This window comes from Typopeltis vanoorti, chromosome 24 (assembly GCF_054136105.1).
Source record: "Typopeltis vanoorti isolate ZY-2024b chromosome 24, IOZ_Tvanoo_1.0, whole genome shotgun sequence".
NCBI classification, from domain to species: domain Eukaryota; kingdom Metazoa; phylum Arthropoda; class Arachnida; order Uropygi; family Thelyphonidae; genus Typopeltis; species Typopeltis vanoorti.
The window spans coordinates 79,166,733-79,238,821 of NC_143572.1; the positions used below are offsets into that span (position 1 = coordinate 79,166,733).

Consider the following 72,089-nt stretch of genomic DNA (forward strand, 5'->3'; position numbering starts at 1 on the left):
CTGTTAAGTCTGTAGTCTGCGCAGAATGCGTATGATGTGATTGCATATCTTAAAATGTTTTCACATAATGCTTTATAGATTAGTATTTTTATGTGGGTTGGGGCAATGTCTTTTAATCTGTATAGTTTGCTTGCTATTATCCTAAGCTTGGTATGTAGGTAGTTTGTATGGCTATTCCAACTTTGATCTGCATCGAAGTGAAGTCCAAGGTAGCGTGTTGTTTTCACCTGTGTGATGGTTGTGATTTTAGGTTCTGCACTTTGTGTATAGGAGGATGAATGTTTGATAGTGAGATATTTTGTTTCTATGGGCAGGGTTTGGGGGTTTTTGAATATCATTAGCTTTGTTTTTCCAGGGTTTATATATATGCCGTTTTCGGTTAACCAGTTAGTGATTTGATTGATGTCGTGTTGCATATTTTTGTAAGCGATATTTGCAGTGTTGTGAATGGATACTATGGCAGTGTCGTCTGCATACTGGAAGATTTTACTTTTTAGGGGGAGTTGGCTTATGTCGTGTGTGTATATGTTAAATAGAATGGGAGATAGGACAGCTCCTTGCGGTACTCCACAGGTTACTTGTACCTCTTTGCTGTGTGCTGATCCTATATGTGTGATGTGCTTTCTGTTTTTCGTGTATGCTTTAAACCACTGGAGTAGACGACCTCCAATTCCGATATGGGTAAGTTTCGTTAACAAGGTTTTATGTGTTAGTGTGTCAAATGCTTTTGTTAGGTCAATGAATACCACTAATGTTATTCTGTTTTTATCCAATGCAGAGTTTATTAGATCTGTGAAATCTTCCAGGAGTGTTGCTGTTCCTTTATTTTTTTGAAAGCCATATTGTGTTTTGGGTATGATTTGAAATTTTTCAACGTATGTGGAGAGTTTCTGATGTACAATGCGCTCCATGATTTGGTTGATTACAGGCAGCGTGGCGATAGGTCTGTAATTACTTATTATGTTTCTTTTTCCCTGTTTGTGTATGGGTGTGATTAGTGCAGTCTTCAGTGTTTCAGGTATGTGTCCCGTTTCGAAGATTTTATTTAACAGTTTTTGTATAACTGGGAGTAGGTCGGTTGAGTGTTTCTTGATGTCTTTTGGTCTGATTCCGTCTATCCCCGGTCCTTTGTTAGGATTAATTTGTTGAATTGCCAGTGATAGTTCTTCTTTTGTTACTGTGGGGAACCACATCGACTGGGTTGCTCGTGGACCTAGTGGAGAATGTTCGTGTGTGTGAGGAAAGGTTGTTTCTTGTAGCTTTTGGACAGAGTTCACGAAGTGCTGATTAAAGTTGTTTGCCAACTGTTTGAGGGATTTGGGGTCGCAGGCAAAGCTGTGTTTTATTGTTTCTGTGGCAGTGGTTCTGTGTATATTGTCCAGCATTTCATTAATCAGGTGCCAGGTTTCCTTTATGTCGTTCTGTGCTGTTGTTAATTTGTTGCTGTAATAGTTTCTTTTTGCCGTTCGAATCTGGGTTGTTAGGAGATTCCGTTTTCTTTTGTATTCAGTTTTTAAAGCGATATTGTTCGGTGACTTCTTAAGTTGTTTCCATAGGGCATCTTTTCTTTGTATGTCTGTTAGTATGTTGTCTGTTATCCATGGATTTTGTTTCGTTTGGGGGCGTATTTTTATTTTTGTTAATGCTTTGTTGTATATTTTGTTAAATGCAAGTTTAAGGTTATTATATACAGCTTCAGCAGAGTCTAAAGATGCTATCTGCATCCAGTCTGTTTTTCTGATTTCATCGTTCACTATTGCTTCGTTTACAATGCTATGATACTGTTTTGTAGTCTCAGTGATTTTTATGGGTTCTGGTTCAGTGTGTAACTGCAATGCTGTGAAATAATGGTCTGCTAGTTTGCATGTTATGACGGCTGCTGTGTGGCTGTTTGGAGGGGCCCTTATATTTATATGATCAATGCAGGTTGAGGTTGTTGTGTTTCCGACTATCTCTTCTCGTGTATACGACTGTATGGATGGGGTTATGTTGTATGCCGATAATAGGTCTAGGTATTGTTCTGTGTTGTTATTTATGTTCCTAATGTTTATATTAATGTCTCCTATTATTATCAAATATTTTGAGATGCCTACTTTCGTGGCTGAAAGCCATCTGTTTAGTTCTTCTAGGAATTTTGTGGTGCTTAAGTTGGGTGGTCTGTATATTGCGTTTAATATCACGGAGTTTTCTTGTTTGATGTTTTTAATTTCGATGCATATGTTTTCTGCGTATTCTAATTTATAGTTTATTTCTGTTACTTCTAGTTTATGTTTGGTAAATATTATTATACCACCGCCTCGTTTTGTTTGTCTGCAGTGTTTGTGTTGTTGGAAGTGTGGCATTTGGTAGGAGGATGCCTCTTCGTTTGTCGTAGATACTTCAGTCAGTATTAAAATGTCTATTTCGTCTATATCTTCCTTCAGATAAGCTTGCAGGGTCAGCCAGTATTTTTGAATGCTTCTGATGTTGATGTGGAGAATAGATAGTCCTTTTTTGGGGATTGTCAGTTGTTTCCATTCTGATATTGATTTCAGAATGTGGCAATTATCATGTTCCGGGGTGATTACGTCTGCTTGATGGTGTGCTTCCATGTTGGTTGGGGTGCTGGTCCTTCTTTACGAGTTGTCAATATTCCTTTCAATGTGACAGCCTGTTGAGGTCATAATAATAATAATAATAATAATAATAATAATAATAATAATAATAATAATAATAATAATAATAATAATAATAATAATAATAATAATAATTATTATTATTATTATTATTATTATTATTATTATTATTATTATTATTATTATTATTATTATTATTATTATTATTATTAAGATATTCCAGTACGCAGACGATACAGCAATAATATCCATCCATAATAACGCAAGCATAGCCCAAACAAACATGCAACATGACATAAATCTGATCATAGACTGGCTCACGAAAAACTGCATACACCTAAACTCAGAAAAGACAAAATTAATGATATTCAGAAATACACTGACTCGACCAGTTGATAACAAATATATAACCATCCAACATTCACTTTCCAACATAAAAAACACACAGAACAGCAAAACCACTACAATCACTCAGGTTGAAACAATACGATACCTTGGAATTTACCTCGATGCAGATATGAACTGGAATAGCCATATAAAACATCTACACAACAAACTCCAAACAATAAGTGGCAAACTCTACAGATTAAAAGACATAGTTCCCATACGACTAAAAACACTAATATACAAAGAACTATGCCAAAATATACTAAGATACGCTATAACAACGTATGCTTTCGGTGCACCCTACAAATTAAATAGATTAATGTCGCTACAGTACAAAATGACAAAACTGATCTTTTGGGAACAAAGAGAAAATCACGACCTCATAAACATTGCAATGGCAGAACACAAAATACTGACAGCAAATCATTTATGTCACTATGCAGCTTTGCTAAAACATTATTTCGATGCCAACTACAGGACAGTTAGAAATACATACCGTATAACAAGACCTCAGACTACTAATTATATCACATATACAGGGTGTTCGGGATAAATTTGACAGTTTCGTAAGGAAAAAGAAAATCTTCTTTGTATCTATTAAATTTAATGAATTGACAAAAAAACATTACAGGCAGAGTTAATTACAATACTATCAACAAGATTTACTCAAAATAACCACCATTAGCATCGATCACAGCTTCAATTCTGCTTCGGAACCTCGAACAAGCTGATGCTACAGTCTCCCTGGGAAGGGCCGCAAAAACTGTTTTAATTTTATCCATTAACTGGGCTTTTGTATTACTGGAAGTGCGATTGGTGTCTTTTTCAACTGCGCCCCATACAAAATAATCCATGGGGTTAAGGTCTGGGGAGTTTGGAGGCCAAACATTTGGACTGGTGAAGTCGTAGAAATTTTCAGACAACCATTTTTGACTTTTCCCAGAGGTGTGGCAAGGGGCCGAATCCTGCTGCCATACATACGGCCTACCATTGGCTACCCTTGTTATCCAGGGCTTGACTACAGTTAGCAACTCCACGAACAAAGCCCGAATTCCAATGCCAGGGTTCTTCAACACCTGTTCCTGCAGATTTGCGAGGAATTCTGCTGTACGAACGCAATCAGATCGTCTGCTAGGGATCTTTCTTCTTGCTACATCCTCGTAGTCACCATTGCAAGTCTCTAGTTCATGCCTGATTGTTTTTACTGTATTCAGGGAGCATTGGGAAGCAGTCGTAATATCCTTATTTTGATGGCGGGCACGAATCATCATGATACAAGTTATTCTCTTCCATGATTCAGGTGGGTTCCAGCTATCCATCCTTTCTGACATCTTGTATATGAATGAAGAAGGGTCCAAACTTTTAAATGAAGAGAAGTGTGTGTTAATACATGTAACTTACGGAAAAATATAATTAATTATAAATATGTCAAATTTATCCCGAACACCCTGTAAATACAATAATCACTACGGAAAGGCCACGCGAAACTTCTACATCCCAGACATGATAAACAAATTACCTTTTGAATACAGAAACCTTACAAACTACAAAAGCCTGAAATGAGCTCTAAGGACATACTACGAACAAGAAACACGCACCCAAAATACCATACAAACTTAATGAAACACAATATATTCGCTCAGGCTTCCAGTTCAGCGATGCATCAGTACATTCCAATTTATTGTGTGTGGGGGGGGGGGGGGAAGGAGCATGTGTGTGAGCGTGCGTGCGTATGCGTGTGAGTGCGCGCGTGCGTATTTCTCAATCATAGATTCCTTAGCATCCTAACACAGCAAAAAAAAAAAAAAAAAAACAATACATAATAACCAACTGGTGTCATCCTCAGATAAGCTTACATTTAAGCTTCGAGGATGAAAGGAAAAAAAAATTAGTTCTCATCCAAGATGTATCATATGTAACCAAATGCATGTAATGTACGTATCACAAGAAAACCAATGTATGTATTATATGTAAACCAATGTACGTATTGTTAATATCACATGTAAACAAATGTAATTAATGTTTCATATGTAAAAAAATGAATGTAATGTATATAATAACTGTAACAAATGTATGCAATGTAAAAAAAAATTATTTTAAAAGTAAATCATGAGTTTACACCGTATGTTTGTGAAAATCAGGACACATAATATTCAGATTGCATATCTGTAAATACTGTTGTATAATCACACCTTTTCAAACTTGAAAAAAAAAATAGTAAACCACAACATGAAATATTATACAACTTATGTAACTCTGAACAATATAATTGTAAATTATTATTATGATTGTTATATATATATAAAAAAAAACTGTTATCATCATTACTATTTAAATCTCATTATATGTAGCACAAAGTGCTGAACCTTGTAAAATAATATACTGAATAGATGATCATTGTACATATGTAAATATTTGAAAGAACAATAAAAAAAAATATTATTATTATTATTATTATTATTATTATTATTATTATTATTATTATTATTATTATCATCATCATACGTATCAAGGATTTTATGGCCTGTTCCGGCTTTAGAAGTCATCGTTGAATCGTTTAAGAGGCTGTCCTGGTTTTTTTTCCCTAACGGCTTGTACTTTAAGGCTTGTTTTGGTACTCTTTCTGTTTTCATTCTTTGAACGTGTTCCATCCATTTATGTTTATATTTTTTAATTTTTTCAATTACTTGTTCTTGGTTTAATTCTTTTATAATATCTTCGTTTCTTTTGTGATCAAATAGGGTATACTTTGCAGTTTTTCTCATAAACTTCATTTCTGCTGTTGTTAATCTTTGTTTGTCTTTTTGTTTTATTGTCCAGATTTCGCTTCCATACATTAAGACCGGTAAGGCTAATGTATTCTGTACTTTTAGTGTGGTTTGTTTTTGAACTAGGTTTGGTTTAAATATAGAGTTAATTACTCCTGTTATTTTTAAACATTTTGCAATTTTTATGTTTATATCTTTTTCATTTTCATAAGTGATCATACATCCTAGGTAGTTAAATGAATTCACCTGTTCTAAGATCTTGTTATCTAATACTATTTTAGTTCTTGCTGGATCTTGTCCTTTAAAGGCCATAGTTTTTGATTTTTCCGTTGATATTATCATACCATAATCTTTGGATATCTCATTTAGATTTAAAATAGATTTCTGTAAGTTATCTTCAGAATTTGTAATTATTATTTGGTCGTCTGCAAAGAGGAGAGTGTTTAAGTTAACTGTAGGTGAAAGTTTAATTCCTTGATGTAAATTTTTACTCCATTTTATTATTATTTCATTTAAGTAGATATTAAAAAGAGTTGCTGAGAGGGGACATCCCTGTCGGACCCCTTGGTTTATCTCTCTTGTATATGATAGCTCATGATTTAATCTTATTTGTATTTGATTATTTTCATATATACTTGTGACAGCTTTTAGGATATTATTTGGTATTTGTCTTTCTTTTAATATGTTAAATAATATGTTTCTTTTAACTTTGTCAAATGCTTTTTCAAAGTCAATAAATGCAACAATATGTGTTTCTAAATTATATTCTCTTCTTTTCTCTATTATTAATTTTAGGCAGAAGGCTGGGTCTATACATGATCGTCCTTTTCTAAATCCATTTTGTACCTCTAGAATAAAGTTTTCGGAGTATTTCATTAGTTTGTTATTTAAGATTCTGCTATATATTTTGTAACATGAATTTAGTATACTGATACCTCTATAGTTTTTAGGGTCATCTCTATTACCTTTCTTAAAGATAGGAATCACAATTGCTTTTTTCCGTTCTATTGGGGGGAAACCAGTTGAGTAAATTTTATTTAAAAATAATAAGAGTCTTCCTTTGAATCTTGTTCCTGCGTATTTATATAGTTCTGAACCTAGCTTATCTTCTCCATGTGATTTTCCGTTTCTTGTTTCTTTCAGGCTGATTTCTAATTCTTCTTCAGTTATTTCCTTTTCATTTTCGTTAATTGTTTGCCAGTTGTCTTTTTTAAAATATTTGTCTGTCGACAGTTCCGTGTAGTAATTTAGAAATTCTTCTAATTTCAATTCAGTGTTTAATTTTATGTTTTCTTTGGTATCTGCATTTAGGTGTTTCAAAATCTTATATACATTGGGTCTTATTTTATATAAATCGTGTTCTAAATTAGAAACAAATTTATTCCATGATTCTCTATGTCTTTTTCTGACTTCTCTTTTAGCTATGGCTCTTATTCTTTTATATTCTATTTCATCTTCTAATCTTTATTATTATTATTAGTAGTAGTAGGAGTAGTAAAATCAACACCTGGCTTGTGACCAGTATAGGAACACAACCATGAAACCACCACCCTTTGTCACCTATTATCTTCCTCAGATAAGCTCTGCTAAGCTTGAGGAAGAAAATTACTAACTTGCAAGAATCTGTTATACACACTTGTAATGTGTTATAAATATTATATATATATAATTACTACAGCAACTATGTATGCAATTCAACTGAGACAAAAAAAAAAAAAAATTCTGTATAATCCTTATAGTAATTACTGTAAATATTATCATTGTATGTAACTTATACTGAGACATAATGAATGTTTTTTTTTAAATAAAAAAAAATAAAAAATAAAAAAATAATAAAAAAATTAAAAAAAATATAAAAAAATTATTACTATTATACTTAAGATAACTATAGTATATATGTATGTGTAAATATTTCAGCAGTGAACAAAAATATTATTTATTTAAAAAAAAATTATTAAAATATTAATAACTCGCAAGTATTTGTTATTCACAATTGTAATGTATTATAAATATTATGTATATATATATACGTGTATATAAAACTATTGTTGTATATATGTATGTAATTTATCTGAGACAATAAAATGTTAAAAAAAATTTTTATTATTATTATTATTATTATTATTATTATTATTATTATTATTATTATTATTATTATCTATCATAATTTATCTATTAAATGAGGAAAAATTAATGACACTAGCAATTTTAATTTTGATCAAGAAAAATATATAAAAGCAATTTCAGCTGACGAACACTATAAATACCTAGGAATATTAGAAGCCAATGATATTCTCCACTCGAAAGTTAAACAACAGTCAGCATCAGAATACATCAAAAGAGTTAGAAATATTCTGAAAACAAAACTAAATGGATTAAACACAATTACAGCAATGAATTCTTGGGCTATACCAGTGATCCGATACACAGCTGGCATAATAGATTGAACAAAAGAAAACCTGGACAAACTGGACCGCAAAACTAGAAAACTAATGACTATGCATCATGCATTACATTCACGAAATGATGTTGACCGGTTGTACCTACCGAGGAGAATAGGAGGAACAGGGCTGCTGCAAGTGAGACAGACTGTGGAAGAAGAAGAAATTAGTTTAACAAGTTACATCGACAATAGCTCTGAGCCAATGCTTCAAGCCATTACACAAGAGGGCCTTCTAAAAGCAACAGGAAACAAATCCGATTACAAAAAGGAACAACAAAATAACCGATGTGTGCGCTAGAAAAATAAACCCTTGCATGGCCAATTTCTTCGAGATACTGAAGACAAAATTGACGTGAACAAGATGTGGCAATGGCTACAATACGGATACATTAAAAAAGAAACAGAAGGATTTATTCCAGCAGCTCAAGAACAGGCATTACAAACTAATTCACTCAAAGCAAAAATTTTGAACATCAATAATAACAGCAAATGCAGATTATGCGATCAGAAAGATGACTCTGTAGAACATCTAATCAGTGCCTGCAGAAAAATAGCTCAAACTGACTATAAATACCGCCATGATCAAGTGGCCAAAATAGTTCATTGGCAAGTATGCAACAAATATGACTTTCCTACTTCTGATAACTGGTGGGAGCATAAAAGTGAGACTGCATTGGAAAACGAAACAGCAAAAATTCTCTGCGACTTTAAAATACAAGCTGATCGGCATTTGGAACACAATAGACCTGACATCACAATTATCAACAGGTTTGGATTATTGATATCGCAGCACCCAGTGATAACAACATTAACAACAAAGGACTGGAAAAAATTACTAAATATCGAGATCTGGCAATCGAAGTTGGCCGACTTAAACATACCAAAGTCATCCCAATAGTTATCGGTGCACTTGGTACACCGATAGCTATCTGTAAATAGTTGAATAGCTTCTTTGAAGCTATCCAACTATTTACAGCAATTAAACATCAACGAAGTGACCCCATATGACCTACAAAAAACAGTATTACTTGGAACAGCCCATATTTTACGACGCTACCTGACGGACCATTTTTAGATTCTTGGGTAGAATCTGAATTGATCTGAATCACAAGTCAAATTTTGGTTTGTATCATATCTTGTTTTGACTGTGTATCAATTATGTGAATAAAATAATAATAATAATAATAATAATAATAATAATAATAATAATAATAACAATAATAATAAAAAAAAAAGAGAGCGAAAGCAGGTATTCATTTGGTCATAGGATGACTTCTCCCAAATCTTTGGTAGATTTATACAGCAATACTTGTTGAGGTTTCGAGTATGTTTCAAGACTTCTGTTGATTCCAGGAACAACCTGTCTGACTTGTAAAAGACAGACGTCATTGCTTTTAGTTGCATTGTAAAGTGTTTTTTTTTTTTTTTTTTTTTTTTTTTTTGGTGCTGGCTATTTAAATGCTAAAAATGTATCCCATGTGCCTGGGCCGTGGCCAAATAGCAAACATCATCAACATCAACATAGCGTAGGCCGGAGACTTGGTTTGAGAGTGGCTGTATAGATAGCTAGCTTTTCCAGGAGTTCTTGTAGAAGTTGGCGTTGGCTAAGGGGAGGGGAAGGAGGAGGTGTCCCATCTAACTGTATATTTTCCCTTTCCATGTAAAATAACCTGCCTGTACTGTGATTTTAAATAGTTTAAATATATCAGGAGGAACACTGTTACGTAAGCAAATTAAGGGTTTCAGTTAATGGTACATTTGTGAATGGTGAGGTGATATCAAAACTCACCATTATAATAAAATAAATAAAAATGATTCTGTAATATTAGCAGGAGACTTAAATATAAGAATTGGAAACAAGAACATTAATAATAATATAGGAATATATGGAGAACATACTCTAAACAGGAATGGTAAAAAATTGATCGACTTTGTAGTTTATAATAACCTTAAAATAATGAATTCTTTCTATAAACATAAGACATACATAAATGTATTTGAGCAGCAAGAGGATGGATATTAATATTAGATTACATCAAAGTTCTTTTTAGATGTTAGAGTTCACAGAGGATATGAAATAAATAGTGACCACTTCCTTCTTCCTAACAAGAACAGAAAGAAAATTTAAAACAATTGTTTATAAAACTAGATTATTAAATGATACAAATATACAATGGCAATATGAACAAAGAATTAACCAATACTTAGATAAAATAAAACAAAATGAAGAAATAGAAAGAGAATGGCTTAATATAAAAAAGACACTAAATACAGCAGCAAACGGGAGCTTAGGAAAGACCAAAAAATTCAAAAGGAAAAAACTGAAGACATGGGATGAAAATATGGGAACTAAAGATGTGGGACAATCAAAGAAATAATCAAAATGAAAAAGAAACCAATCATAAATGGTTAAACAGGAAATGATTAGAAGATGAAATAGAATATAAAAGAATAAGAGCAATAGCTAAAAGAGAAATCAGAAAAAGACATAGAGAATCATGGAACAAATTCGTTTCTAATTTAAAACATGATTTATATAAAATAAAACCCAGTGCATATAAGATTTTGAAACACTTAAGTACAGATAATAAAGAAAACATGAAACTAAACACCGAATTGAAATTAGAGGAATTTCTAAATTTCTACACAGAATTGTGGACAGATAAATATTTTAAAAATGACAAGTGGCAAACATTTAATGAAAATGAAAAGGAAATAACTAAAGAAGAATTAGAAATCAGCCTGAAAGAAACAGGAAACGGAAAATCACCTGAAGAAGATAAGTTAGGTTCAGAACTATATAAATATGGAGGAACAAGGTTGAAAAAAGACTCCTATTATTTTTAAATAAAATTTATATAGTTCAACTGGTAACCCCCCCCCCCAATAGAATGAAAAAAAAGCAATTGTGATTCCTAACTTTAAAAACGGTAACAGAGATGACCCTAAGAACTATACAGGTATAAGTATACTTTATTCCTGTTACAAAATATATAGCAGAATTTTAAAGAACAAATTAATGAAATATTCTAAAAACTTTATTTTAGAAGTACAGAATGGATTTAAAAAAGGACGATCATGTATAGATCCGACCTTTTGCCTAAAATTAATAATAGAGAAAAGAAGAGAATGCAACTTAGAAACACATATTACATTTATTGACTTTGAAAAAGCATTTGACAAAGTTAAAAGAAACATTATTTAACATATTAAAAGAAAGACAAATACCAAATAATATCCTAAAAGCTATCATAAGTATATATGAAAATAATCAAATACAAATAAGATTAAATCATGAACTATCATATACGAGAGAGAGAGAGAGAGAGAGAGAGATAAACCAAGGAGTCCGACAGGGATGTTCCCTTTCAACAAATCTTTTTAGTATTTATCTAAATGAAATAATAATAAAATGGAATAAAAACTTCCATCAAGGTATTAAACTTTTTCCTACAGTGAACTCAAACACTCTCCTTTTTGCCGGCGACCAAATAATAATTACAAATTCTGAAGATAATTCACAGAAAGCTATTTTAGATCTAAATGAGATATCCAAAGATTATGGTATGATAATTTCAACAGAAAAATCAAAAACTATGGCCTTTAAAGGAGAAGATCCAGCATGAACAAAGTTAGTAATAGACAACAACATCTTAGAACAGGTGAATTCATTTAACTACCTAGGATGTATGATCACTTATGAAAAAGATATAAACGTAAAAATTGCAAATATTTAAAAATAACAGGTGTAATTAACTCTATATTTAAACCAAACCCAGTTGAAAAACAAACCAGACTAAAAGTATCCAATACATTAGCCTTACCAGTCTTAATGTATGGAAGCGAAATCTGGACAATAAAACAAAAAGACAAACAAAGATTAATAACAGTAGAAATGAAGTTTATGAGAAAAACTGCAAAGTATACCCTATTTGATCACAAAAGAAACGAAGATATTATGAAAGAATTAAACCAAGAACCAGTAATTGAAAAAATTAAAAAATATAAACACAAATGGATGGAACACGTTCAAAGAATGAAAACAGAAAGATTACCAAAACAAGCCTTAAAGTACAAGCCATTAGGAAAAAGAAAACTAGGACGTCCTCTAAAGAGATTCAACGATGACGTCTAAGGCCGGAACAGGCCATTCTTGGCTAAATCCTTGACAGACATGATGAAGATTACCATCATGCCTGAACTTTTTAAGGTATTGTTTTTTTTTAAACACTTTTTACGTGGGCAGAATTTCAGGGAGAATTGCTTGTAAAAGTGACTAGTACTTTGGCTAAAACTACTAGAAATGTTTTGCTAAACTACTAGCCACTTTCACAAACAATTTTCCCTGTTTTGTTAAAAATTCTATCTACTTAAAAAGTATTTTAGAAAGCCACACCTTAAAAAGTTCAGGCTTAATGGTGAGTTTTGATATCACTTCACTATTCCCAATGTACCATTAACTGAAACCCTTAATTTAATCAATTCACAATTTCTTCCTGATATATTTCAACTATTTAAAATCACATTAGAGGCAAGTTATTTTACATGGAAAGGGAAAATATACAGTTAGATAGGACAGCTATGGGCTCCCCCCCCCCCCCTTAGCCAACTTCTACATAGAATACTTGGAAAAGCTAAATACAGTCACTCTCAAATCAAGTCTCTGGCTACGCTAAGTTGATGTGTTTGCTATTTGGCCACATGGCCCAGACACATGGAATACATTTTTAGGGTATTTAATTAGCCACCATCCCCCCCCCCCCCCAAAACCCACTTTACAATGGAACTAGAAGCAAATGACTGTCTGCCCTTCCTGGACACACTAATCACACGTCTTCCAGAAGGTTCATTATCATTCTCAGTTTATAAAAAACCTACATACAGGGAGATATTTACACAAACAATCACACCATCACCCTTCTCAACAATATGGTATTCTAAAAACACTAACCCACAGAGCTAGGGCGATTTGTTCCAATGACATTGCTCTCACTGCTGAACTAACGCACTTAGGTCACACCTTCTTGACTAATGGCTATAATCACCATATGATAGACAAATTACTAAATGCTCTGTAGAAATCCGCCCCACTGTCTACCACAGAAGACTACAACAAAACTATCATATCTGAAAAGATATCTAGAGTGCTTAATAAACATCACCTCCGCACCGTATTTAAACCTTATGTGAAATTGGCAACTCTCATCCGTTCACCTAAGGACAGATTCTCTCCTTTATCACATTCAGGAATCTATGAAGTGCCCTGTTCATGTCATCGAGCTTACTATGGACAAACAGGAAGAACTGTGGACATCTGTCTCAGCGAACCCAAAAAATATATCCAGCACTTTCGCTGAAAGCCAGTCAGTAGTAGCCGACCATGCTTTAGATATCCCTGCACACAGGATCGATTGGAAAAAATAAAAGTACTGCACAGGTGCTTTTACAAGTCAGAGAGGGTGTTCCTGGAAGCAACAGAAGTCTTGAAACATACTCCAAAGCTCAACAAGTATGGCTGTATAAATCTACCAAAGATTTGGGAGACAGTCATCCTACTACCAAATTGATACCTGCTTTCCCTCATGTTTTTTTATTATTATTATTATTGAACATAGATGACACAAAGACTAAATACCTAATTAGGAATTTAGTCTTTGTGTTGCACGTTACAATTGCTCATACTAGTTCCATTATTATACTGATTTGTGGTTGTCTCGCTAATGTAACAAACCTTGTTTGTGTGCTCTAAAGATGCTGGATGGAATACCAGCGAAATATTAGCAATGAGTTAATAAATAGTTATATTCTTATCAATCTATGTTCTCATCTATACTGTTGTAATTCAATCAACATGTACACGTCGTTTTTTCTTCAGATCTCATAAAGATGACTCACAAATACGATGAATGGATTCATGAAAATTTCTCGCACATTCTTTTCTGTGAATTTTCTTATTGCACATTATAATTGATTATATTTCGTACATTTTGTTCATTTCATTCTCTCATCAGGTAGATAGGTCAGGCTGGGGATTTGTTAGTGGGCGTATTTGACTGACACACACACACACACACACACACACACACACACACACACACACACACACACACACACACACACACACACACACACACACACACACACACACACACACACACACACACACACACGTTTGCCTAGTTCCATTAGGCTCCATTTTGTTTGAAGTAATTTCCTTGCAATATTTCGACTCGTTATGTCTGCATTTGCAAAGCAGCCTTTTCACCACTCTTCAGATCCTAAGATTTCTCTTATCGAATGAATTTGAAATCAAGTCTCGTATGAGCCACGCCCCAGGTGGCTTTCTGTATTGGTTGTTATGTTTATCTATGGAGTTGTTTGTTGATTGTGGTCTTCTTATCTGATATACTGACGTGATTGATTTTTCTGTTAGGATTAAACCCTCTTTCAACCTAGCTGTGCAGTGCCATTGGAGTTTTAATTTAGTATTTTGTGTTCTGTCAGTGCGGCTAGAATATCTTTGGCATTTTCTAATTTTGTTCCCAGAGAATGAGTTTGATTATTTTATATTGCAGCGATTATGAAATGTTAAAAATTAAACGTTAAAACAGAGATACGCAATAACAACGCAAGCGATATTGCTTTCTGAAGACGTTTTTGCGTATAGATTACCTTTTCATTTAAAAGCAGTGAGCCCACATCACTGAATTGATGCGTGAAGTTGTTCATCCTTCCACGGTATTAGGCCTACTGGCCTGTTCCGGTCTCACACCACGTTTTTATGGCTCTTCCTCTACTTTTCCCTTTTGGTTTATAATTTTCTATTCTCTTTGGTAATCTTTCTGGTGACATTGTATTTACATGTTGGATTCATTTGGTTTCTGTAATTTTCTATTGTTTCTGAGATTGGTTATTGGTGAAGTTCTTTTAAGATGCACCTACATTTGTTTTGTTATCTAATTTAGTGTAGCCTGAAGTTCTTAAAAATTTCATTTCTGCTGGTGTTATCCCTTGGTAATCTGTTTTCTTCATTGTCTCATGTTTCTCTTCCATATAATATAACTGGTTTTACTAAAACGTTGAATATTCTTAATCTAGTGCTTCTTTGTTCCAAATTTGGTTTGAAAATATTATTAATCATGCCTGTAGATTTAATGAATTTGCTAATTTTATGTTTCGACCCAGTTTCTTTAATATAACTTATATACAACCAAAATAATTAAAATTATGAACTTGTTCAATTGGTCGGTTGTTTAGAACTATTTTCTTCCTATTGAATCCCTTCCTTTAAATGCCATAACTTTTGTTTCGTTTTTTTTTTTTTTTTTGGAAGATGTTTTCACATGTTTGGTATCGAATCGATTCTGTCAAGACTGTAGATAGCCAATGTGTTAGCGATTAAAATTTGGTCATCTGCATACAGCAATGTATTTAAACAGTAATTTGTTTCTAGTTTTATTCCTATATTATTGATACGCTGCCATTCTTTTAGTATTTCATTTATGTATATATTAAAAACAATTGGAAACAGGCTGCATCCCTGACTTACTCCTCTATTTATTTTTATCCACTCTATAGGCATGTCTTTGGTTTTTACTGTTATGAAGTTATTTTCATAGTATTGCCTACTGCTTTTATTAATTGGGAGGTAATTATGTTTTAATTAATATTCCAAAGAGTTTTTTTAACTAAATCAAATTTCATAGTATATAAATAATGATTTTGTATGTTGTTCGCTGCGTACTATATAACTCTACTTCTAACTGTTTTAAGCTAGTTGTTCAATTTTTCTCTATGTAAAGATCTGTTTTCTCTTTTCGCTATGTCGTTTATTATTCTTATAATTTAATTTATTTTCGATTGTATCTGAAGACAGCCATTTGTTGTAGGCTTCATTTTTCTCCAGTATTATTTTTTTCCATATTTTTATTTCAATTTCTTAGGCCTCTTTTCCTGTGCCATTTGTTTTAATTTTAAACGTTTTAATTTACCTCTGTTTCATGTAAGTTTTCTTTTAGTTTAATTTGATACTGTTTTTTAATTGCTTCTTATAATAATTTTATTCTAAATATGTTTTCTATTGGCACCTTGTTTATTTTCAGCTTCAGCCATTTTTGGGGTATTTATTGACATTTTCCCGATTACTGCGTAATGATCTCTATCTAGGCGTAGACTTCTATAAACTCTGACATCTGTTATTAGATTCGCTATTTTTTATTTCCTATTACATAGTCTATTATAGATTTGTAGCCTCTTGCTTCCCATGTGTATTTGTGAACCTTTTTATGTCTAAAGAAAGAATTTACTATATATCTAAGTTATTAAACAAAGCAAAGTCTATTAACCTTACTCCATTTTTACTTTTGGTTTGGTTCTCTATTAAGTTCTAAAAAACTTCGAATCACAGTCGATTGCGAAGTGTTGCAGAACACTAAAAGAATGTGAACTTAATGGAAAAAAAGGTGTGTTGAGTCCCATCAAATACTTTGCCGATGTCAATTACAATAACGACCAACACTTCCTCGAATCATTCTACTGCCCTTCTCCAAATTGGGTGGAACCTGCACAAAGCCTTGTGGACGTCGTGTCATCTTAAATGAAACAAAACTACAGGAAAGAAGAGTGTACATGAAGGAAATGAACGGCAGGTGAATTTTAAATGTAAAGTGATCATAATTGAGATTCTTATTTAACCAATCGCTGTAATTAATATAAGAGAAAACACAGAACGATTCATTTGGTTCAAGTTCCTGCAGGGAACTTGGGAGTTTCAATATCGGGGAATAAGTAGGTCAAGGAGAGAAACAGTAAGACAGTGATGTTAAGAAAAGAAACAACTGTATCATAATTACTTCCTGCTAATTTGATTTATGAGTATTGCTTATTGGGAAGACTCATTCATAATCGAAGGCCAGATATTATCATAACTGGCACTTTATTATCATTTCAGTAAACGTATATACATTAAGACGAGGATTAGGCTAAAATCAATTTTTTTAATAATATTTTAGCATTTTTTTTTTATAATTCTTAACATTAAAATTTCCAATTCACTTCTAAGTATAAGATCTTGTGTGCAAATGAAATTAATAAAATTCTAATTTATCACTCAGTTAGAAAAGCAAATATTTAAAAATAACCGTCAAAACCAAACTAATAATAACAATTATAAAATTAAATTTAATCAATTAAAGCTTGTTAATCCAGGAAAGTTTCTGATATAGATCCTCATTGATGTTTATGGTGAAAAATATAAAATCATGTTGCACACAAAAAAATATACAGACGATAGTTCACCAGGTATTAGACGCTTGAGCAGCACTGATTCGTCTACTGGTTTAATTTTGACGGAAAATGGTCAGCATGTGAACTTCATACAACGAGCAGGGGGCGCATAAAATCGTCCAAGTAACTTAGTCAAGAAGACGCAGTGAAATGTAGGAATCCTCCTTCGACCAAGAGATTCTACAGTGGTTTATAAAATTTCTCGTCTTCAAGGACAACACGGAGGCCGACAAAAGCTGCAATTCACATGATTGTTAAAGTTCGAACAAAACTACATATTCTGATTTTGGAGGCAAAAAATGATCGCCCCATTAGGAATGGTAATTAGCACTCGATATTAAGAAACGACTTAGGACGCCAATCGTGTCATGAAACAAAACAAAACAAAAAACATCGAAATATTTTACAGCTAGCTGTTGACACGTATGTTAAGCACAATGTTCTTCACAAATTTCAAGACTTCTCTCAATAGAAATCTTCCACTCGTAAAGTGCGAAGCCAACGAAGTAATTTAAATAAAATAGATCAGCCGACAGACCATCATTCATAAAAGCTGCATGGGGTTAGACCATGGAAACATGTATACATGTTTCCATGGTCTAACCATGGAAAGATGTGGTTAGATAGGGGTTAGATAGGGGTTAGAAAATTAGAAAGATAGGGGTTAGACCATGGAAACATGTATACATGTTTCCATGGTCTAACCCCTATAAATAGAGAATAATTTACTTGGAAAGTATTAGTGAAAGTTGTGCAAAAATGTGAAAGCGTGAAGCGGAGTGGGAAAACCCAGCTTCATATCAGCAGAAGAGCTCCCGAGACTGGATCTTTTTCAATGGTGCTAAATGGCGTTCTGAAGTCTAACATTCTGTGGAACCTGAAACTCCATTCAGCAACCTCTGCCTTACTGTCAATGATGAGGCGTCTTTATCGTCGCTGTTTGGATTCATTTTCACAAGGAAAAATAGTGCTCCTCCTTAATGTACTGCTTACTTTACAAGAAATGCGTTATAATAACATATACCATTTGCAAGGAATATTTTTATGTTGCGCTAAAAGGGCGACTAGCATAAAAGCAAAAAAAAATAATTGTACATACTGTATATGACAAGGACACACATCCACCCACCACTCATTAGCCGTGTCGAAATACTGAATGGATCATCATATTATAATTTTGGAAGAATGTTTTCCCTCACAAGTAAAAGGTTTCTCGCCAAAACCTCTTGTTGCAAATTTCACAGGGAAAAGGTTTTTTCCCTGGAGTGAACTTTTTCGTGTTTCTTCAGCTCAGACAAGACAAGGAATTTCTTGTGAGAGATTTCGCATGCAAACGAGTAATCTGTTATATGCATTTTCACGTGGTTTCTAAGATACCGTGATTCAGAAAATTGTTTTCTACATATTTTACATGGAAAACCTATAAAACAAGTAAAACATTTCAGCTACTTAGGCACGATTTTTAGTGAAGATGGTAAATTAAATATGGAAATAAACAAGAGAATCAACAAAGATGGTATGGCTGGAAGTGAAGTGAATAAATTTATGTGGAATAAGAAAGAAATTAATCAAAACACTAAAGTAGCTGTATATACAACAGTGTTCAAACCAATTTTAACTTATGGATCTGAGAACAGGGTCAGAAGTAAAATACTTCACGAAGGAGACCCCAGCTATGAGAGTCCTGAGAAAGATTAGGGCGTGAATAGATGGCATCAATGGCAATATCATATTAAAAACGAGGATATTTGGAATGAACTTGACATTGTCAGCATCCAGGAATGCATTAGCAGAGCTAATCTCACTTAAACAGAACGGGCGAGGAAAAATCAGCAAAACTCTCGTTCAAAACAGAAAACAGGTCTTTTCCTGCCAACCTGGTAGGAAAAAACTCAGAGGAAGACCACGATATAGGTGGAATAATACGGTAAAAAGTGTCTTAGAAGATAGAAATATAAGATCTGATAATGTTGGAGTCTTGACAAGTAACAGACTGGTTTGTAGGGAATTGTAGATAGGCAGTTAGTAATGATGTAAATTTTTCGTGTGGTACTATTATTCTCTACATTCTTTGAAGATACATGACAGGAGTTTGATGATGATATTTTACACGAGAAATGTTTTCTTTAGTCAAATTAATGGTGGTGTGTTTGGCCACTTTGAAGGGACTATAGAGTTGAAAACATGGAGCTACACGTCACAAATGAAAGGTTTTTCTTTAGTATGAGATCTGAGATGAATCTAGGCTTTTTTCTATAGCCATACGATTTCCTACAAATTTCACACTCATACGGCTTCTCTTTTTCGTGAACCATTTTGATGTGAGACAAAAGCTTTCCTTTTTCATAAAAGGCTCTGCCACATATTTCACAAATGAAAGGTTTCTTCTTCAAGTGGACACTAGGTATGTCGCGTTTGAATGTTTCATGGAGAGCAAATATATTGTCAGTTATTTCTTAGAGAACGAATTTTTCATTGCTGTGAATCGTAGCTTTGTGCCTTTTCAGATTATCCGAGCCTGAAATGGCCTGATTGCAAATTTCACATCGAAACGGTTTCTTATTGGAGTGTGTTTTAAGATGCCGCTGAAGACTTGTTGATCCGAAGAATTTCTTGGTGGATGTCGTACACAAAAAAATGTCTTCTTCTTTCAAGTGCACTTCTTTATGCCTTTTCATATGGTCCAGACAATAAATCCTTTTGATGCACATATCAAATCCGGGTGTTTTCTTAATGGAGTGACACTTTTGGTGTCTTCTCAATGAGAAAATATTTGAATCGGTTTCCCCACACCTGTCGTATGACGGTTTACCACTGGCGTCTGTTGCTGTTTCAATGTTATGAATCATCTTGACTTTTAAGTAGATCTGCTCGTTTAAAGGCTTTGTGGCATACTTTACACGTAAATTATTTTAATCCAAGTGATTATGGCGAGTTTTCTGATGTCGATTAACGTTACTCCGATATTCAATTTGTGTCTTGCATGATTCACAATGCAAAATACATTTTCTCATTTTCATCTGAGTTTAGAGATTTTGTTTGGAATGCGATTGACCCTCTACACTCAAGAAGAGAACTCATTATCGTTTGATTCTGGATCCTCAATTTCATCCTCATTTTGAAGCTTTTTCATTATGCAAATATTACAACGATCTCTTCAAAGCTGACAGACATTTATCTTGCTAACCAAGCATGAAATGTTTCGTATAACCTAAGAATTTTCAAATATTAATACTTATGTTTGTTGTTAACGTATTATTAGGTACACTAACTCATGGAAGTAAATGCATTCACAAGCAGTAAAAATAAACGAAGTGCTCTTTTTAAGTTAAATTAAAACTACATTTAGTAACTGAAATGTTAAACTTTCAATACACAAAAATCCACACGTGAAAACTGAAATGACAGTAGTTAAAAGAAGGGTTTTGAAACCGGAAATGAATTTCATAAGAAATACCATTTTATTCAGTTTGTTGTACGTCACTTTTTACCAGACGAGCAATTGTGATTTACAGTTGTAGGTAGCAGGAACAGCCATTTGTCGTGAATGTTGTTGTTTGGATTTCTTTTGCTTTTCTTGTAGAGAGATATAAATAGGTATGTAAACCTTACGATCTCTGAAATGGTCAGGTAATATGAGGTTCTAAAATTTAATTCGGATTCATGCATCATATCATTAAGATTGGGATTTGTAAACAAGAATTTTATAAGAAACTTTTCATACTGTACATGTAACAGGAATGCAATCTTTATCGGATGGTACTTTTTTGTTTGCTGGACTGAAATACGATCTCTCTCTCATATCTCTTTTAGATATAGAAAAAGATCCAGCTCTCGTTCACACTAATCCCAATATTCGCAATATTCGTATAAATGCCACTACTGATCTATTGTTTGCAGTAAGTGTACCAAGAGGAGCAATGAAGAATGTTGCATTCTGGGAAGAATATATTTGTCAAAGAATTCTTTGAGTTTCATTACTACATGCTTATCAGATTTGAACTATAGGATGGATTATTATAAACTGAATCTCAGTTATTCATTCGCAATGGAGTCGGATTAATACAGTAATTTATGCTTCGAGCATCAAAAGTTAAGATATAACTTCATATTAAAATATACATAAAGATCGACAGTGGAAGGATAACCGTTTCATCTAATTAGAACTATAACATTATAATAGATTACTGTATAATAATATTATTTATGTAATTATAATCAGAATGCTGTACTCTTACCGTATCTTTCAAAATATACGTGAAATGCCATAAATCCAGAATGACGATACGTCGGAGAAAGTCACAAATTTATATGAAATAGTGTTCTCAAGGCAAGCAATGTTAGACGTAAATATCCATAAAACAAATTCACGCGAAAACTTTGTTATAATACTACCTGAAATTCTGGTATCTGATGAATCCATTACTACAGCAACAGAACGCAGAACGTTGCTGATTTGTTGGTTGAAGCATAAATGCTTGTCATATTCCCCTTTGTCTGAGGGGGAGTTTCTTCGAGTGGAGAGTTATTGAGCGTTAAACTCGCCCTGGAAGGGCAGTGAAATTCGCTGTGTCCAGCTGAACATAGAATTGACTTGGGTCGTTTGTGTTTGTAGAATCCTGCTTCATTGTAGTCTTAAGCTTGCTTGATCAGTGGGTTTGGATGATTGTCTTGGTGAAGAACTTTTCTGCTAGGTCATGGAGAAGGGATGTGATGTAGGAAATGTTGACTTCTCTATGAATCTGGGAGTTTTTAATGAACCATGGGGCATCAGAAGCACTCTCAGGTATTATTATTATTATTATTTTTTTGTATTCTCTGCAGCTTTTGAATATTTGTATTTGAGGTATGGCTCCATGCAGGAGATGCATAAGCAGTGGTGAGCTATGGAAATTTTAACAAAGGGCTCGCGTCGTCGACCCCAAAAAAAATTCACACAAAAACTTTTGATTGCCTACCAGAAGGGAAAAGATAGCGCATGCGCTTATTTTATTTTCAAACTTGGGCGCGTTCGTTATAGAGGAGTTGAAACAATAATTCTAAATATTTGTTAGCTTACCGTATGAGTTTGTCGCTTAATATGTTTCAAAAAAAAAAATTTTTTTTTTTGAAAAAATAAAAAAGTAAACAAGAAGAACAAGGGGCTCGCAAATTTGAGAAAAATTTAACAAAGGGCTCCCGCGAGCCCCTTATAGCTCAGCACTGTGCATAAATGATGATTGGACGGATTACCATTTTGTATATGAGTAGTTTGTTCTGGGTATCCAGTTTACTTCTTCTGTTGATCATGGGATAGAGCTGAGCGACTTTGGATGTCTTCGAGCTTAAGTATTTTATATGATTGGTGAATTGGAGTTTTTTTGTCAAGCATAACCCCGAGGTATTTGACTTCGCTCTGTCATGGGATCTTGACACCCAGCAAATGTATGTCGTTCATGATCTGAAACTTCTTTTTGGTGAACAGGATGGCTGAACTCTTCAGTGGGTTTGTTTGGATCCTCCAGTCAATCAGCCATTTCTCCATTGTGTGAATACTGTTTTGGAGTCTTTTGATAGCTAGTTTGGGACTGAGAGATCTTACTAATAAAGCGGTATCATACGCATATAATGCTGTGATTGTTGAACTTGGATTTTGAGGAATATCAGCTATGTAGATAGAAAACAGCAGGGGAGCCAGAAGAGAACCCTGCAGCACACCTGCCAGGATCTTGCATCTGGATACGGTTTCATTTATTTTTACTTCTATGAATCTGTCTTTGACTAATAAAAATCTAATGATTTTTATTAGATTAGTTGGCATGTTAAATTAATGAGTTTGTAGAGAAGACCCTGGTGCCACACCTTGTCAAAAGCCTTCACAGCGTCTATAAAGCCCACAGCAGTGTGGAGGTTCCAGTTGAAATCTGTGGTGATAAATTCAACCAGTCAGTGTATCTGTGTGGTGCTATGATTTTTTCCGAATCCAGACTGCTCATTAGGAATAATACCTGGTTTATCTGTTGCTGATTGAAGCCTTGTAAGGATGACTTTTTCTGCAATCTTACCTAGGCTGGAAAGTAGGCTGATAGGGCTGCAGCTTTTGGGGAGTTGAAGGTTTTCCAATCTTTTTGATTGGTGATGGCAGCCGTTTTCCATGCTAAGGGAAAATATTTGAATTTGAGGATAGCATCGATAATATTGACTAAGTGCACAATGGCTTTAGTGGGGAGTAGTTTGACTGTTCTGTTTGTGATTCCATCTGGACCTGGAGCCATGTTGTTATTCAAGTAGGTTATGATATTTATAGCTTCTGGGGATTTTGGAGAGCTTTTCCCATGATATAAAGGAGTGTGGAGGAGAGAATTGTTCTTGTGTACCGAGCTTGAGCAGAATGGGGTTGTGATCAGATGATAATTCGTTTAGCGTTTCCAGTTGGTATTGGTATCCGATGGGTTCTGCCTTCTCCTTTTGTTGTGTTAGGACCTGCCTGACTCTGCAGTGAATTTTGTACATTAGATTGATTTTTAAATTCTCATAACAGGGGTTACACTGAGTTTCCAAATTGTCACCCGAAGCTTCTTTTTCTTGGTCACTGTGAGCTGCTCCTTTCTTGGTCTGAATTGGGGGTATGAGTTACCTTTTAGTGTGGAGGGTTCTCAAGAATTTCCAGATGGAGTTATCCTCTGGCTTCAGATTGTTCAGTCCGGTTTCCCATTCTTGATTTCGATGTTTTTGTAGAGCTTCCCAAACTTGTTTATTTAAATTATTCAGAGTTGTTTTATCTTGTGGGACTTTTGTGTTATGGTACCTCTTTCTGGCTCTATTTTTCAGTCTGATCAGGTTCATAATTCCCTCAGGGATCCGACCACTGGAATGAAAAACTGTGGTTTGTATGACTGAAGTTAGTGCTTTTTTAATTTGGTAAGTGAGGTTGTTGACAACTATATCTATTGCCTCTTTGTTATGGATAATGGGTGCTGGGCCAATGTGGTCTGAGAGAATTTTGGAAAGCTTTTCCCATGATATAAAGGAGTGTAGAGGAGAGAATTGTTCTTGTGTACCGAGCTTGAACAGAATGGGGTTGTGATGAGATGATAATTCGTTTAGCGTTTCCAGTTGGTATTGGTATCTGATGTTTCTAAGGATTGCAATGTCCAGTACGTCTGAGCTTCCATTTGGACTGTGATGAGTGGGCTCTGTGGGTCTGGCTATAATAATAGTTTTGCATTGAGTAATGGTTTAGGGTGCAGCCTTTGTCATTGATTGCGGAGCTATACCAAGCTGTATGCTTGGCATTGAAATCTACAGCCATGATGATGGAGACTGTGGAGCCGAGAATGGAGTCCAGGTCAGATACCAGTAATGGAATGCTGGGTGGGTTGTATACTGCATAGATTTAGATACTGCCAGCATTGTTTGTATGAACTTCAACACCTGTTATCTCTATGTTCTTGGATTGGTCAATACATTGTGGCTTATGTAGTATTTAATGTATATGGCTGAGCTCCTCCACTGGCAGTGAGCCTGTCTGTTTTGTACATTGCGTAGTTCCATAATTTAGGGTTAATAGCTGGCTGAGATGCGTTTCATTTAATAGAATTATATCAGGAGTGTATCTGTGAGTGAACTCTTGTAGTTCAAGGATTTTGTTGTTCAATCCATTTGCATTCCATGCAGTTATGGTAAAGGAGTTAGGCTTATATTTCCTACAGCAACAAATGGCATCAAGTTATTATATCGTTACATGCGACACCTTGCGGAGGTCGTTTAACTCCTAAGTAAAATACTAGTGTAATCGAAAAAGTAATAATAGACGTTTACGTATCGTTGTAAACCAATTTGTGAATTTAAGAGATTTAAAATGAATTCCAGATATGGAATTCCAATAAGCAGAGGATATGTACAAGAGTATGTAAAGTTCTTGAGAATAAGACAGTGATGCTTATCCTGGTGTTGGAAACTGTGGATGACTGAAAGCTATTGTCGGATGAGGTAGGGAGTGAGCAGACAGTGAATCTTAACGGCAAAGTATAAAAGGAAACATGTCTTTATATATCATATCATTTACTTTTCTTAGTTATCTCCCATAATGGGCTCTTTAGGATGATCTATTTTAGTATTAATTCATTTCTTGATCGCACAAATACTGACATTTATGGAATGGTCCAAGAGAACAACACATACTTTTGTAATTAGTATAAAATTATTGATACTCTGGGCCAGCTATCTCTGATTGGCTACCGATGTTTCAACTGCCTGCCTCAGTTTCCAAAAGTTAGACAGGGCTAGAACGGCTTCGCCTACTACCAGTAAGGGGAATAAAAAACTGAACACGCAAAGATTTATAATAAAGCTAATTGAGAACTTCCCCAAGAAGGAATTCTGGAGACCAAATGGTTTATGGCACAGTTGAATTCCCATAAAGCTTATTTATCTGCCTTTGTAGAACAAATGGTAGAACTTACTTATGAGAATTCATTAAGAATATGCTTCCCTCTCAACCGTCAAGATCAAGAACAGAAATAAATTGAAATTAATTAGAAAATTTGATGCTTCGAAAGTGGAACAAGAGAAGTTATCTAAACGAAAGGATCATCTTCCTCTCAACAAGATAATAAGCCTGGTTATCATCTTTCAAACATAGAAACAGATAATCTCAGAAAGGGTTTTAACTTTCAGTTCTCTTTATAGTATTCCTAAAGAACTTTTATTATCCAAAATTAGAAAATCTGCTTCGTTCCATCCACCTGAGGAAGCTAAATTAATGGAAGTAGAATCCACCTTCGCTATCAACCAAGCAAAATTACCAAAAATGTTACGGAAGCAGAACTACTAGCATTATAAAAATGTTAAAAGTGGAAATATAATACTTCATGTCTCACAAAGGAAACGCCATAGTTATCCTAGATAACGAAGAATATTATTTCATAATGGCAGTTACTACATACAGATACTCCACTCTTGACAATGACAACACGAAAATTACATAACAGGACCGAAAACTTCCTTAATACTATCTTTGGATTCTCTAGAGAATTAACAAAGCAAAATTAATCTAGAGAAAGTTCAGTGATCAGCAGAGTAAGAGAAATTCGAAGGAAATATAAAAAGTCCAAATAAAAGGGGTGTTTTCTATCAGTTTGTGATATGCCTTACAACACAATAATCCCCCCCCCCCTGCTTTCTTAACATCTGAGGAAAGAATGCAGAATGCTAATTTCAACACGTAGTCATTCTCTTCAGACTTCGTAAAAATTGATCACAAATGCGATCATTGACTTCATGAAAATTTCTCACACATTTTGTTCTCTGAACTTTCTCAATATTGCATTTTTTTAATTGATTATAGCCCGGCTTTTCACATTGTCATCAGGTAGATAGATTAAGCTCAGGGGTTCTAATGGCACACACCTTTTCTTCTCATTCCATTACATCTGCCGAGTTAAAGCAGTGCGACCACATCACTGAAATGATGCTTGATTCTGTAATCAAATCTAAAAAAAAAAGTTACAACTGAGTCGAATGCGAAGAATTACAGAACAATTAAGGTATTCGAACTTACTGCAAAACGTGAGATTAAATACAATACAAAAATTGTATTTAATCTCACGAAATACCTTGCCGATGTCAATTATAATAACGTCCAACACTTCCTGGAAATTCTGCTGCATTTCTACAAATAGGATTGAATCTGGGCAGTCATGTAGATATGATGTCATCTCAAATGAAACTAAGCCAAGGGAAAAAAGAGAGCAGAGACAGAAGGAACATCATGGAAGGAATGAACGAAAAGGAATTTGATTTTCAAGTGATTATAAATGAGAATCTTATTTAGGCAGTCGCTGTCATCAACATAAGAGAATACGTCGATCGGTTCATTTAGGTGAAGTCTCTGCACGGAAGTTGGGAGTAAATTTTGGGGAATAAGTAGGTCGAGGAGAAAAACAGCAAAGAGTGACTTTAAGAAAATAAACAACTGTATCTTAATTATATCCTTATAATTTGATTAATGATATGTTTGTGTGATGTTTATGTGAATTTCCATTACTTAGAGGGAACACTCATTCACAATACGAGGCTAGATGTGAGACCTCTTTATTATCATTTCAGTAAACGTGTATACATTAAAACTAGAAGCGATTAAATTATTACTGTATTCAGACAAGGTATAAAAAGAAAATTTCATTTTTAATGTAATTCTTAGAAAATGATCCTCCTTAACAGAAAGCACTTAGTATTACAATTCCCAAATCACTACTAAGTATATAAGATACTGTTTGCAAAGGAAATTAATACAATTCTCATTTATCACTCAATTAAAAAGTGGAACAATTTAAAGAATCGTGAAACCATACCAATAAATTGAATTAACTAAAAGTTTGTTAATCCAAGGAATTCTCAGAAAAAGATCCTCTTTGATGTTTATGGTGGGAAAATCTAAAATCACGTTGCACACAAAAATATGCAAACGATGGTTCAGAGGTGATCCTCGCTTGCGCTTCACTGATGTCTAATTAGGTTTAATTTTGACGTTAAGTGCTCAACAAGTGAACTTCAAACGACGAGTGTGGGGGGCGGGGAATACACACAAAACCTTCTATGAAACTTAGTAAAGACAACACAGTGAATTGCAGGAATTCTTCGAAGAGATTCTATGTTGATTATATAAAAATTATAATCTTCAAGTACAACCTGGAGGCCAATAAAAGGTTCAAATCTCATGGTAGTTAAAGTTCGAACAAATCCTCATATCCTGATTTCGGAGGAAAAGAATGATCGCAGCATTGGGAAGGTTAAATATCACTCGATATTAAGAGAAGACTCGAGGATGCCACTCGCATCGAGAAAATTCACTGGAGACTTCTCACAGAAAACTAAAAAGATAACGAAATATTTTACAAATGGCTGTTGATACGTATGATAAACAATGTTCACACATTTTAAGACTTCTCTGCATAGGCATCTTCCACTTGTAAAGTGCGAAGCCACCAAAGTAATTTATACAAAATACGATGAGACGACAGAACTTCATTCATAAAGAAGACTGCATGTGGTTACATCCTAGACAGTGTCTACATGCCCTAACAGTATTTTGCTTAGAAGGTAATTGGAAGTTATGCAAAACTGTGAAAGCTTGAAGGGGTGTGGAACAAACCTGCTCATATCAGCAGCAGATTCTGAGACTGGATCTTTATCAACTCATGGTGCGAAATCGTGTTCTACAAGTGATCAACTTTCTGTGAAACATGAAAACATTTTGAGCAGTATTGTGATTTGAGTCACTGTTTTAATTACTTTTCGATAGGTCCTTGTAAGAATTCAGTTTCGAAACTCTACCCAGACTTGAAAAACGCTAACTAATGTGCAGCATATTTCACAAGAAAAACACCATCATATTAAAAATATTACTTGTGAATGTGTTTTATTAAGTTCTGCTTAAAAGGACGACTTGGATAAATGCGCAAGGAACTGTACGTATGTGACGACACACATATCCACCCACACATTCAACTGTGTTGAGTTCTTGAGTGTGTCATCAGATGTTCCTTTCGCGAGAATGATTTCCCGCACACCGGACAAGTAAAAGGTTTCTCATCAGTGTGTACTCTTAGATGTCTTTTCAGGGTCGAAGTGGCTGAAAACATTTTGTTACAAATTTCGCATGGAAAAGGTTTCTCTTTGGTGTGAACTCTTTCGTGACTTTTCATCCCTCCCGAGGAGAAGAATTTCTTGTGACAGATTTCGCATTGAAAGGAGCAATCTGTGGCGTGCCTTTTCATGTGTTGGTTAAGATAGCCTAGTTCAGAAAATTGTTTGCCACATATTTTACATGAAAAAAGTTTCTCTTCAGTAAGATGGTGGCGTTTTTGGTGCCTTTTAATGGAGCGTAAAGTAGAAAACGTACAGCTACACATCAGACAAGCGAAAGGTTTCTCATCGCTATGTATTATTAGATGCCTTTTTAAACTCAAACTGTCTGAAAACCTCTTGTTGCAAATTTCACATGGAAAAGGTTTTTCTGTGGTGTGAATTCTTTCGTGTCTTTTCAGCTCAGACGAATTGAAGAATTTCTTGTGACAGATTTTGCAAGCAAAGGAGTAATCTGTAGTGTGCCTTATCATATGTTTTCTAAGATAGCCTGGTTCAGGAAATTGCTTGCCACATGTTTTACACGTAAAATGTTTTTCTTCAGTCAGTTGGTGGTATTTTTTATGCCTTTTAAGGGAGAGTACAGTTGAAAACATAGAGCCACACACGTGACAAGTGAAAGGTTTTTCTTTGGTGTGAGATCTGAGATGAATCAGAAGGCTTTGTCTATAGCCATACGATTTCCTACAAATTTCGCACTCATACGGCTTCTGTTTTTCGTGAACTACTCTGGTGTGAAACAAAAGCTTTCCTTTTTCATAAAAGGCTCTGCCGCATATTTCACAGGTGAAATGTTTCTTCTTCAAAAAAGTAAATGCCTTATCGCATATTTTGCCCGGAACGAGTTTTTCCCTGCTGTGAATCCTAGCCTTGTGGCTTTTCAGATTATCTCTGCGTGAAAAGGACTTTTTACAAATTTCACATTGAAAAGGTTTCTCATTAGTGTGTGTTTTGAGATGCCGATTAAGATTTGTTATATCAAAGAATTTCTTCGGACATGCCGTACACAAAAAATGTTTTTCTTTCAAGTGCACTTCTTTATGACTTTTAAGATGATCCATGCGACATATCGTTTTGCCGAAGATATCAGAAGCAGGTGTTTCCTGAAGAGTGACAATTTCGGTGTCTTTTCAATGCGTTAATAGTTGAATAGTTTTTTTCACATCTGTCGCATGACTGTTTACCGATGTTGGTGGTTGAATCTGTTGCTTTTTGAATGTTATGAATTGTCCCGAGCGTTTTAGGTAGATCTGATTACATAAAGGCTTCGTGGCCCACTTTACACAAACATATTATTTATTCAAGTGATTATGGCGCTTTTTCTGATGTCGGTTAAGGTTAGTCCGATATGCAATTTATGTGGTGCATGATTCACATGGAAAATACGTTGTCTCGTTATCACCTGAGAATGTGATTCACACTCTTCACTGTTGCAGGAAGTGAACTCGTGTTTCGAATCTGGATCTTCATTTCATATCCATTTTGAGGATTTTCCATTATGCTAATGACACTGCGATCTCTTAAAAGCTGGCAGACATCTCAATAAGCCAGCACGAAACGTTTCATATAAATTAGGAATTTTCAAATATTAATACTTATCCGCTTGTTGTTAACGTATTAGTAGACAGACTACCTCATGGCAGTAAACGCATTCACAACCTGTAAAGACAAACGAAGTGCTTTATTAATGTTAAATTAAAGCTATACTTAATAACTGAAATGTTAAAACTTGCAATTAAATTTCAATTTAAAATGTTAAGAATGTTATCCCTCTTCGAAAAGAGGACAAAGAAACCAACTCCGCATTTAGTTTAACAAAGGCGTCATGAAAAATTAATAATCTATAATCTAAACGGAGAGACACAACGACATAATAATCGAAGCAGAAGATATCACGTAGAACAGTAATAATTCCTCCTCAGGTATTCGAATCAACACATGAAAACTCTGAAATGATAGAAATCAAGACTTTTACCAGAAACTATTCATGCTTCTATGTAATGCAATCTTTGTCCAATTGTATTATTATTCTTTTGTTTGCTGCAACGAAATGCGATCTCTCTCTCATATCTATTTTAGGGTGTTATGAATATTTATAGGAAATTTTATCTGTTACTTTTCAAAATGGCATTTTTGTTTTCATTGTTTTTTCGTTTGTATTTTGTTTGACGTAACCGATTAACCAATTGGTAACTTTTGCAGAATATTACGTTTGTGTAATGATAAGAGGTTGAGAAATGTTTGGAAAGGAAACAGGGACACACGTGTAAGGTATAACGTTGCATATGGCGATGAAAGGGCGAGCAGGAATGAACAGGGACGTCTTGGACAGAATTTGTCTGTGGAATAATCGGTGTTTGGAGACGGATGTCAGAACGATAGAACAATGCGAATAGATATCAATTAACATCTTTCTGCAAGACGATGTATAAATCTCACAAAAGTTTGGTTCCCTGCAGGTGGAACATCAATAAAACTGACAACAGGTTTGAATTCATTTTGAAAGATTACGTAGAACAAGAATTAGATATTACATAGGATATTGTAGCAGGCTACAGGAATGTGGAAGCAGGCAGATGTTGAATGACAGGCAAGTGACAAGCAAGAACAGATTCTTTTAATTGCGGGATACTGATTGTAAACAGGAAAGCATGATTATGAATAACGATGATGAATTACTTCAGCTGATTTTAGGGTAACATCTTGCACACCACACGAGTGTGCTCGAGGATTAGATTCCTAAGGTTAGGAATATAATCCGCCCTTTCATTTAAAAAAAAAAAAACAGTTGGACAGGAGAAAGATGATCCCTCCTCCTTGTTTTTCGCTGGTGATGCGAAATGAGGCTCAGCAAATGAAGGCGGCTATGCTGGTGTTGTCACAAGAGCATTTGCATGTGTTAGTTCTTTAAGCAAAGAATTGGGGATGTCTTCGTCACGGCCTCAAGTTTTCGATTATCCACCACAATGCATCCTTGAACTGTCTATTAACACTCCTAGACCTGGACATCTTGCCTCTTGAGGAAAAGTTCATCTGATAAATCTTATTCCATCATCTGTGGGCCAAGTGCATGATTTTATACTTAGCAACACTGTAAGAGCTGTAACCACTCCTCCCCACTCTTCTAACCAAATAAGAAAATGTCCAGAAATCATTCATATGCCCAAAGCACTATCACGTGCAAATCCTTCTGTATCACACATTTGAAGCTTCCTAAAATTGCTCTTCCAAAGCTGTTACCTGTTTTGTACATCCACCGTGAGGAACACGACATTTCTGAAATGGAAAGGTCTCTTTCATCATTTGTTTTCTCTCGAAAACAAATGATAAACATCTCTGTCATATCTCCCCATTCTTATTTATGAATATTATCCGACCTAGAGGGAAGCCAGACATCACTCAGCCCAGCTATCGTACCTTCCCTTAAACACAATCACCCTACATGCACTCGTGTTTGGACATTCTGACTGCTCCATTCACTAGGTGCTTTGCGAGATGAGAGAAAAGAACTAGCTCCCATCTCAACCCATTCATCATAGCCGAACACGAACTTGTTGTGCACAGATGACCCTTGTCCTGTCCATATACCCCAAAATTTCAGCAACTCATATCTGGTGGCATTCTCTCACTCAGAAGATATCCTTGCGATTTTGCTATGTGAACCTTGAACTTTAAATTCCTGTCCACCATAATTCCAACATCTCTAGCCTCGTCATTTACGCAAAGCACAATGACACCAATGCACTATGCCATTGGATATCTTGTCATCCCAAAGTGTACTTCACATCTACTAACATGATAGCCATTTTCGTTTGCCAGCACATCAGTATCATATCTGATTTCCCTGCCTATCTTTGCATCGCCATCCCCAATATCATTTATATAATATACACACTACAGAATAGTGGTGAAAGGACTGCTCCTGCAGGCATACCACTGGTCACCTCAAATCTTGCACATTTGCACAACCCTACAATATACCGCATTGTGATATCTGTCTGTCAGCTGCCTACTTATTCAAGCCAATTGCGTATATTCCAATCGCCATTTTCCCCAGTTCATGTAAAAGCTTTTTGCATGGTTGCAATTAAATGCTCTTCAGCAATTCCAACAGTATACTTTTGTATGTATCCGTTACAGCAAATATCCAGCAAATTTGCTGTAAAATAACAGCAAATTTCCTGGACATGACTATGCTTTACTGAATGCATGCTAATATTTATAAAGTAAAGCTTTTCTCTTCTAGAAAATTGTCACAATGATTCCAGGTATGCTGATTGGTCAAGAGTTGGACACATCATACATACTTTCCATTCCTGCAGGATCTTTTCAGATTTAAGACACAAATTATATAAATATGTGAAAGGTCTAACCTGTTTGAGTGAACATTCCTTTAGCATACGTTGATAACCCATCTGTCCATACTGGGGAATGTCATTCAGATTGTAACAGCACTGGCAGTACCAACGTGCAATGGACGTTAGTGAAATGAGCACTCATTAATTGAAGAATGGCATCTGCTGACACAAATAGTATGGACTACATTCACGTAAGACTGCAGCATAATAATGCAAAGATAAAATTTTCAGTTGCTATAGCCTTGCAATGGTGAGCCAATTTCTTTCTATACACCATGTAGCTTGCCGTAAAATAGTGGTTTACATATTTGTTAATCATATTACTTCTGTTTCATAACCCCCTACATCCGTATCAAAATTACGGCTGGTGACCCACACAAGCTGAACTTATGCACGCATTCTCATCTTTCTGGCAAGATGTACTACTGTCTCCAACTCTGCATTAGGTCTGAATTCAAGAAGTAATTTATTCCTAATAGTAAATAATTATCTCGCATAATATCTAATGAATGGCATAGAATGAATCATAATTATTATATTATAAGAGTGTCTGCATGGTGTCAAAAGACTCATCGCAGGAGACCCTACATTGACACACCAACCATTATTCACGCAGTACCTATCATACTTCTCATTAAATTTATTCACAGAAAAAGCATTCACAAACACTTCTGGCAATGCATTCCACCTCATTTACAACCCTCCAAGCAAAAAATCTAGTCCGAACACCATTGTTAACTGTACTCCTACATAATCTCCAGGGATGACCTTTGTTCTCTCCATTCCTCCTCTGGTCTTAAAAAAGTCATCAGTATCAATCCTATAAAACCCCTTTAATAATTTATATGAATCTATCTTATCTTCTCTCCTACATCTATCAGCTAGTTTTTGGAGCCCACAGACTTGCAACAATCTTTGTAACTCGCCTCTGAATCCCCTCCATTTCTTCATCACCAAGAAATCCAAGCGACCAGATCTGTGCACAATAGTCAAAACGGGGTCTTATTAATGCCTTTTGAACTGGGACAATCACTTACTAATCCCTGCTTGTCAGTGTGTTCTTCAACAACCATGTAATTTGATGTGATATTTTGGCAACCTTTGCAACATGCCCTCGAAAATTAAGTTCTCTGTCCACAATAACTGCCGAGACCCTTGCTTCGTAACTTCTTGCAGTTCAGTTCCATTAAAGTAGTAAACAGCATGTGACACATCCTCCCGAAGTGCATCACTTTACACTTTGCCACGTCAGCCTATTTAAGTCATTCTGCAAGATATCTACATCATCTGAATTGACTATTGCTCTTCCCAATTTCGCATCATCAGCAAACAAGTGAATATTTCCTTTCAAATTATTTTCAATATCAGTAATGTAAAAATTAAACAAAATAGAGACACCAAGCACTGAACCCTGAACTACACTAATGACCTGTCTTCTTCTACACTCAGCTCCATAAACCTCTCTTTGATATCTATCCACCAGCCACACCCTACTATGATCATATTATTTCATTATTATAATAGTAAATGAAATAAATTATGTTCTTCTCTTTGAAGATTACTCTACATTAAAACAAAAACATGACTTATTTTATACTCCATAACATAAATTTCATTTTTGTTATGGAGCACTTCAGAGTTAAATGAAAATTTATTCAAGTGATAGCCAGCCAATCACAACACTGACTTGAAGAGCTATCTTAACAGCGTCATCCTACATAAAGGTCATCTTCGTCCACATGGTTGACAAGCCACAGACAGGTAGTTGCTTCTGGAAGTTATTTGCTCATGATGTGCACACATCCATTTTGCAGTATATGAAAGCTTTCTGTCTTAGATGCTGTGTGTTGCTTGTGTTCATTACATTTTGATGCTTGTTAGATTTGATTTGACTGTATGGAAACCAACGGCTACTATATAAAAAACCCACTACATCCATAATAGTAATATGCTGTTGTCTGCATGTGCCAGTGTGTCAGCTAGCCCGATGCCAAGTGGGCCCTCTTAAACATCAGAAGACAATGTTAAAAATGTTAATGAAAATATAAGCTTATTAGCTTGAAAATATAAGAAGTTCCAATATTATTACTACATGCAACTAAAATTTAAGTTATATTACTATTTTAATAAAAAAAATTAATAAACTCATTTTTCAAGAATTCATTATATTTAAGAATATAATAAATAACTCTGAAAAAATAATTCTGATTATGTGAGGTTGACACATACATTATATAGTCTTGGATCTGGAATATTGCGAGTGCACAGTGAAGCTTAGCTGGGAATCCAGCCTGGGATTGTGATGTGCAGCCAGAGTGAAGTTTGTATCGAGCTATTGCATACATTACAAAGACAGCAAATTTTTTCATTGCATTGGCTTTAGTTTGAGTGTGCCTCACTTCATGCTTGCTGTGTTTTATAAAAAGGTATGGATTTAATTAATAATTTTTATATACTGTGGCCCTATGCCCTTTAATTTAAATATAATGTATTTTCTTTCATTGTATAAAATTGGTATAAAAATACTAGATAGTAAATATATTTAAACTGTAGTCTCAAATAATAATATACATGCATAATGCAAGTTCAATAAATAATGATACCTTTTATTTACTCTACAATTAAAATTACTGTTAAGTGTTAAAATTGTTGTTAATAATAGATGCATCTATAAAGCACATTTCCATTGATGTGTTCTTGCAGCTTAATTGTAATTGTAGATGTTCATTTTTCACAACGTGGATTATTTTTTTATTAAGTTTTTGTTTCAGAAATATTACCCCTACTAGCATGGGAAAAGAAAAAGCATAAATCTGGATCACTGAAATGCAAAGAGTGACAAGCAGCAGACAAGCGATGATGTTATATTACACAACAACCATCAATATCAATGTACAATTCCGCAACAAATAATCAAGAAGCAAGAAACAATACTCATGGTGATGATGCACTGACTTGTGAGTTACAAGAACAGAAAATATCTACTTTGAATGTAGACACAAATACAATAGCATCCTTTACTCACCAACCCAGGCCCAGTACTTCTTCTGGCTTCATAGTTCCAGTATCTTTACTACCTGTAGTTGCAACATCTGAACACATAGCTTCAACTAGTTACAGGGAATCAGATATACCTTCAGGCATAAATGACTTTGTTTCTGTAGCACATCGTATAAATGAACCTACATAAGAAAATGAAAGATCAACTGCTGGAATCTCCCAATAGCTATCATGAGCAAATCTGAAACAGTTTTTTGCTGAACATCCACTTGATGATCTGCCATTTGATGCTTGTTTGTATGAAAGGAAAATTATGAATGACTCAGTCCCAAGAAGATGGCTAACATATAACCAAGAAAACAGGTGCTTATATTGTTCATACTGCTGGACCTTTGAGTCTCTCAACACTTGTAATCCATCATTATTTGTGACAACAGCCATATTAGCCATAGCTTGGCTTTACATGAATTGACAACAACACATATCAGAAATGTTCAGCAATTTATCAGTGTGGTTAATGATGGCAGCTTAGATAATTTTTTTTTGCATCTTCACTAATTAAAAAAGAAGTGTTGAAGCAGAGGAGTATTGTCACGAGGGTTATAGACATAATAATGGTGTTAGGTAAGCAAGCAATTCCTTTTCAACATCTCAGAAATGAATTGGCCTAAACTCTGGATAATGAGGTTCTGAATATATGGCAATTTTTTTTAGCTACAGTGCAGTTGATGGCAAAATATGACCCCATTATGGCAGCTCACATTTTTGCCATACAAAACAAGTCTCCACAAAGAATAATCAAACAATTAGAAAAAGGCCCAAAGTAAAGCTGCGGTAGACTTGTTACATACCTGAGTAAAACAATTATTAATATGTTAATCCAAATTATGAAGAATATGATAAAAGAATTAGTCGTGATGTTTCTTAAGCAAAATATTATTCTATTCAAGTTGATTCAACACGAGATAATTAATCCATCAATCAGTTTAGCATTATTATTCAGTATGTGCTTAAAGGCATTATCTGTGAGTGATTACTTTCAGTTGTGCCAAGTAATGATGGTACAGGAAAGGGACTTTTTCATCTATTGACTGAAACACTACAGCATCTTAAAATAGATTCCAAAAAAATTTTTATCTAATAGTACAAATGGAGCTGCAAGCTACCATTGCCAGTATAATGGTTTACAAAGTAAAATTCCTGTTGTGGCTGATCAACATATTCATATATGGTGCTATGCACATGTCTTGAATTTGGTGATAAAAAACAAAATGTTGTGTGCCAGCAGTTTCTTTTTTTCAATCCGCTCCAGAATTTAGAAACTTTTGTGAAAACATCATACAAGAGACTGGCTGTATGGATAGAAGTTGTTGGAAAATATCTAGGAAAAGAAAAAATGAAATGATTAAAGCTAACTGTGAGACAAGATGGTTAGGAAAATCCAATCACGGAAAAAGGATATTTGGATGATGCCACTGTCAATACTTTTGTAAATCTATTGACATGCTTATCAATGATACAAGATTCAGACAAGTTTGATGCAAAAACAAAACAAGAATCAATTATGACATTTTTCTTGACTACTAGTATTAATAAATTAAAGACTTAATTCTGTATGTTAGTCAAGTAAATATTAGTTTAATATCCAACGTTTCACTGACTGATATCTGTCAGCATTTTCAAAGGAATACACTGGTAAGCAATAGAAAGTAACAAAAAACTAGGAAACTCATATGACTCATATCCCATTCAATATTATGGTTAGAAGAGGCAAAGCGTGAAGAAAGGCCTGATATATCCTGTCTGTTATTCCTTACATAGCCTATGTGTTCTTTCTTTCTTGTATCAAAACTTCTATATGTTTATCCGATGTAATTAATACCACAAGAACAAGTAACTTATTCTTATCAAACTATCTAGCCAAAATGTTACAAGAACACATTTACAACACGGATTCTTATATCAAGAATCCGTGTTGTGAATGTGTTCTCCCAACATTTCTTGGAGAAGTTAAAAAACATCAGTTTCTCTGAAGATAATATTATGGCTAGCCTGGAAGTCACATCTCTGTTCACAAATATCCCAGTTTCAGAAGTCATCAACATCTTAGAAAACTTGTTCCCACCAAACATCAAGTTGTTCAAGCATTGCTTAACTTCAAATTATTTTACATGGCAAAAAACCTACTACAAACAACTCACTGTTAGCCATGGGTAGCCCTCTCTCTCCTTCTTGTGCCAACCTATTCTTAGAAAATCTAGAAACTCAAATTATATCCCAAATTACTCCAAAACCAACCACATGGTTTAAGTATGTTGACAACATCTTCATCATTTGGAATCACAAAAAAGAATTAATAGATTATCTAAACAAAATTAATTACTTCCACAACACCATCAAGTTCACATCGAACTAGAAAAAGATAATAAACTAGATGTCATTATTAAGAAACAAACTGACAACAGCATCAACCTGTCAGTATATAGAAAACCTAATAACACTGGACGCTACCTCCATTTTGACTCGTCTCACCACATATCCCAGAAACTCAGCATTATCCATATGCTCAAAAAAAGAGCTATACAGTATACCACAGACCCTGGTGACCTACAAGAAGAATTAATGAAAATATCCAAAGATCTATCCCTAAATGGCTACCCTACAAGAATCATCAATAAGATTCTCTTTAGTGACACACTGCAAAGACAACAAGATGAAACCCAATACATCAGCTTTATAACAATTCCATTTGTTAGTACCATATCCAAAAAATTAGCTCTTCTTCTAAAACCATATAATATCAGAGTAACCTTGTTCTTGCAGTATTAATTACACCGGACAGACATCTAGAAGTTTTGATACAAGAAAGAAAGAACACATAGGCTATGTAAGGAATAACAGACAGGATATATCAGGTCTTTCTTCACACTTTGCCTCAACCAACCATAATATTGAATGGGATATGAGTCATATGCCCTACATAGAAGACAACTACCATTCCAGAACGTTTAAAGAAGCTGCTGCAGTTGCCTCTTCAACAGGTAACTTAAATAAGAATCAAGGCCAAATCTTACCAGATATATGGAAAACTCTAATCAGATCATTTAACTAAAAAGAAATGAACTTTCATATAAATTACATTAAATATCTCAACAAATAAAATGTTGCACTTGCAATACGCATATTATATCATTGTATCATGCACAATTATAACTTTATAGAATTTTTAGAATTGTCGGTTTGTTTCCTAGTTTTTGTTACTTTCTATTGCTTACCAGTGTATTCCATTGAAAATGCTGACAGATATCAGTCAGTGAAACGTTGGATATTAAACTAATATTTACTTGACTAACATACAGAATTAAGTCGTTAATTTATTAAACAAGAATCAACTGTTTTACTTCAAAGTCTTAAGTTTGAAACAATATTGAGAGCATTTACTTGTATATATTTGAAACTACAGCCCCGTTATCAAGTGATTTACAGACAAGTGGTTTAGATTCAATTCAATTTAGATTTTATTCAATAACGATATTGAATAAAATGGGGAAAGGAGTGTTATTGATGATAGCTGATGAGCTACAGCCAAGAATAGAAGTGGAACTGCAGGATAGAGAAAAGAGCACATTTGAGGTTATTTGGTGTGAGATTGAACTTAGCAGAACTAAATATACAGTTGGGTGTTGCTATAGACCAGGTGATGGAATAGATGGTGGAGATAGTATGCATAAGCAAATAGAAGAAATGAGTGGAAGGAGGAAAGGACACATGGGAGGAAGGAATTGGATTTTATGCAGTTATTAAGGGATAACTATCTGCAACAGCATGTAATAGAAAATACTAGGGGTCAGAGAGTACTTGACCTAGTAATTGCATCTGAGAATTTGGATAACGAATATGACCACGTTGCCACCAATTGGTGAGAGTGATCATAGAGTCTTGACTTGGGAGGTGGCTAAAGGTGTGGATTTTACAATTAAGATGGGGTACATGTAGAATTATCGGGCTGGTAAGTATGACAACCTTAGGAGATTGATTGGTTCAGTGTCATGGCATGGCATGTACAACTTCAAGGGCTAGAAGTTGATGGTGCATGGGAGGCAGTTAAGAAGTGTTTGCATGAAGCAATGGCTGACTGTATACCTAGAGTCTGAATAATAAATAAAATAGGGGTTAAATGGATGAATAACACCATTAAGCTTGAGCTGAAAAAAAAAGAAACACTATGGAGGGAATTTAAAGAGAAAGGTGACCTGCAGGCACATGAACGGTATAAAGCGCAGGCCAGAAGGGTAACGAGTGTGGTAAGAAAAGCAAAAAAGGATTACGAAAGAACATTGGCCATGCAGGCTAAAGAGAATCCTAAACAGTTTTTTTGATATGTTGCAAGTAAAAGAAAAAATGTATATGGCAGAATGATTTTAAAGAATGCCGATGGTAGGGAGGTAACCGAATCAGTTGATATAGTTGAATTATTGAGTGAGCACTTTGCAAGAATATATCTTCCAGGTGGTGACATTGCAGAAATGAATGAACCAATAGATTATATGGGAATTGTGGTGAATTTGCAAGAGTCTTTGCAAGAGTAGTCTATTGCAAAACCTCAATGTCAAGACATCTGTGGGATTTGATGGTATACCAGCTCGTATCGTATTTGAAGTGGCTAAAGATTTGTCAGTACCCTTGACCATTTTGTTTAATTTGAGTCTCAGGTCTGGGTTAGTCCCAAGGGGGTGGAAAGAGGGGAAAATAGTTCCACTGCATAAAGGAGGTTCCAAGACTGCTGTTGTAAATTACCGACCGATTAGCATATCAAGAATCGTTGTCAAGGTCTTGGAGAAATTAGTCAAGAGAAGAATACAGGACTGGATAGATGAAAATGGGATACTGTATGGGGGACAACATGGTTTTGTGAAGTGTAGATCATGCCTCAGTAACTTGCTCACATTTTATAACACAGTGACAGCTGAACTGGATAAGGGTAATGGGTTTAGAGTGATTCTACTGGACCTTGCCAAGGCCTTTGACAGGATACCACATGGAACTCTAATCAGTAAACTGGAGCAGATGGGGATGGATATAGGGTTGGTGAGATGGATAGGAGAGTGGTTTATTCAGGAGTGGAGTCCAAAAGAAGGTGACTAGTGGTGTGCTGCAGGGTTCTGTTCTTGGGCCACTACTTTTCAATTTGTTCATTAACGATATAGGAAAGGATCTGAGAGGAAGCGTTCACTTGTTTGCTGATGATGCAAAGTTGGGTAGAGCAATTGTGAGTGCACAAGATGTCAAAATTTTGCAGGATGATTTGGATAGTTTGGAGGACTGGGCTAGAGAAAATGGATGTCAATCTAATGTGGCAAAGTGTAAGGTTATCCATTTTGGAGTGAAAAGATTAGCAGCAGTATATTACATTGGTGGAACTGTACTCCAGGAGATTGATGAGGCCAGGGATTTGGAAGTGTTGGTGGATAGGGAGATGAAGTTTAGGGGGCACATTGCAAAAGTGGCCAAATCAGCTCATCAAATCACTTGGTTACTGAAGAATACTTTGAAAAGCAGAGACAAGCCAGTTATTGTTCCTCTATATCGAGCCTTGATAAGACCCCATCTAGATTACTGTGCCCCGATATGGGCACCAGGGTTTCTTCTTGATAGGGAGGAGGTGGAGAAGATCCAGAGACGAGTGACCAAGATGATAGCAGGTCTGTGGAATGAATCTTATGAGAACAGGTTGAAGATTTGTGGGTTGCAAAAATTGGTTGATAGGCAAAAAAGAAGTGATATGATTGAGACATTCAAATTACTGAAGGGTTTCTATAAGATTAATCCAGAAGATATTTTTGAGAATAGGATTGGTGGTGGGAGGACTAGGGGGCATACACAGAAGTTGGGCAAGAGTGTGGTTAGCAGGGGTGTTAGAACTAGGTTTTTTACTTGGAGAGTGGTGAATGAGTGGAATAAGCTGCCAGTCTGTTGTGGGTGCTATGACCGTGAATGAGTTCAAGACGAGATATGATAGATACTGTGTGAATGTCGAATAGTTGTTCTTGATATGATGTTAGGGCCTCCTGGGATGAGTCTGTCGACTCCTTGGAGTTGCCTGAGATAATAATAACATGTTTACTGCATGGAGTTCAATAGATTCAGCTACAACAAAGTTGCAGCAATGCGTTGGAATTTGTAAAGAAATGTAATGACAAGATTTCACAGTTGAATATGGATGAAAATCAAACATCAGAAATTTACTCTTTGGAAACAGCATTGCCAGTTAAGAGGCAGAGGATAACAAAAGAATTTCAGATGAGCTTATAGATGAAGGATATTCCTCAGATTCTCTAGCTGATTTTCAAGTAAATGTGTTTAACCTAGTAATGGACTGCATTGTCCAGTCAACTAGATTCATGCTTTGTACAACACAAAAAGTTGTATAAAATTTATCCTGCTTCTACCCAGCAAAGTTTAAAACTATTGCAGAGAATGGCATTGAAGATGAAGCACTGGAAGTTACTAAGCTGTCACAACAAATCAACAAAGATCAAGTAATATTGGAATTGTTTTCTTTTGAATGTTTGATGTATTAAAGCTATTGCTTAATGATGGTGAGAATATGGATTCTAGTTGCAACAAGTTTAAAATTTGTAGCTTGCACATCATGTATACTAAAAATTCTGGCATGTCGATCAGACTTCATGACAAGGTATATGATAAACCTTTGTAAACTTTATAAAGTCATCTGCACACCATCAGTTACTCAAGTCGAATGTGAGAGGATTTTTCAAAGCTAAAGATCATAAAAACAAAGCTAAGAAATGCACTGTCTGAAGACAACTTGGTATGATTCCAAGTTGTCCTCAGACAGCACATTTCTTTGAAAAGGAATTGTTAAATGAATTGGATGCAGAAGCAATTATTGTCATTTTCACCATCATCTAGTGAATTCAAACGATTGCTCTTAATATAGTGGACTGCATGAAATATGCTTTTGAACTACCTCTTAACGTGTAAAATGTTCAGTACAAACAAACTATTTAAAAATATCCTCCATTTATTTAAAATTAAAAAAATTATTAAAAAATTCAATTATAACAATCTGTATTTACATTTATTATCCACTGTATACTGAGAGTAATATATACTGTAATTACTAAACATATATATTTAGTTTATTTCGCGAAAAGTTTAATTATACGTTTTTTTTTCATTTATGTATTTTTTGAAAATTTTATTTCTTATAAAATTTAAATGGGGTGGTCCACTTTGTCTCATGGCAACCAATATTTTTAGACCCACTCAGCCACTGATCGGCCGCATTTTCCGTCCAGCGACCGTATCTTAACATTACGTAAGATACGGCAACTTGACTTGCAGGCTTTATTTGTGGTGGCAGCAAGCAAAAAACGAGAAGCCAATACGCTTCTCGCAGTTTCTACGTAATTTGCTTCTGGTGGTTTAATTTATATCCGTTCCTGTATGCATATACATATGTACAGTTACTGAATGGGTAAAGGTACATTAAAACCACGCTATATACCGGCCAAGACGTCGAAGTTATCATGGATACGAAGTGCATATTAAAATTTTAATACCATTGATATTACATTGAAATATATGATGGATATGAAGCGTATGTGGATGCGTATTTGATCCATAACGGCCGGTAAGGTGGTTAAGTCGTCAGGATTATTCCACTAGCAAGCAACTATCCTCCTGCTCTACCAGAATTGGGCGTCACCTTGATAAATGCGTAACTTGTATTTCTTCCAGTGACGTCACATCCAGTTGCGAACGGAGACAAGGTGCCCTCTCACGCAGCTATGCGTCCGCTGCGATCTCCAGTACACTCCCATGTTAACGAAATTATCGTTTGGAAGGAAAGAGTCCGATTTTTGAAATGGAATATTTCAAAATGTGCTGATGAGCTATAATTTTGTTTAAATGTGCTGTTATAACTAAAAGTTAAGGGACTGCGCGATGAACAAAATTTTAAATTTAATGCGATCCCATAGCTGCACTGGTATCAGGACTGGGGGGGGGGGGGAACTTCGCATGGAAAGCATTTCCAGTTCTATTTTTTGTCTAATGATAATTTCTTGTACTGACTTTCACTCAGTCCTGCGCAGTAAAAATGAGTTATTGTTACAGTCAGAATTTACGCACCTCATAACAGTCTTCAACGGCTAATTCCTCGCATACTTTGCAGCGTATCGCCATTTCCTAAGATTAGCACCCGCAATGTACGTACGTCAGAATGTTATGGCAGTACTCGGGTTTGAAGATCTTTTTTTTTCATACACTGTTAGGATACTATAAGGGGCACACAATTATCAGTTATATCACCTCGTAGGGTGGTTGAAAAGACATGACACAACTAAAATTTACTTACTAATTCCCAATTAATCACTTTAAAAATGTATAAACCGCAGACCCTTTCATAGCGACTCAATGACACTGCGCCACACTAAGCTTAAATTGAGAACTTCATTACATTATAATAGCACTGTAACAAATGACATCCACTTGTTTATTCCACTGCTATGCGCGACACCTCTCGGAGTTAAATTTAATCGGAAGCAGAACAATAATGTAATATAAACGAAAAAAAAAAAAAAAAATCAGCTAACGCCTTTTATTCCCTTATTGGGAGTAGGCGGGGCCTTTAAACCCTATCTAGCTTTTGGAGACTGAGTGGGCAGTTCAATATATATATATATATATATATAGATTGAATGTTTGCATACTTGGGATTAGGAGCTAAAATAACCAAGCATATAAAATTGCTTGGTTATCCTAATATACAATATACCCAAGTTAAAAATTTATTCCCATATATATATATATATATATATATATATATATATATATATATATATATATATATAAAACGCTTTCTTTTTCTGCCACCTGGCAGGTGGCAGAAAAAGAAATCGTTTCCTATATTATTAAAACTCTAGCGAAACTGACGATTAAAATTAGTCAACCTTACGGAACAAAAATCACCCAATTGTGACTTGTATATGCAAATTCCTTACATAAATAATTCTTACATAATTTCTTATTCATAATAAATTTAAATTTGGATTATAATATTGTTCACAATATGCGCAACATCTATGCAATGGACCACAATCCAAAGAAAATGCATTACTGTGGATCTCAAAAATTCTCCCACAAATATAGTTCAAAACCTATAAAACAAAACAAAAAATCCAACAGTAAAAAAAAAAAAAATCAAATATTCAAGCAAAAACCCAACAAAACTAATTCTTACCATAAAAAATTTCCACATCAATTTCACCAAACAGCCGTGGTCTAAATAAAGACAATATAAACTATGTGCACCACCACCTATGGTCATCGAATCCAGAATTACTATTCCGATCGTATTACAACTGGCAACGTCATCTGCCACTATCCACCTCAACAGTTCTTTTTGTCGTCACAAGAGCTGAACTTGTGCATTCACCAGAAACGACTTACCATGCCAGACTGCAAATTCTTGAATAGCTACCGTTTGAACTGGCTTGGCTCAAAATTTCTCTACCAAATCAACCTACTCTTTTCGTAAGCCCTATTATCGCTCTTCAAATTCCGTCAACCACTCTAACCTCTTCAACTATCTGGTTTTAAAGCTGAACGTTTTGCAGTCGAAATACCGCAATAGTGAAGTTATCCTTCTTGAATACTTCCCACTCCATAACTCATAATGGCTCTCCTCCAGTTTTATCGACGAAGCAGGCAGGGATGTTTATATGTTGTCAACAGCAATATCCCTGAATGGCTCAAGACAAAATCTCCTGTTGCCCACTCTGTCTGTACTACTGATTGAAACAGATCAACCTTCTACAAAAAATACCTGATAATTCCCCCCCTCCAATTTACAAACACGCTTCACCTCTTCCTAACAAGCTCCTCTTACCGGTATAGTGTGGTTGGCAGCTATCTTCTTGGTAACTCGGCACTACAAAGGTGCTATCTGGTAGGACCTCCATTAATTCTATTCATCCCTCTCTTCCCCTGGTCTGTCTACTGCTTCAGTTCTTCTGATCAAAACACCTGCTCAGACCAGATAACAGAAATCCTCACTGGAATGAAGGCTTTCATCTCTTATTCCACTCCAAATTCTTAGGGCGATCAAAGCATTGGTTCTCAAAAAATGTGCCATGCTGTCAAAGAAAAACTCTGCCCAACACGAATGGCTTAATACAAAATCTTTTGTTGCACACTCTGCCTGTACTACAGCTCTGAACAGTTGTAAAAGAATCATCACCAAGTTCACGTCAGACTTTGAAAGGGCCAAATGCTGCAAACTGGCCTTCTGCACAAATGAGTTCCTTCTTGTGGTCCCTCCTAAGTTCATTGGGCAGAACTTCTGGCCACCGAGGTTGCCCCCACTCTCGCATCCGGATGGCACTCTAGTTAGCTCACCTCAAGAGAAGATCAAATTATTGGCTTCACTCATCTCTTTCAATTCCTGCACTGATGACCTGCAGATAGTTCCATCAACTCCCTTCATGCCTTCAATAGTCTTATGAGAAAAAGATCCCTAGAATCCTTAATAACACGAACACAAACAAGGCATTTGGTTCTTCTACTGTCCCACCTATTGTGTTAAAATTTTGTACTGCAGAACTAGCACCTTTCCTGTATCGTGCTTCAATCTATCCAATTCAACTACCGTCTACTCTACAACATGGAAACAAGTTCACATCCAGTCCATTCACAAAAAATGTGATAAGCGTGAACCAATGTTTGATCTCGCTTCTGCTCTCTAAAAGTATGAAGAAGGTCATCAACAACCAACTCTTGAACCATGTAGATTTACTCGAATTAATCAGTGACCACAGTATGGATTCTTCTACCTGCGATCTATAGTTGATCTTTCTTTGTTTCACTGTTCCCATCAGGACTCAAATCATAGATAAATTTGGAGAAACTCTTGTAGTTACTCTTGACATTTCAAAGGCATTTGATTAGGTTTGATCAGGAGCTTACTTAACTACTGTCCTATGGTCTTCCCTCCTCACACTGACGGGACCACTGACTTTGTTTGTTCGTTCACTACGTCATGCTGGACAGTTTATTCTCCTCATATTTCACCAACATAGTGGGAGTACATAAAGGTCCTAATCTTTCACCTACTCTCTTACTCTTGTATATAAATGAACTGGTCTTTCAGATTTCCAATCCATCCATAGCTTTGCCGCTTACAATACACTCCATTCCTCCTTTTCATTCAACCACTTTGTAGTGCTCAAGTATTACAATCCTCAACATTTACCTTGACCAGTGACCTGAACTCGGATCCTAGCTATACCGCAGTGTAGCAAGGACAATTGTGCAAACTTCAATGCCACAAAAACTCAGTTTTGTCTGATCTCTTCGTGTGTGGATCACACGAAGAGTTAATTGGCGGTTCTCATTGGGAACCACTTCACGCATCCAATTCCACTCAATCACCACTTTCATATCAAAAATCTAAACTTTACATCCCTACTAACTACACTGTTACTCAACTTCCAATCTCTTGCTCGTCGCTTAGGAATTTCTTCCACAAACCTGAAAGGATCTTGCCAGGAACTACAACTGAAAGCTCTGAACCAATTCTACATCCTGATGAAACCCATAGACCAAATTTGAACACAAATTCTATATTTGCATGCATCAAAGCTTTATAAAGGGGATAATAACTACTTATTTGCTACTGCTCAGAATGCTTTTAGGCACCCAATTGATAAGCTGTGGGGTTTTGTCAATTTTTGTAAAAGGGTCTCTAAAATTCGGAAGCATTTCAGTCATGATTTCCATATCCTCATCCAACTGATTAGGATATCCATGCCCTCGTTCAGCTTAGTCAATTAATCCAAGTAATTTTATTCATCAGTATTATTAGCAAACAACTTAATATCTCTGATTGTGGTATCTCCGTTAATATTTATGTAGAAAATAAACAAGAATGGATTAATCAAGAAAGCTTTGGGCACACCACTAGTCATGCTTAATCATTGATGTACTCTACCATACACTACTCTGATTCATCCACAAATCCGTCATGATTTGCGACAGTTTACTTAACATATTAACATTCGATATTCTACCAAATGCTTGAGCAGTCCCACAGTACTGAAATATATGCTTTCACTTTTATCTGTCTTGGCTGTCACTCTAGTAGTAAAAGCAGTGTACCATATTCCTACCAGGCCATTTTAATTCTGATTTTAACCAAAAGTTAATAAATTACTAAGGAAAGACTGACGTTTAACAAAACCTTGTTGTCCCCCATATAATGTTATATTCTTATTCACCCATACCTGGATTATAACTTTAACCAACTTTTCCAAATCTTTTATCAAAATTCCTGAACTGGTGATTGGCCTGCAATTTTCTACAACACTCTTAACTCTCCTTATGCAAATGAGCTATCTCATAATCCTTCCACTCCCTATGGATCTTACGAGAGCTCATATCTAAGTTAAATCGCCAAGTAAGTGGCATTGGCAATTCCTTTGCACATTTATGTAAAACTAGTACTGATATCCCATCCAAACCTACTGAAGTAGTTTCATTTAAATTCTACAATATCCTAAGTACCTCTGCTTCATTCATTTCAATTCACATATCAGTTATTGCAACATAAATAGATGATAGACCTTCGAAAATTGTAACTCTACCACATCTCCTGACTCTGTCACTTTGCTACTGTCAGCGCCCACTAAACTTATCCTTCCTAAATCATTCTTCCTTTCACTTGCCTTGAAAAAATGATATGGATTTTTTTACCTGCTTGGCTAAGGTGTTCTCACAATCTGATTTATTTCCTTACTATGCTAGTAACCTTACTAGCCTGAACTCTGTATTGCTAAGGGTGCGATTACCTTTCTGCTTGTAAATTATCCATACCATTTTTTTCTTTCTCGCTATTTTTTTTTTTTTTTTGCAGATCATACTTTATACTAATCATGCATGTAATACCCATTATTTATCTTCCTGACCATGCGAATGCATTCCGATATTACTTCTTTTAAATACCAGTTAATGATACCCCATTCACTGCTAATATCTTTACCCTGCAAGTAAATTAACATCCTATTATTATTATTATTATTATTATTATTATTATTTTGTCGACGACAAAAACAAAAGTCGAAAAAACTCGGTCATATTATTATTATTATTATTATTATTATTACGGGCAACTCCAGGGAGTCATTAGACTCATCGAGGGAGGCCCCAAATCATTTTCATCACAACTATTCGACATTCATACAGTATCTATCATACCTCGCGTTAAACTCATTCACTGTAACAGCATCCACCACAGACTCAGGGAGCGCATTCCACTCATTCACTACTCTAAAAGTAAAGAACCCAGCTCTAACACCTTTACTAACCACACTTTTGCCCAGTTTCCATGGATGTCCCCTAGTCCTCCCACAACCAGCCCTGTTCTCAAAAATATCTTCTGAATTAATTTTATAGAAACCCTTCAGTAATTTGAATGTCTCAATCATATCTCCCCTCCTCCGCCTATCAACCAATTTTTGCAACCCACAAATCCTCAACCTGTTCTCATACGGTTCATTCCACAGACCTGCTATCATCTTGGTCACTCGCCTCTGGATCCTCTCCACCTCCTCCCCATCAAGAAGAAACCTAGGTGACCAAATCTGAGCACAGTAGTCGAGATGAGGTCTTATCAAGGCTCGATACAGAGGAACAATAACCTGCTTGTCTCTGCTTGTCAACGTATTCTTCAGCAACCAAGTGATTTGATGAGCTGATTTGGCCACTTTTGCAATGTGTCCCCTAAATTTCAATTCCTTATCCACCAACACTCCTAAATCTCGTGCCTCATCAATTTCCTGGAGCACGGTTCCACCAATGCAGTAAACTGCCTCCCATCTTTTCACCCCAAAATGCATAACCTTACATTTTGCCACATTAAATTGACATCCATTCTCCCTAGCCCAGACCTCCAATCTATCCAAATCATCCTGCAAAATTTTGACGTCATCTGCATTCACTATTGCCCTACCCAACTTCGCATCATCCGCAAACAAATGAACTGTTCCTCTCAGATCCTTTCCTATATCATTTATGAACAAATTAAACAGCAGTGGTCCAAGAAAAGATCCTTGTGGTACACCACTAGTCACAGGCCGTCTAGTGGACTCTACACCTGAGTAAACCACTCTCTGATATCTCTCCGTCAACCACCCTCCTATCCATCTCACCAACCCTATGTCCATTCCCATATGCTGCAATTTACTGATTAGAATTCCATGTGGTATCCTGTCAAAGGCCTTAGCAAGGTCCAGCAGAATCACTGTAAACCCATTACCCTTATCCAGTTCAGCCGTCACTGTGTTATAATACGTGAGCAAGTTACTGAGGCATGACCTACCCTTCACAAAACCATGCTGTCCCCGATACAGTATCCCATTTTCTTTTATCCAATCTTGTATTTTCCTCTTGACTATTTTCTCTAAGACCTTGATAATGATTCCTGTTATGCTGATTGGCCGGTAATTTTCAACAGCAGCCTTGGAACCACCTTTGTGCAGTGGAACTATTTTCCCCTCTTTCCACCCCCTTGGGACTGACCCAGTCCTGAGGCTCAAATTAAACATAATGGTCAAGGGCACTGACAATTCTTTGGCCGCTTCACGTACGACACGAGCTGGTATACCATCCAATCCCACAGATGTATTGACATTGAGGTTCTGCAATAGACTAGTTACCTCTACCTCATTCATCACAATTCCAGTATAAGCTGTTGGTTCCTCCATTTCAGCAAAGCCACCACCTGGATGATATACTCTTGCAAAGTGCTCGCTCAGTAATTCCACAACATCGACTGATTCAGTTACCTCCCTACCTTCAGCATTTTTTAAGATCATTCTACCATGAGCATTTTTCCTTTTACTTGCAACATATTGAAAAAACTGTTTGGGATTCTCTTTAGCCTGCATGGCCAATTTCCTTTCGTAATCTGCTTTTGCTTTTCTTACCACCCTTGTTACCATCCTGGCCTGAGCTTTATACTGTTCATGCACCTGATGGTCACCCTTCTCCTTAAATTTCCTGCACAATTGTTTCTTTTTTTGCAGCTCAAGCTTAATAGTGTTATTCATCCATTTAACCCCTACCTGATTTATTATTCGGACTCTTGGTATACAGTCAACCATTGCCTCCTGCAAACAGTTCTTAACCACCTCCCATGCACCATCAACATCCAGCCCTTGCAGTTTTACATGCCATGGCATTGAGCCAAGCACACACCTAAGCTTGTCATACTTACCAGCCCGGTAATTCCACATATACCCTGTCTTAATTGTAAATTCGACTCCTTTAGCCACCTCCCAAGTCATGACCTTATGGTCACTCTCACCAATTGGTGGCAACATGGTCATGTTCGTTACAGCTACATTCTCAGTTGCAATTACTAGGTCCAGCACTCTCTGCCCCCTGGTATTTTCCAATACATGTTGCCGTAGATAGTTGTCCCTTAATAACTGCATAAAATCCAATTCCTTCCTCCCATGTGCCCTCTCCTCTTTCCAGTCAATGTTACCATAATTGAAATCACCCATAATAATTACCCTCCTTCCATTCATTTCTTCTATTTGCTTATGCATACTATTCCCACCATCCACTCCATCACCCGGTCTATAGCAGCACCCAATTGTATATTTTGTTCTGCTAGATTGTATCTCACACCAAACAGCCTCAAATGTGCTTTTTTCCCCATCCTGCAGTTCAAATTCTATACTCCTTGGCTGAAGCTCATCAGCTATCATCAATAACACTCCTCCCCCCTTTTTATTCACCCTGTCACTCCTGAACACGCTATACCCATCGCATTCAATCCCACTAGCTTTATCATCCTCTGTCAGCCATGTTTCACTAATACCGACAACCTGTGGCCTGGAAGTGCCAACCATGGCCAAAAACTCTTCCTTCTTGTTCCTAATACTCCTGGCATTAGTGTACATGAATCGCAGAAGCCCATTTGTGAACATATATTAAAGAACATTGCCGACAATCTTCTAAAAAAATAGTGACTGGAATACCCTACTTAAAATAAACGATCCTGTAACATTATATGACAATTTCCAACTCAAGTTCACAGAAATACATAATAAGCAACAAAGCCTACACAAACGGGGCGACAAACAGACAATAATCCATGATAAATGGATTATTGTCTGTTTACTAAATAGTATTACTGTACTATTTAGTAAATAGTAATTCTAAATAGTAATACTATTTAGTATTACTGTACTAAATAGTATTAACATACTAAATAGTATTACTGTAAAAAGAAAATCTATGGAAAATACTAAAAAAGTCACAGAGTAACACAAATTTTCAAACATTATACAAAAACACAAGAAATCAACTAACAACAAAAATTCGTAGGCCAAAAAGACACTACTACGTCCAACAATTCATGGAATATAACGAAAACATGAAGCAAATATGGGCTACACTTAATGAATCAGTAACTCGAAAAAGAAAACTTCAGCACAAGATTTTATTGCAAAACGTTTTGGTCAAGATAGAAACCAAGAGGAACTGGCAGACTCATTCAACATGCTTTCACACACACTATCACACAACTAAAAAAAAGACAATCCACAAAAAAAACTACCGGCACAAAGTCAACAACAAATTATGTATTTTCCACCCGTAACAAAACAGGAACTGAAAGACGCACTCTTACAGCTAAAACCAAAGACCATTCCAGGAATAGACTAAATAAGACTCACAGATCTTTTAACACACTTTGATGAAATAAATCCAATACTTTTTGAAACTCGTGAACATAATATTCGACACTGCCATTATTCCACAACTAAAAACTGCAATAATTACGCCAACTTACAAACATGGTAAAAGAAACGATACGCAAAACTACAGACGAATAGCTACTTTACCAGTCATTTCAAAAATTCGGGAAAAAATAACACACACCAGACTACATAACTATTTACAGAAGTACAACATAATCTCACAAAACCAATACGGCTTTCGGAAAACAAAAAGCACCATCACATTATTAGAAGACATCGCCGACGCAATGAACAAAACCCTCGATAAAAACAAGTACGCTGTCCTTATACTGGTTGACTTAACCAAAGCATTTGACACACTTGAACATGACATACTACTCACCAAACTATACTCAATAGGTATAAGAGGAACACTGCACACCTGGTTCAGGAACTATTTCTCAAACAGAACACAAGTAGCAAAAATAGGTACATGTCACAGCCGGGGTATACAAATAAAACACGGTGTCCCTCAAGGCGCCATATTATCACCCACTCTGTTCAACATATACATTAACGATGTTCATAACCTGGCCATAAGAAGTCAAATATTTCAGTAAGCAGATGACACCGGACTACTAGCTATCAACACGCCTCTCTCCAAACACAACAAGACCTTAATGAAATCACAACATAATTCTACCAAAACGCAATTATAATCAACGGTACCAAAACACAGATGCTAATAATACACAACCCGAAGATCACGCGCCATGCACCACTATCGATACACTATCACATAACGCTGCATTAACAACAAAAAATCTGCCAATGTCCGAAATCAAACCTGTAACACATGCAAAATACCTTGGTCTTTACACAGATTGCCACCTTAAATGAACAAAATATATCGAACACCTACATACCAAACTCCGCATCATCGCAGCAAAACTCTTCCAAGTAAAAGACATGATTCCATCTTACTTAAAATACCTATATCACTGTATCTGCGAATTCTTATTCAGATATGGTATAACAGTCTATGCAAAAACATCAAACAGCCACCTAACAAAATTAAAAATATTACATAGGAAAAATTGTGTCAGTGATTTGGACATCTTATTCACAATCAATATCCGACCAGCACATGGCGATACACAGAATCCTGAGCATTAAAAACCTGAAACACTACATGACATTAACAAGGAATTACTTCAACATCACCTATCGAAACAACAGTAACACATATCGTATAACACGACCCTACAATTCTCTAGATCCCTACACCCTTCAACAACTCATATGGTCCTTTGATGAAATCACATCAGATACCCACGCTACTCAACAACCTACTAGGAAATTTAAAATACATAGACAACTACAGAACATTAAAGTACGAACTCTGGAAAATATACCAACAAAGTTAAGAAACCATTAACACTAATATACACATCACAAATCACTAGCATCCAATGCCAACATCCCATTTATAAACAGTAACAACAACATAAATAGCGAAGGCAAAATCCCACTCTCTTCATAAAAGCTAACCTAAGCTTCGAAGTAGGTGGGATTAATTCGCCTCATTCACCAACACATAATCCTCATAATCAGACTGTAATTTATGTAACAAAACAGTCAGTACGGTGTATAATAATAAAGATATTGATATTAAAAAAAGTATATGAATTTGTATCCAAAGGAAAAAAATATTGAAAAGAAATAATGTGCCTTAAACTGCATACAGAATATTGTACACAGCATCAAGTGTAATGCATTAATTGTAAATATGTAGATACTCAGTACGATGAAAATAGAAAAGTTGTTATTTTTTAAATAACGTGTAAGCATGCAAAAAATGTCTGTAATAATCATCAATATTATTATAATAATATACATTGTAAACAATTATTATTTAAAAAATACTATCTGCGTGCACGTATTTGTTACGAACAATTGTATTCGTGTGATGTATTATAATTATATATATGAATATTAATATGGTTTAAATGACTATAACACCAAGATTAAAAAAGCATAAGGTTTAATCGTGAGACACTAATAGTTTCGTTGAAAAAATCAACAAAAAATTCCTCAGGTGTCCAATATACAGAGAATTATATAAAAAATAACAGAAACATTGTAAAATAACAACAGCGGATCTAATGTAAAAAACTGAAGTACAGTTTAAAAAAGAATACATGCTGAAATCCCAATTGAAGTAAGCTACGTGCGTGAGCTATCGCGAGTGCGCCAAAATTGGACGGTAGAGATGTGCGCATCAGATAAATTGTAGCTGAGCCTGTTATTCATATGGGCTGAATCGAAGAATATTTCTTTAGATTCAAGTATCCTTCTCTCGAGTTCATCATAACAAGTATGTATATTGAACTTTTGAGACCAGTCTATAAGATGTTGGCGGCCTTCGTCGGAGTTTATAGAGAAAAATACGTGGCTTGAGAGCGCTGGCTCGGGTTCTATTGTAGGATATGTCTCTTTTGTGTTCTTCAATACGTGAAAGCACAGATTTAGCAGTCTGACCATAGTACGGTTTGCCACATTCGCAAATGATTTTTTCAAAGTAGTAGTGTCTCACAATTAAACCTTATTCTTTTTTTGATCTCGGTGATTTAGTCATTTAAACAATATTAATGTCATTATTAACCGAGTAAATATGAACTTCGATATACATATATGTATTATTATTTATTAGGTTAACCAAGTTATTTTATAAACTTGGTTATTTTAATTCCTAATCCCAAGTATGCAACCAGTTAAGTTTGCGCCTGAAACAAAGTTCAAGTCTAAAGATGATACAACACCAGGGCAACTCATTGTAAAGGTGCGTAAAGCTCTGATCACTATTCTTAGTATTTTCCCATAATGTAAAGCACATCTCACTAGAAGATGTATACTGCAATGCATTATGGGTGGGGTCACTACCCATAATGTGCTTTATATTATGGGAAAATACTAAGAATAGTGATCAGAGCTTTATGCACCTTTACAATGAGTTGCCCTGGTGTTGTATCATCTTTAGACTTGAACTTTGTTTCAGGTGCAAACTTAATTGTTTGCATACTTGGGATTAGGAATTAAAATAACCAAGTTTATAAAATAACTTGGTTATCCTAATATACAATATCCCCAAGTTAAAAAATTTATTACATATATTATTATTATTATACATTATTCAAAATTCCGTGTAATATTCATTGTTAATATTAGAAGAACACGTGTTGTAAATATAGATGAAAAAAGTATTGTTATCAAAATTTTAATTGAAATGCAATGTAGATAATGAATGCAGCAGTTAGGGCTGAATTTTTAAACATTTTACAAGTTGGAATGTCACTAAAGATGATTATTAAAAAAAAAAATCAGCTAACGCCTTTTTATTCCCGTATATAGGGAGTAGGCGAGGCCATTAGCCCTATCTAACTTTTTGTGACTAAGCTGGCAGTTCAATCTCCACTGGTACCCAATCAGAGATAGCTGGCCCAAGGGTATCACTAATTAAGTGGCACACAGTGAAGAGAGAGAGAGATGGCTCAACAAGTGCCGCCATCTCGTGGTCCCTAACACTCGTATTTAATGTCTGAAATAATGTGGGTTCTACGGTCGATTTTCTTGAGCTTACGGGACGAAAAATCCGAGTTTCCGGGAGAAAAAACCCGCTTGACCGTGGCAGAGATCGACTAACTCGGGAACTGGTCGAAAAGAGACTTAGAAAAATTTCTTCTAGTCGCCGAATAGATTGGAAACCAAGAAGTCTTCCTTCGTGTGATCAAGCGCCATGGTGTGCAAACGCCACATCCACTGAGCTACACGGGCTCTAGATAATTATTATAATTGTGTATAAAATATTTTAGAAATCAATAAAATATTTAGAAATATTTTTTAAAAAATATTGTATGTGTGCATGCGTATGTAAAACATATTGTTAATATCATTATTTATGCAATTTAAATAAGATATTTTCCTATCATTCTGTATACTGAAAAAAGAAATTATATATATAGATAGATAATCGTGTAATCTATCCTGTGTAACTGAACTATAATTGATTGTAAATTATTACTAAAATCGTTATTCCTACTAATAACACACGAACTGTTGTACTATATGTCTTATGCACTGTACAAAGTATGAGATAAATTGGAATCTGAATTGAACCACATGTGAAAAATTGTAGTATTATTATTATAATTGTATGCAATTATATTTAATTGTATGTATTATAAAAATATATAATCCACAAGCTCTCAATCTATCAATGTAAGGAGCATTTTTCATACCACTCACCAACTTAGTCGCTGTCTTCTGAACCCTCTCCACCACTTCCTCATCTCCAAGGAATCCAGGCGACCAGACTTGAGCACAGTAATCCAAATGTGGAAGTATCAACACCTTATAAAGAGAAATAATAACCTCTTTAGCTCTGGATGTTAGTGTGTTCTTCAATAACCAAGTAATCCTATGTGCTTGGAAGCCTTAGCAATGTGTCTTCTGAATTTCAATTCCCTATTCACTATATCCCCAAGTCCCTAGCCTTATCAATCTCTTGGAGTACCGTTTCATCAATGTGGTACATAGCTGGTACTCTTTTAAGCTCAAAATTCATAACTTTCCACTTTTCCACATTGAACTGGCATCCATTACCCTTGCCCATTTTGCCGGCTTATTTAAATCATTCTGCAAACTTGCAACATCAGCTTGATTTTTTATTGCGCTTCCCAACTTTGCATCATCAGCAAACAACTAATTATTTCCCTTCAAATCATTTCCTATATCATGCATGTACAAATTAAACAATAACAGCCCAAGCACCTGCTTCATCATGGACTCTACTCTTCCATACACTATTTTCTGGTATCTCTCCTTAAGCCATTCTCTTATCCATATCACCAGTTTAGTATCCATCCCCATTTTTGTCTAATTTGGCAACAGTCATCAATCATCAAGTCTTTCCGTGCCTACACACACATAAGGCTGCAATGCTGGTTTTCCAACCCCCTGTCCCTCGTAGCTGCTCTTGCTTCTGTCCAATTCGCCCATCTTGCCTCCTTCATTTCGAACTCCATCATTCTTCTCCAAGTTAATTTTGGACGACCTCTAGAGCGTTTTCTGAAGCTCAACTCAGTGCTACTTGGGGAATTCTGTTTAAGACCATGCGAAGAACATGTCCGGTCCATTTCCATCTTCTTAGGCGAATTACTTAATCTATTGATTTGGAGAAGATTTTCTTTATACGTTCCTCGTTAGTAATTGTATTTGGCCAAGAGATTTTTAAAATTCTTCTTAAACACTTGTTTTGAAAAATGTCCAATTTATTACTGTGTGCCTTGGTAAGTTTTCAAGTTTCAGAGCCATATAGCAGTATTGCTCGCACAACAGATTTATAGACGTTAATTTTTACTTTACCTGTAATATTTGATGCTTTCCATAATTTGTTCAATGACCTGAAACAATTTTGTGCTTCAGCAATTCTTTTTAAAACGTCTTCGTCAGTACCACCTTGTTTATTTATTACTGATCCAAGGTATGTGAAAGTATCAACATCTTCAACTGTTTCATTTTCTAACTTAATTTCTTTATTTGATTTTTCATTTATTCGCATGACCTTGGTTTTCTTCTTGTTTATATGTAGACCCACAGTTTCTGCACAGCGAGCAAAGACATCAGTTTTTTAGCTGTAAATCATTTAACTTGGAGGAGAGGGGCACTATGTCATCAGCAAAATCAAGATCTTCCAGGGTGGATGTAAAGTCCCAACGTATTCCTCTCTTTTGATGATTAATTGAGTTTTTCATAATCCAATCAATTAAAATTATAAATAATAGACCAGATAACACAAAACCTTGCCTAACTCCAGTTTCAATGATAAAGAAGTCTGTAAGTTTTCCATCTACTTCCACGCAAGAATTGCTGCCATCATACATATTCTTAATAACGTTGATAAATTTATAAGGTATTCCGTATTCTTCTAATATTTTCCAAAGTTTCTCTCAATTTACTGAGTCGAATGCTTTACTGAAATCGATGAAGTTTAGGTAAAGTGGGGCTTGAAATTCTAAACAGTGTTCGATTATATTTCTAAAAGTGAATATTTGTTGAATGGTTCTGCAACCAGTTCGAAAACCTGCCTGTTCTTCTATTAGTAAATTTTCGATTTCCTTTCTTAATCTATTAATTAAAATTTTGTAAAACCTTTTGCAGGAATTGACAGCAAACTTATTCCTCTCCAATTTTCACACTCAGTCAGATGTTTTTATTTAGGGATTTTTATAATTACTGCTTCTTTCCATTGTTCAGGAATATTTTCTGTCTTTCATATTTCATTGAATAACCTTTATAATTTGGCAGTAGTCGTGTTAAGATCAGCTTTTAACATTTCAGCATCGATATTATCATTTCCACATGCTTTGTTAGATTTTAGTGCCTTCGGGGCATCTTTGATTTCGCTCAACGAAATCTCGTCTTTGGAAATGTTCAAAATGGGTGTTTACTAGTTGTAATAATTTGTGCCTGTATCTAATTTTATATTCCAAGTTTGATCAAAATAGTTTCTCCATAACTTTCCTTGCTTGTCTCTAATGGAGGAAGGGATACCTTTTTTGTTACCATTGACTCATTTTATAATCTGATAAAGTTGTCTAATTTGTCCATTTTCAGCAGCATGTTGCGCTTCTTTTGCTAATTCATCAATATATTTTCTCTTGTCAGCTCTTGCAGCTTTCTTTACGCTTTTATTTTGTTCATTATAGCGATTGCAATGCACCTGATATAATCATTCTAAATTTGTATTGTTCATTAATGATTTAATCTTTTTTCTCTCTTCAAGGATCTTCCAAGTTTCTGCAGTTAACCATTCTTTATTTTCCTTTTTTCTTTGTTTGCCAATTACATCTTCAGCAACTTCATTATATGTATTCTTGAAGTTTTTCCAAAATTCTTCTACTTTATTGCTTTCTATTGTTATATCTTGATTTTCCTCTATTTCTCATATATGGAATCTGTTCTATATCTCCAAAGCAAACTTTTCTCTTGTTTCTTTAATTTTTAATTTTTCAATATCAAATGTAGTTCTTGAACTTCTTTTCTTTCTTAATACACTTAGAAGTTTTAATTTCAACTTTTCCACTACCAAGAAGTGGTCAGAACCAACATCTGCACCACTTTTGACTCACATCAAGAATGGATCTTACGAATTTGCTATTGATAGCAACATGATCAATTTGGTTTTTTGTGCTTCCATTCGGTGCGATCCAAGTCAGTTTATGTATTTCTTTATGCTTGAATTTACTTCCTCCAATGACAAAGTAGTTCATTTCACAAAAGGATACGAACATCAGGCCATTTTCATTTCGGTCTCCACAAGCCTCAAACCTAAGGATTTTTCTTCTACACATGACCTTTTACCCACTTTTGCAGATTGCCAATGAGTATTATCATATCGTGTTTTGGAATATAATTTATTGCTTTGTGGAGTTATTCATAAAAACATTCTTTTATTTCTTCATCTGCATCAGTAGTAGATGTGTAAACCTGAACAACAGAAAGTTTGATACATTTGGAATAAAATCTGGCTTTTATAATTCTCTCGTTTACTGGTTCCCATTCCATCAGGCTTTTGGGTTCAATATTAGCGCAACTCCTTTTGCGCAACAGTATTCCATGGGATATCCTGTCAACAGCCTTACAAAATCCAGAAGTACCACTGTGTAGCCATTCCCCTTATCATATTCAGATGTCATTCTGGTATAAAAAGTTAATAAATTGCTAAAGCAGGACAGGCCTTTAACAAAACCATGTTGGCCCTTATAGAGGATCATATTCTGATCCACCCAATCTTGAATTTTGTCTTTAACCAACTTTTCCGATACTTTTACCACACTGCAGAGATGGTAATTGGTCTGTAATTTACTACCTCAGTCTTAGAGCCTCCTTTATGCTAAGATATTATTTTGCCTTCCTTCCAATTCCTAGGAGCCATACCATAGTCCAAACTTAAGTTAAATAACCAAGTAAGGCGAGTTGACAATTCTCTTGCATATTCACATAACACCCGAGCTGATATTCCATCTAAACCTACAGCAGTGTTTGCATTTAAATTCTGCAATATACTAAGTTCCTCTGATTTCTTAACTTCAATTCTCAGATCAGTTATTGCTACAGGTACAGAGATATTCTCACTTGGGTGATAGACTTTTGGAAGGTGCTCACACAGTAACTCTACTATTACATCTGATTTGGTCACCTCGATACCATCAGCACTCACTAAGGTTATCCTTCCGAAGTCATTCTTCCTTTTACTTGCCACATTGCAGAAGAACTCTTTGGAATTAACCCTGATCCCCTTAGCTAAGATCTTCTCATAATCTGATTTTGCTTTTCTTACTATGATCGTAACTTTTCTACCCCGAGCTTTGTACTGCTCATAAGTGTACTGATCGCCTTTCTCCTTGTAAATTCTACATCGCATTTTCTTTTTTTTGCAGATCAAGCCTGATACTACTACTCATCCATCTAACGCGTACCTTGTTAATCTTCCTAACAATGGGAAAAACTTACTAGAAAAACCAATTCCTCTAGATGTCGCTTATGAAGTTTTTAATTTTAATATCGTTTGTAGAAGTATTATAACCGTGTCTTATATTAGTAAGTTTGTTTGATTACGTGACTTTACGCCAGTGGTTTTCAAACTTTTTGAAGTCGGGGCGCATTTAAAATCTTACAAATAATTGTAGGCGCACTATATACAAATTTCTGAGAAATATGTTATAATAATTAAGTCAAATATTACAGAAAAAAAATAATGCGATAAAAAAAAATAAAATGAAACATACCTTAAGTTTATTCATTCTTGTGTTTATGAGAAACATGAGCCTGATGTGTCCTAGCGATTGCTTCAATGTTTGGGCATATATTTGAAAGGCAAACTCTAATTTCTTCGTCAATACATTAAAGAGTTCCTCTCTTTTTACACTTACTTGTGGTGAGGGTAGAAAATCCTAATTCACATAAATATGATGTTGAAGTTGTAGTAAAATGTTCAAAGCTTTTTTAGATATTGACATATTCTTCTTTTATAGAAATCCAAAAGGCTTCAAGAGACAATTCCTTATGTTTAACCATCAATCCACGATCAGTGGATATAGCTGTCAGTTCTTCTTCTTCTGTTAATGTTAAACCAAAATCACATCAAGTTTCTATAAATGGGTTTCTAATCCAATCGTATTGTTCAGTGTTAAGTGATGGAAAATAAGAACTCAATTTTTCTTCTAAACTTGTTAAATGTTCAACTATTATTGGAAGTGTTTCATTTATGCAAGTGCTACTTACCAATGGAAACATTTCCAAATTACCTTCAACAGCTTTTCTTTTCCAAATCTGTAGTTTTCTCTGAAACGCTTTCATTTTGTCAGTGGATGTGAGAATATTTTCCTCTTTCCCTTGCATGCTAGTATTCAAAATATTGAGCTGCTGAAATATATCGGCAAAATACTGTAACCTGGCAATCCAAAATTCGCCCCGAAGGAGGTTACAAAAATGTAATTGTTTCATCTCTTCAAAAAACGCAAGAAGTTCTTGTAGCTCGTGTACACGGGTAAGTACTTTCCCCCTTGACAGCCACCTCACCTCAGTGTATAAAAGCAGCCGTCTGTGTTGTGAATCCATATCGATACAAAGCTTTTCGAATAAACGCGATTTGACAGGTCTTGTTTTAATAAAGTTTATCTGAACAACTTGATCTAAAACTTGTCTTAATTTTTCTCCCAATGTTTTTGCCATCAAGGCCTCCCTATGAAGAAAGCAATGAGTTACGATAATATTCTCATTTTGTTTTTTTACGAAAGATGTAAGGTCCTTAACACATCCTACCATGGAAGGGGCTCCATCTGTACAAATGCCTACACACGACTTCCATGTTAACTGCCATTTATCAAGATAGCTATTCAAAATGTTAAAAACGTCCTCACCTTTTGTAGACACACTTAATTCTTTGCAAAAAAAGAAACTGATTTACTATTTGATCTTCATTAATAAAACGGACGAATGCTAAGAGTTACACCTTGTTGGTAATGTCTGTTGACTCATCAACTTGAAATGCAAAATTTGAATACTGAAGTTTATTACTGCATACATTTTTCTCGATATCAGAAGACATTTCTATAATACGTCTGTTAACTGTATCGTTGGACAGAGGAATCTTGCTTATTTTCATTGCTGCTTGATTTCCTAGCATTGTCATGACCATTTTTTGCATGCAGGCAAAATAAGTGACTCATCTAAAGTATGATCTTTCATATTTTTTGCTATCGGTTCTGAGACTTGATAAGTAGCGATTTGAGCTTTATCAGAAACAGTCATTATACTTTTAAAAGAATTTGCCGCTTTTGTTTGCTGTTCAGACAATCTCTTGAAAAAACATACAGATTTATCTTGTAAATTAGAGTGTATAGTTTTAAAATGTTTACTCAATTTACTAGGAAGCAATGATTCATTTGCCATTTTACATCCACATACTAAACATAGCGGCAAAGGATGATCTTCACTTCCGGTCCAAGTGAAACCAAAACTTAAATAACTTTCATTATATTTGCGAGTAGGCCGCTATTTTGCTTTCTTACTTGCACTTAACTTTTGCTCACTTCTAGAATCTGATTCTTCAATATCACGCTTCTTTTTGAGAAATCTATCCATTTTATTTGGGTGTATTTATCTGAAAATAAGTAATATGCACATACCATCCACTTCCAACACTTCTAAAATAAGTAATATACACAACAAGAATAAACCATATTCTTGTTCTCTTTGCAAGAAAAACCGCTGTTAATTAACATAATAATGATGTGTTGACAAAAAGAGCGGTATATCCGCAATGAAAAGGTATAATAGAGTAACTATATTTATTTTTATATTTGGACACATATTTCTCTGGAATACCACAGGGCGCACCCGGAAATCTTCCAAAGTTCCCTTTGAGAACCAGTGCTTTACACCCAAGATTCCTATCTTACTTCCGAACAGAATTCATTAGAAATTATGATTTTCTGCAATATATAAAAACTTTGGAAATCAAGACATTTTTCGTTGGCTTTGTACAATGCTGCAAGTCTACATTATTCGAACTGGTTATATTATTATGATTACGGTACATTTCCAATATATACAATATTCCTGATGGGTACATGAAAATTCGTCGAAAAACACGTAACAAAAAGACAATTCATCGAAAAAGCAATTCGCCCCTAAACAATTCATAGAACGAAAATTTAAACATTGGCAATTCATCGAACGACAATTTGCCGATAATCATTCAATCGAAAGAACAATTCATCGAAAAGTTTTCGATAAATTCTTTCATAATTCATCGAAAAGTCATTTTTCTTCTAAACTATTGTTTAAAAGTGTTTGATAATAATACCTAACGTTACTCAAGGTACAAACAACAGATGTAAGGGATCACTACAAAACGCAATAATTATTTTGTTGCATTTTAGAACATTTTTTGTAAGTGCACATCCTGCTTCATTGTGCAGATAGCGATTTATCTTTATCTGTTTATAGAACAATTTCGTTCTATAAAATTTTATCACAGCAGCACTAGTCAAACTGAAATTAAAGCTTTAATATATATCTTAACTAAAATTTCATTAAACTGCATCCAGCCAGAGCCGAATTGCTAATATCATTTCGGAACTTCTTTACGGAAATGTTATGATAAAAGTGATTTATTCAGAACTAAAACCGAACCGTGCAGACATCTTCTTGTACCGCATCTTCTGAGAATTCCGCTAAGTCAGAGAGTTATTGTAATACATAATTTGGACACCTTGTTTCTTTGTAACCCCGAATATAGCTGAACTGAAAATTAGAATGGTTCGATATTTTCTGGTAAAAGTTTAAATTGCGAATCTGGGTAAAATTCAAATCAGCAGAGGCCTGTGTAGCTCAGTAGAAGTGGCATTTGCATTCTACGGCGCTTGACCGCACGAAGAAACGATTTGGTGGTTCAAATCTAGTCGCCGACAAGAGGAAATTTTTCTAAGCCTTTTTTCGACCGGTTCCCTAGTTAGTCGATCTCTGACACGAGCTAGCGGGTTTTTTCTCCCGAAAACTCGGGTTTTTCGTCCCGTAAACTCAAGAAAATCGACCGTCGAACCCACACTATTTTCAGACATTAAAAATATTATGTTAGGGTTAGGGACCACCGGATGACGACACGAGCTTGCCGCCTTCTTCACTGCGTACCGATGAATCAGTGATAGCCTTGGGCCAGCTATCTCTCTGATTGGCTACCAGTGGAGATTGAACTGCCCACTCAGTCTCTAAAAGTTAGATTGGGTAAACGGCCCCGCCTACTCCCTATACGAGAACAAATAGTTAGCTGATTGTAAAATTCATCCCATAATAATAGCTGTCGAATATTGCTGCTAATAATAATAATTATTATATTAGGGGCCTGCATAATTCATTCGGTATAAACCAAGCGCTTTAGTTAGAAAGACAAAGGTTGGAATCGCATGTACGACGCGCATGATTCTTATCGGTCCTGTTTAGCTGAAGGTAAGTTAGCATGCCTAATACGGATATTGCTGGGCTTTTCCATGCGGAAAAAGAGTTATCGGACAAGAAAGACAATAAGAAACCATATTATTCTATAATTATTCCCTATTAAAGTAACATTGCTATCTCACCAATCAATAGATTGAGAAGGATGAGGGGGGGGGAATAGCATTAATTATTAATATTATTGGTAGTGGTAATAATACACAGTCGGAGTATACAAGTAAAACACGGTGTACCTCAAGGTGCCATATTATCACCCACTCTATTCAATATATACATTAACGATGGTCATAACATATCCATAAGAAGTCAAATATTTCAATACGTAGATGACACTGCACTATTAGCAATCCACACAGACATTAACACACCTCTCTGCAAAACACAACAAGACCTAAATGAAATCACAACATACTTCCACCAAAACGCAATTCTAATCAACGGCACGAAAACACAGATGTTGATAATACACAACCCAAGAATCATACGCCCCGCATCACTATCGATACATTGTCACACATACCGCTGGATTAACAACAAAAATACCTGCCAATGTTCCGAAATCAAACCTGTAACACACGCAAAATACCTCGGTCTGTATATAGATTCCCACCTTAAATGGACAAAACATATAGAATACCTACATACCAAACTCCGGATCATCGCAGCAAAACTCTTCCAAGTAAAAGACATTATTCCATCCAACATAAAAAAACTCCTATATCACGGTATCTGCGAATCTCTACTCAGATACCTAATAACAGTCTATGCAAATACATCAAACAGCCACCTAACAAAATTAGAAGCACTACACAGAAAAATCGTGTCAACAGTGATCTGGACACCTTACACGCAACAATCAATATCCGACAAGCACATGGCGATACACAGAGTTCTGAGCATTAAAATCCTGAAGCACTACATGATATTAACAAGGAACTACTTCAACATCACCTATCGAAACAACAGAGACACATATCGTATAACACGACCTACAGCAACTCTGTGCATCCCCACACCCTTCAACAACTCATACGGTTCTTTTGTGAGATCACATCAGATACCACGCAACTCAACAACTTACCACGAAAGTTAAAACACGTAGATAACTACAGAACATTAAAAAACGAACTCTGGAAAATATACCAACATAGTTAAGAAACCATTCACACTAATATACACATCAGAAATCACTAGCATCCAATGCCTACATCCCATGCATAAACAGTAGCAACAACACAAATAGTGAAGGATAAATCCCACCCTCTTCATAAAAGCTAACCCAAGCTTCGAAGTAGGTGAGATTAACTTGCCTCACTCATCTACAAGTAATCCTTATAAGTAAATGCAGAAATTTGAATGTTTTATTACTCTTTCTCAATTATTATTATTATTATTATTATTATTATTATTATTATTATTATTATTATTATTATTATTATTATTATTCTGTATACTCTGTATTCAAAAATTCTGTATAGTCTTTATTGTTAATATTAGAAGAACATGTGTTGTAAATACATAATATAGAAGCAAAAAAGTATTATTAAAAATTTTAATCGAAATCCAATGTAGAAAATTCAGCACTTAGTGCCAAATTCTGTAAAACTATCAGTTGCAATGTCACTCAAGATGTTTAGTGCATGTGTAAATATTTCAGCAATCAATAAAAACGTAAATTAATGATGTACGTACCACTATTAATAATAATACACCTACTGTTAATAATAATAATATTTTAATTAATTAATCCTTTGATGTAAAGGTTTCTTAGAATATATTAATAAAATATGTAGGAATTCATAGTAAAAATATCGGAAAACTTTAAAAAAATAAAAACATCGTTCCTGTAGATTTTTCAATCATGTTTCACTTATTTACTGCTGTTTCTCTTATCACTGAACGACAAGAAGTGCCACTTGACCCAACTCATAAAGTTCCTCGGGCAAGTAGTTGCTGTTAACAAGGAGAGAATGAAGCTAAGAATACTAATTCGATACACGTGGGTGCATTTCTGGATTTCGAGGAGGTATCGATGCAGTTTGTTAAAAAAAAACAAAAAAACGGCTAAAATGTTCTCTCGGAAAATAATAAAATAGGAAAGATTAATAATGAATCAGAAAAATAATAAACTTACAAAGCTTTTTGAAGCATTCTCATCTGTTGTTATATTTAGATGAGCAGTTTTAGATATTTCGGAAGTCTCGTTCGAACTTCTGAACGATGCCAATGGTCGACGTACCACAGTTAGAAAACACAGTGCTAAAGGAAAAGGGGATTGGGTGGAGTTGGTTTCAATTAAGGCCGAAGCAACTGGTTGCTGAAGGACTTCTCAGCAATTCCATTAAATACGGTGTTGAAGTTTTTTCTTCTCAGTTTTTGTAGTTTTGGAGAAAATAAGTTTAGATTGGAGGAGTTTCTTTTTATATACATTCACACTTAGGTTTTTACAGTTTTCTATTTTCCAGATGAGATGTTTCTTAAAGTTTTTTTTTTCTGTTTTGGAGTTTTCGAGTTGACAGCGTGGTTTTATATTTTTATACCATTTGAGCAGAAGTTCAAGTCTTCGATTTTGGCAAACGCGATTATTAAGTGCACAATAAGCCTTCAGGAATGTATCGGTGGCAATCGATGCAATTTTCCTACAAGTTGTGCCAATATTAATTACAGTCCACTTATATCAAGTGCAGACTTCTACAAGAAAACATTGTCCATTCTATCAAACAATTAAATTTTATAAGCTTAACATTGTAATTGTTTTACTCATTCCATGCTTTGAAATGTGTGCTTTTTTTGAAATGTATTATGTACAGATTCGTTTTTAGCACTGGATTTACTTCACTACCGCCTCCGTGGTTCATGCGTTATAAACCATGTGGATATCTTGCACGCACATACACACACACACGCGCACACACTGGGTTTCTGAATGGAAATGCGAAGAAGAGGAAAGCTGTTCTAATCATCGCATATTAAGTTTTAATATCAGTAACAAAAATATAAACGGAATAAACAACACAAACCATCGCATTAACATCAAGTATTTCACCAATAAAACCAATCTAGAGATATTTGCTAAAGTATTAAAAACCGAATTTTCATGCCTGATCTCAGAACACCACTTTAATGCGAACAGCGAAAAATAGATCAGCTTAGACAAGAACCCAGCCATCTGGGCATCAACACAAACTGATAAAGACTTCCTTGCTTCTGCACTTTCATCAGGACTGAAAAAATTTAGCGAACAAACACTCAGAACAACCAAGAGGCTAAACATAGATGGAAAAAAATCAGTACCATGGCGGAACGACGAACTAACAGTCTTAAGAAAACGTGTCAACGCACTCAGACGACTATACCAAAGAAAATACAATAACCAAGATTTAAGAGTCATTTAAGATCATTTAAGAAAATGATTTGACGAAAAACGTCAAACAAGGCTGTTGGCAAGGTTCCTGCTGTGGGCCAGGTTTCTGGAACATCCAGTATTACTCGTTTTTAAGACTTCCTGTCACTACTGAAACAAAAGTCATAGCTTTCGCCGATGATAATGATTCGGGAACGCGATGGCTTACATTTAGAAGTAACGGCCAACGAAGAACTCTTTTAAAATTGCAGAGTGGGCCCGCGAGAAGAAAGTGACCTTCAATAGCACCAAGTCTAAAGTGCTCCACACCTCACGCAAAAAATCAAAACAACCTGTAACGGTCTTCCTCAACGGAGAAGTTCTAGAGGTAGCCAGTAAGCTAAAATACTCACGAGTAACAATAGACGAAAAATTCACCTTCAATAAGCACATCTCATATGTTACCGAAAAGAGCTTACAAATAGTAAACCTCCTATGTAAGTCGGCAAGGATTAAGTGGGGATTAAGCCAACGAGCGCTGAAAACGATATATACCAGTGACATACTACCACTGATATCCTATGCTGCACCTGCCTGGAAACATACACTAAAATCAAAGATAAACCGACAAAAAATAAACCGAGTTCATTGCCTTATAGAAAAACATGGCAACCTGAAATATCTCAGCGTTTACCGAATTTGGTGCAACTGCAATAAACCTTATTTTGGCCAGACGGAAAAATCCATCGAATTACGTCTTGAAGAACATAAAAGTGACGTCACATATGGCAGAACAAGAGCAAATGCTCTGTCGAACCATGTCATGAATTCTTCTGACACTAATGAGGAAAACGTCATTCATCCAGTCTTATGGGACAAATCTGAAAATATCTTTCGCTGCTATGATGAACTAGAAAGAAGAATTGTGGAATCCAAAGAAATCGTCCTCAGTCAAATACATCTTAACAACAACCTTGGTTATAATCTTTCAGGTGCCATCCAACTTCGGTACTCATGAGATATTGAACATCCGCACGCACACCCAACAATGAGGAGACACCCAGAACACCTTCAATTGTCAATCTGTTAACGCTTTAATGTGTAGATTTTTATTCTTTTGCAATTTTTAGCTGTTTTCCCTCCGATTGTGCACCTGAATTACTCTTTGAAGATGATATTAATCATGCTTAAATAAACAGCATTTTTTATTTTTTATTTCTTGGTTTTCAGTCATTTTAACGAAAGTTTTGGTTCAATAATTATTTTTTATTTTTTATATTTCAGAAGTTATTCATGGAAATGAATTATAACTAAGTACTCTATCTAATTTCTACTGGTCTGAAAGTTTTCACACACAGTATTCAATATCTGCTACTTCATTTTACCGTTTGATAAAACAAGTAAGCCACTAATATTGTTGTACCCCACCGAAGTTTTAGAAATTCTATTCTATATTTTCACCATTTAAAAACCTTTTACATCAATGCAACAAAAAAAAAAAAAAAAAGGAAAGAAAAAAAGAAAGTTCAGTAGTGTTACCTGTTTTTTTTTTTCTTTTTCTAAAAAACTTCCAAAAATTACGACTTTTGCTGCTTCTGGAAATAACTTTGTCTTAACAATAATCTCCTCAGCTGCAGGTAAAGTCAAAGACATACTGCGAAAGAAAGACCACTTCTTTAGAAGTGACACTAAAGAGCCTCAAACAGCGTTGCGTATTACATCAGCAGTCTTATTTTGTTTTCAATTCTTCCCTAAATAGAAATACCGATATTTCTTTTACAGTATGATAAAATATTTATTTCAAAATATTTTTTTAATTTGTAATAATCACAATTTCAAATTTATTATCGAAAAGTTATAAATTACTTGATGCAGTTATTTAAGAAAGAAAATATTCTGAAAAAAAAATGTTATCAAACAAAATTTATTACAATAAACAAGTTCTGAACATTACTTTTTTTTTTTATTTTATCTTGCATTACTAAGATAGTACGAAAATATGCATGTCACATTCTTATTCTTACCGATTGAGATCTACTGCTGCTGTTTGAGAACAACTCTTTCTGCTTTTATGAACAAGACGCTAAACTGCATTACATTCTTATTTCACGGCTAATGTTAAAATATCGCAAATTATATTCAGTGGTATTTCATATGAAATTGTAGTTGTAAAAAGAAAACAAATTTTTATTATCCTTATTTCTAGACTGCTCATTTCAATAATAATGCTGTTTCTTACCTTTATAAAATAACTTTGTGAGTGGAAGCAACATAAATATGCATATGAAGAAATTATCTGAGACATGCCCTGGACGAATGTGATTAACATTTTGTTTTGAAGTATTATTCCCCCCCTCCCCTTCCAGCTACACAGACCTCTCAAGTAACCGAATTATAAATGTCTAATTTCATCTAATTTTGTATTTCATACTTTTCACAGTATGTTCACTACACATTTGAACACATGTGATTAAACATTTTCATATTTTTGTATGTAAAGCAAAGTCATCAAATTGCTTCCTTCAGGCTATCTACTAAATTTGGTTTTGAATAAAAATCAAAATAACAAAATCTGGAAAGTATAAAGCCCGTTTTTTTTAATTGCTTCAAATAATTATCTTGCAAAAGGTTCATCGAGAACAAATAAACTGTATTGTCGACTAGACAGAATTAGCACAAAAAATTAAAAATAAGATTAGTTTTCCAAGATAATGTAATATTCAAGTGAATAAAGTATGCAAGGATCTCTTATTTTGTCCTGATATTACAAGTTGTACAATAAAAGGAGGAAACAAAAATAATTTCTATATTTTTTTGTCTATCCAATATAAGTCCAGTTACCTAAGTCACCTAGCGTGGAAAAAGGAACTGCATTTCTTCTTATCGGCAAATTCGACAATCGCAAATTCTC

The 72,089-nt window shown here is 35.1% G+C and overlaps 1 protein-coding gene across 2 annotated transcripts; it reads right to left on the reverse strand.

Annotated features, from left to right (window-relative positions):
- Positions 1 to 27,556: 27,556 nt before the first annotated feature.
- LOC150093433 (uncharacterized) lies at positions 27,557 to 44,964 on the reverse strand. 2 transcript variants are annotated; one of them, XM_090413716.1, is made up of 2 exons: positions 44,868 to 44,964; positions 27,557 to 30,785 (listed from the first exon to the last, which is right to left on the reverse strand). In XM_090413716.1, the coding sequence occupies exon 2, from the start codon at positions 30,185 to 30,187 to the stop codon at positions 28,985 to 28,987; it is 1,203 nt and encodes a 400-aa protein (XP_090269842.1). In that variant the 5' UTR covers positions 30,188 to 30,785; positions 44,868 to 44,964; the 3' UTR covers positions 27,557 to 28,984. The 2 variants fall into 2 exon arrangements, with proteins under 2 accessions (XP_090269842.1, XP_090269841.1); XM_090413715.1 differs by lacking the exon at positions 44,868 to 44,964 and adding an exon at positions 44,642 to 44,826.
- Between the last annotated feature and the right edge of the window lie 27,125 nt (positions 44,965 to 72,089).

Bases quoted from the DNA above. Each gene is read 5' to 3' on its own strand.
- LOC150093433 (XM_090413716.1), bottom strand. From the start codon at position 30,187: ATGGATCATCTTAAAAGTCATAAAGAAGTGCACTTGAAAGAAAAACAT.